The sequence below is a fragment of the Pocillopora damicornis genome, chromosome 12 (assembly GCF_964200805.1).
Source record: "Pocillopora damicornis chromosome 12, jaPocDami1.2, whole genome shotgun sequence".
Lineage (NCBI taxonomy): Eukaryota > Metazoa > Cnidaria > Anthozoa > Scleractinia > Pocilloporidae > Pocillopora > Pocillopora damicornis.
In genome coordinates this window covers 10,764,470-10,833,971 of record NC_142681.1, presented here as the reverse complement: position 1 = coordinate 10,833,971, position 69,502 = coordinate 10,764,470, and the positions used below count along the sequence as shown (strand labels likewise).

Genomic DNA, 69,502 nt, shown 5'->3' with positions numbered 1-69,502 from the left:
CAGAACAAAAAAGCCTACCAATGGGGCAACCAGATGTTCCTAATCAAGGAACTTTGGCATTGGAGCCAGAAATATTTGAAAAAGATCAGCAATCTGACTCAACTAAACAGAGCATTACAAACCTGATAAGTCAGAGCTCAGAGCATGACCAAGAAGCTATTGGCAAAATTCACGTGCTATCAGGCATAACAAACGACCTCAAACTTGATCACAAGAAAGACCATGCTGTTAAACAGCACTTAGCAAAGATTGTACATGGCCTTCTGAGAGAACGCACTCAGATGAGGTCCCAACCGAGACACAGAACTCATATAATAGACCTTATCATCTTACTTGGGATAAACTCAAACCTGACACAGGGTCAAACATCAAATACAATGCATGCAATCTGTGCTTCTAAAAGGAGTTATCCCCATGGTCTCTATTGTTGAGAAGCTTGTTGAGGAAAAGGACAAAGTTCCTAATGATGTCTTGAACGTTCCAGGCTTAGTCAGGCAGCCACAGATGCCACTGCTCTAATAGGAGCTGCAAACTTCAAATTGAACATGTGATGACAAGATAATATCAAACCGAACTGAACCAAAATTTTAAACACTTGTGGTCAAGCTCTGTGCCATTTATAGAGTCTGTTTTGTGACGACTTCGAATTGTCCAAGCAACTTAGAGACCCTGGTGGAGGTTACAAAAGTGAGCTAAGTCAAAGCAACTTAACATGGACACCCACAAAAACCAAGGATCCAGGAGTTTCAAGTACAACAAATCAAAAGGATTTGGATACAAGTAGAGAGTATGAGCAGCCAACAGTTCAACTGGAAAAGGCCCAGCCCCACATACAACAAGCAGAATCAAGAGGGGAGGAAGCAAAGCAAATAGGGCCAGAAAACCACTCTACTGAGGTTTGGAATGTTTCTTTAAGCTGGAAGATTACACCAATTTTTTTCCCAGCATGGAAAAAAATTAGCAACGACATCTTGGACTGGGTCATTGTCATATTAAATTTATCAACGATGTCCCACCAAATCAGTGTGGTGGCTCTACAAGCATAAAATTCAGTCCCAAAGAATCAATTACTATTAAAGCAGAAATTGAAAAACTCCTGGACAAAGAGGTTATTGTGGAGTTAGTTCACTCTAAGAGAGAATTTTCTCACCTATTTTTCTCACACCCAAAAAGAAAGGGATAGAGTACAGAATGATTCTTAACCTAACAGAATTGAACAAGTCTGTGGTCTATCAACACTCTAAAATGGACTCCCTAAAATGTGTTACAGGTTTAATGACCCAAGGGTGCTAGATGGCCTCAGTAGACATAAAAGATACCTACTACACTGTGCTGGTAGCTCTGGCACACCAAAACCATTTCAAATTTATATAGTGGGACAAACTCTACCAATATACTTGCTTACCTTTTGGTCTAGCCTCAGCAAAAAAATCTTTACTAAGCTCTTAAAACCAGTGTTTAAGATACTCAGAGAGAAAGGCCATATATCTTTGTCAAATATAGATGACTGTTATCTTCAAGGTGACACTTTTGATGAAAGTCTTGCTAATGTTTAAGACACGACCTTGCTTTTTGAGGAACTTGGGTTTCCCACACATTGTGGAAAATCAGTGCTTATACCAGCTCAGGCACCGACACTCTTGACTGTACAGTAGGCTACTGAAAGGAAATAAAAAATGCAAAATGCCTACCAAAACCTAGTCAAGAAGAACACTTGTAAATTCCGAAATCTGGCAGAGCTTATAGGCCTGATAGTATCCAGCCTCCCAGGGATGGAATATGGCCCTCTCCACTACCATAGTCTTAAGGCAAATGAAACTAATGCTTTGACCCTCTCCCCAAAGGCCAAGTCAGAGATTCATTGGTAGCTCTCAAATGTAGATTCTTCATTCAAATATATCCCACATAGGGAACCTGTTTGTCATATCAAAACAGATTCCTCTGCCAATGGATGAGGAGGTGTAAGGGAAAACCAGAAGACAGGGGGGAAATGGACCACCACAAAAACTACCTTGAATTATTAGCAGTAGTTTTGACTCTCAAGGCTTTATGTGAGGATTGGAAGCCTGACCCTGATGCTGCATTTGTTGATGCTTTCTCTGCTGATTGGTAAAAATTCTCCTTTTATACATTCCCTCTTTGCAACTGGGGTAAATAGAAATAAATGTTATAAAAAAACTTATTGTCGTAGAATATGTCTTGTCCTAAAGAGAGGCTAAAGTGAGGAAGCGAGGTTATTTCTATGTGTAAACCAGTCTTTTCAAAGTTACTGATGCACAGTGTGCTTCTGATCATACTCATTCACATTTTGCCTCTGTTACTGACCTTTTGTACTTTGTTCATTGCCACTTTTCTTTTCATCAACATGCACTAATACATTTTAAGAAATTTTAAATTGTACCTAAATTGTACCTGGCACTGTTTTATTTTACAGAAAACCTTGCATTGAAATATGAGGGTTTTACCTGTACCAAAATTTACAAAAACTGATATTGTTTAAAATTGTATTTGCCACTGTTTGAATGTTAGCAAAATTCTGTTCAGAGGTAGTCGCAGTTTGATTTAGTTTAACATCTAATTAGCTGAGAAACTCTCCTAAGCAAAACAATGATGTGGTTACAAATACTTTTGACAGTGGTTTGATCACCATTCTATTACCTAGTTATTACTACTGCTCTTTTAAATACATTTTTGCCAGTTATCCATTATGAAGCAGGACTCTTGTTATTGAGATTCCCTGTACAAGACTGCCTTTGCTAAAATTTGATGTCTCATTCACAACCCTTTTCATTATCTCTAGAACCAGAAGTAAAAGAGGGAAACCTTAAAAGAGTTACTACAGGCTATGTTCACAACCTGTCCTTAATAAAGAAAAAAAAAGAAAACCAAATAGTTGAATTGTCAAATCCAACCTTAAGACAGAACTTTAAAAGCTGCCTCTAATGCCCTATACCAGTCACAAAAAAAACCACCAGTCACAGTGCTTTCTGGAAGACTACTACACCTAATACCTGTGCATCTATTGACATCCTTTCATCATACCTTCCAAACAGACCCAAAGGGCAGTACAGCTGTAAACATGCAATTTCGTTTTGCACTAGACACAGGTATGCAGTGTAGACCTATTTTTCCTATTAGTGAACCAGGTATAATGTATCTGAGTGTGTTGACTTCCATATGTAAAAACTTGGTCATTTATAAAAACTGTTGTTTTATGTCACGAAGACGTCATAGTTTCTAGCAATGAAAACTTTCGCAAACATAATGCAACATAGACAAAGTTTTCAGGAATGTCACATATAATAACAACAGTATTCAACAGCCAATATTTTGAAAATAGAGCCTAATTATTTACAAAAGCAAACCTAAGAACTTCTTGTAATAAAACAGTATGGTTTTCTGTCCTTTTTTATTGTAGCAGGTTGCAACCATGGTCGAGTGAGTTTTGCTTCAGAGCAAGTTCTGTTACAACGACCTCTGTGTCAACCTACAAACAAATAAAATATCCTACCTGAGCACTAAATATGACACATGCTTATCAACACCCTTTATTTCGTCTCTCGCAAGGACTGATCTCGCAATCACGTACGCAGAGGAAAGAAATTCTCCAGCAAATTAAAAGGGTTGCTTTGAATCGATAATGCAACTTTCCACTAAAAATAAACCATACGAGCCATATCGGAAAAATCATCAAAATATCTTAGAAGTGAGGAGGCTTGGTCTGAATAGTACACTATACCAACGGCAGAATTTGAAACTTTAACGCCACCAAGGTAATGAAAATGGTTCGCAAACCTTAAGAGAGCAATGATCCTGAAATGCGTATGACTGCAAAGCACTCGATCCGATTTCTTCTTCCCATATCTTCCGGGACTTTAAACCTACAACTACGCCACACAAATCGAACAAAAGTCAGAAATAACAATTACCAAGATATTTTAAATAGCTACGAATTACATCTTGAGAGCTACTCAGGATTACGTTTGAAGTCCAACCCACAATTACACAACTACTCGTTGCTGTCACATGATCAAGCAAGACGAGCTATGACCTGAGTAATGGAAATTTCCCCAACAAAAATATTTTTATCTTAACTTTTTTAAGTTAAGAGCTATTAACAGGTTGTAATTACACAATGGATGCCCCTTCCCGGGACAAGTTCACCATATACTGACCTACGCGCTATTGCGTTACAGATTCGCCACGAAATGAACTGGCCCGGAGAAGGACACAATCACGTGGATCTGTCAGGTAACACAGCAGTCAAACGTAAGGCATGCGTAATGCCATCAGTTCTTACCGGCATTCGCGCTAATTTCCTGCGCAAATTTCAAAACTGGGAACTGGAAATTATCAGATATCGTAAACAGAGGTTTGTAGTTTGTCATCGAGGTAAGTAAAACTTTCAACAGAAAATATAGTCGTTTCTTCACGATGTGGCCATTTTGAATGTGAACCGCGACGTTTCGACTGCATATTGCTAATCTTCTTCAGGGGATGAGGTCGGTTGAGTACGCGTCACCCATACAGTGTTGTGCTCAGCTGTATTCTGTGATATCAAAAGTCCGTCGCGCTCGCTTGTTTCGCGAAAGGTTGCTCGCCAGGAATCAGTCCCCTAAGTGGGGCTACGTTTTAGCGAAGCAATTTTTATTTGCTCACATGTATGAGAAAATGTTTTCAAGTTTTTCGTTGACAAGTCCCTCTAACTTGCTGGTTGTGGGCGGCAAAAGTCTGCACATGCGTAAGAGACCAGCGACATAAGACACGCGCTAATTTGAGGTTACTTCCTACCTTCATGGGCAGAAAAAAAAATTTCATTTATTTTAATTTTACTCCATTTAATTCAGACATTGTACCTAAAACTTCCCAAAAAAACCCAATTTTAGCTTCCGAGTTAGTTAGGAAAACGTATTTTCAAATAAAAGGTGATAAATCAGGAAGGTGTCCAAATCTCGTACCTGGGTGAATCTCCCAGGAGGAATTTTCGTAGCAACCTTTCATCTTGAGGATTGTTTTTCATGTTATTTGTATATATTGTTAAAATTTCGCACTTGACAAAATTCAAATGTGGTTCCTTTTTACTAAGGGAAGAAGAAGAGAGACGTCGTTGGTTAAAAAAAAAAAAAGGAAAAAGAAGAAAGAACTGGCCCAAAGAAGAAAGACACAGAACCAGTCTATCAAGAGAAGAAACAACTCCTCGGTGAAAGCCACAGGTACTGGTGGAGCTCCACGCTGGCGTCCAGATTTCGAACAAAGAAGTCGCCGTCAGACCAAAATTTGTCATACATAATGTTAAAAACTAGGTTTCCATTTGTTTATCCAAGTACCAGAAATACTTCACATTCCTACCTATTTTAGGTAATAAACTTTAAGCGGACTAGGAAATGGGCATGTAACTATGCCATTTTGCCCAAGTAACATTAAAAGAATGCACATTATTAGAAGACAGATCACAGAAAACAGGGTGTATCTGCTAGTCAGCTTTTGAGTTACAGTAACCCAGTAACCAACATGTAGCCTTCATATCAAACAGTTACAGAGGTAAATGAGATGACTCTGTTGCTTTTAAAGCGACATGTTCTTAATACAAGTTTTAAGATAACTTTGATATCCTTAATATTTCGTGGAATTTGTCCCAGAAGAAAGCGCTCGGCAAAAATATCTTCTACAGCCAAGTTTTAGTTCCTTAAATTATTAATGTTTCTGTTGTCAAACACCTGGTGTTAACCTTAGTTATCTTCCCTAACCCTAAGCTGAAATGTTTCATAATTTTAATGGTGGATAACTTCCACTGACAAGATTTTTGTTTAAGCTATCGATCTATTCGTGCAAACAAGGTGAGAATTATGTCATCATCATCATCATTAATTTTAATATTAATTATGTAGATGTATGAAGTATGTAAACCTCAATTATGCTGCAGAGGAAGACAGCCTTTGCATTGATTATAACTAATTACGGTTTTTCTCCCGACTGGCTCTTTATAAGTGGTCTTTGAGGCAAATGTTTTGTTGGCGCTTTTCCGATAACTTGTGCACCACTATGGCCCCTCAATAGTCCATAAAGTCTCGTGGGAATGGATGTATTACTCAGAGTGAAAGAATGAGACGGTAACTGGCACAAGTAGATCTTGTTCCTTTTTTCGTAATTTATGATAATGAAATTTACCCACAAAATTTCCTTTCCAATTCTGCTACACGAGCCATTTGAGTGTTCAAGGCAACCATTCTTCTTTTACAAGCAGAGATACGGCGTGTTTTTCCTCTGAGACAACAAACCTTTTCGCCAGGCGGTTTGCCTGCTGAGGAGGTGATAAAAAAGAAGTGTTGTGACAATAACACGGGCTACGAAGTTTGTGGCCACGTTGAAAATGCTCTACCTTACAACCAAACTTCGCACCTGTTGCCAAAATATTTTTTTTGTTGGATAAGATATTTGGCAGAGGAGGTTTGACAGAAACTATCCTGAAAATGGTAACCTTATCTGTTTTGGTAACAGCTTTTCCTAAGAAAAAATACAAACAATACGAATTTAAAAAATGCTGCCATTTTGCGCTATAATGTTACAGTGGAAATTTCGTTATTCCCATTCCTTTTCGCACGCAGAATTTCATGCGCGTCATAAGCATGCACACTCATTTTGCTATTGCGTTGGTGGAGCTGTGTAGCATCCGCCCGTATGCCGTCAGGAAAAAGATCCTACATTCACCTTCACAAACGTCTAAGCAGAGACCACTTTTCTTGTAAAGAACAACCGCAAGAAACTTTGTACAGCCTCTAACAATTTTCGAAAAATGTTTTTCTCCTTTAAAACAATGGAAGTAGGAAAATGTCTTCAATGACAACAAAATGCCTCGGGTTTAAGTTTTTCGCGTATTTTGCTGAATTTTTTACCTTGTGCGCTTGAGCTTGCGTTGAAGGCCTCATAAGAGTCAAAACGCATTTGCCATATGTGTTGTGCTATCTTCAATAATGGGAAGCTGAAAGCGTTCCCTTTTTTATGGCTTTATTCAGGTGTCTTGGGTGCAAACAGATGCGCAAATTTCCATCAGGCTCTTCCACAATGGCCGTTTAATTTACCCAGTCTGTAAGTTCTTCCACTTTGCGAATCACACCTCTCTTCTCCATATCCTCTAACTCTTTTTTTCACTCTCTCTCGAAGTGCAGCTGGTATAGTTCTGGGGGAGGGGGGGGGGTTATAACGGGTGTAACTGTTGGGTCTACCTCAATGTGGTAAGGTTTTTTTTTCCAAACGTTCCAATCCAGTGAATACTTGCTTCTATTTCTTAATTACCTCTTCCTAAGATACTTTTGCAGTTTGGCTGCTGTCATCCGGTATGGTTTGCTCCTCTTCTTTCTTGGTCAAATCCCTACTTTAATTAGGCCCAAGTTTTGTGAATATCGAAGTTCCAGCAATCCCGGCTGATTAGTTTCTACTAAGTTAACTCTTGATCAGCATCTAACTTGGATTTCACATATAGCCTTCCGGTTCCTAGGACTTTGAGTTTATTTTCTGAGTAGCTAACCAGTATTTGGTTGCATGGATCTATGTGAGGGTTATCCCCTGCGATCTTTTTGAGTTCCTTTAGTGGTATGATGTTAACCTGTGAACCAGTATCCACTTTAAGTCGTGTAAGGTGTCCCTGTACTGGTAAGGTCACATAGCATACATCATTCTGAATTTGAACTTCTGTAGTGACTGCTCCTACAAACAGCGTAGACTCACAATCATACTCTTCTCCGGTTGACATTGGCCCATGTACTTTCTTTTGCGACCTGCACATGCTCAGGAAATGATGTTGTCTCTGACAATTGTGACATGTCTTGCCATACACCGGGCATTCTCTCACACCATATCTTGTTCCACAATTTGAATGAAAATTGAATGAAAATTTATTTGAATTAGAGGGGTGTTTGCCTTCATTGGCTGGGGGTGTCTCTCTAAATGGTGCCTTTTTAGCTCATTCACGCTGAAAGCAATGAATGAGGTATTGTGGTGAAGCAGATGTTGACGGAAGTTGTATTCCGTGGACGGAAGTTGCGTTGTAGACCGTGAACGGAAGTAGTCTCGCATGCTACCCCTCTCCACTAAGTGAAAGTCAAAATTAATTTCGATGAAGCTCAGAAAATCGTGTGGAAAGAAATAAAATGTTTGTACGGTTTGATAAAAATAGTAACTTCAAATCACATTCCCGAACTTCTATAGATGCAAGTTGAATCGAGAAGCCGAAGTATTCACACCTAGGGGACCGGCAGCGGTTTCATTTCAACACACGTTGTGACCACGCAGAAGAGCATCAGAGGCAGCCTTATTGGTAAGCCGCGCATTTGCGTTCGTCTTTAATTGGTTTAAAGTAATCATTGCTCTATCATTGTGCTTATCCAAGGGAGCTCTTCAACAAACAGTCCATACATCAATCATAGCGGCCTAGATAATCTGACTAAAAATTTTTTTCGAGCTCCAATATTTCGGTCCGGACTTGAGGCTCACTCGAACAAAATCAGCAATACAAATTCGGTCAGTGAAAAATGCAGACTGCAGACCGGGTACAAAATGTAGACTGCAGACTGCAGACTGGGTACAAAATGCAGATTGAGAATTTATACTGTTTTTTTCGCCTGATACGTGGTAACATGTCATCTTACAACTTACCGAGCGTCACGCAATCGCTTTTCCGCGATCATCTTTCTCGATTATTTTCACTATTGTGGAATATTCCTTGCCCGTTTCTTGATCACAATCGTTCTTAATATAATTTCAAGCCTTCCTGTAGTCTTCTCACTTTGCGCGCGAGGTGGTTGGTGTGGTACCTGTTCAGAATATACCAACTTAATAAAAGTAGATGTAGATGTAAATGAGATGTCCCTATTGAATAATTAATAATTTCTCGATATTTGAGAAAAAAATGTCAGCTTTGCATGTGGTCCATACGTTTCATCTTTATAACCGATATGTGTACATTCTGTTGAAAACTGTTCTTTCGACTTGATATAGTTTCAACGTTTAGGGGTGTACAAACACCGATTTTCACATATGTACCTTCTATTGTTATTAGCTTACATGAGGAACCGGCGAATTTTTAGGGAAAAGCGAAGCGTTACTTTCGTGACTGGCCATTTGTCTACTTTTCTGTTGGTTTTATCTCTCATCTGTCTGGTGACAACGCAGATATTGGTATGAGAAAATCAGACTACATGAAGGCTCTAAATTCTATGAAAAACGATTGTGGCCGCTTTGTTAATCAAAGTGCTCTGTGAGCAAACTCGTGAATTTACACATGATTTTTTGGATTATGTTTAATGTTATCTGGTTTAGGGAATTTTGTGGTTGATTGTCATATCTAGAGTACGAGCAGTAGTTCAGTGTTCGCTAATGTAGCAAAGAAACAAAGTAACGCTGGGATAAGAAGGCATTACAATTGAAATGATCATGCTATTGCATTTTACAAGGGTGGATGATGTCATGTGTTTTAAACGTATATCATTTCTGTTTCTGATTAAAAAAAAAAGGTTGGAAGGTTGTTAACTTGTAATTTTGTTAGTCGCCGGCATCTTTTGTTGCCTCACACAGGAAAACACACGGTACGAAACGTAACGATCGATTTTGTTCTCAATCTCACGCCGTAACAGAAAAAGCTTTTGAACATCTGTAAACTCCGAGTGCTTCGCAGTAAGTGATATTTTCAATGAATCTTCCGATTGTTTTCAAGTTCAAGGAATGTAAATTACAATTTTATGAAAAACGAAGGTTCTGTTATTTCAGTGTTAATCTTGCATGCCTGCCAGTCGCTGACGCCTCTTGTTGAAACTAAAACCAAAAAAAAAAGTCCATAAGTCTTGAGAGTTCACATAAGTTGAATTAAGTTGTACCTATATTCAACAAGTCCAAGAAATCAATACAAACTTAAGCCATAACATTAATGAGCTGGCTCCAAGTGCCCTTTGATTCTTCTTTGTTCCAATTCCATGTAGAGATGAGTCGTTTAAGAGGTCGTTTACTGTGACATTGCCTGGATTAACCTTCTACAGTGAGAAATAGATCGACTACACGCCTACAGAGTAGATCTACACGGATCATCACACATTGCTCTCGCCCATCTGAGGCAACAGAGCAGCTGCACTGGCCGACTCTTTCCAGCATACGCTCTTACCACAAGGCTAGACTCGTTTTTCTCCGTCTTCACTCAATAGTCCCTAGTTATTTTTATTATATTTTACTAGATTTTCGAACATTCACAATTATTCCACAAGGCAGATCCCTTTATCCCTACCAAACGTTAAACAGAATTTCGAGAAAAGGACCTTTCTTCTCACTAACGCGAAAATTTTTAACCTACTCCCCGTAAACATTGTGAAGAGTGAAAACATTCAGACGCTCTGCTGCCGAGCAAGACATTTCTTTTTATCATGACTTTGATGTTTTATTATATTTTAGACTTTAAAAGTGACTTTGCATTGTATTTTTTAGGCTCTTAATGTAGTTCTTAAATTCTATATTTTTATTTTTATTAGGCTCTTTGAATGTGATAGTTTATGGAAATTCGTAATTCAAATTAATTTTTTCAGATACAGGGCCCCTATGGAGACCAGCCTTGAAGCTAAACGGGCTACCCTGTGTAAATAGAGTTTTTCATTTTTCTTTACTTTACTTTTAGCTGCCTTTCTGTCGCCTCTGCTGATCGAACCTCATATATAGCTTTCTCCTTGGTGAGGTCTGCAATCCTGAATAGTCTCTACCTTGTTTTTGTTTCAGTGATGCCTAGCACAATTCGATCTTTAATATAAGAATTCTTCATTGTGCTGAATTCACGTTTCACTTAGCTTTCTAAGCACGATCACATATTGATCAATGGTTTCGCCATTTTATCGGGCTCTTGAAAAGAACTTGTATCTCTCGTAACTAATGTTTTTCCTCGGTTCATAGTGTTCCTCAAATTTCTGTTATACTTTGTCGATCTTTTTGACATCACCTTCCTCATCCTAGGTTAGAGTATTAAATAAACAACAGATGTTTTATTATCAAGATTTTTAGGCTCTTCATTGTTCATCATGCGTCCTTGGGAGACGACATCCTTGGTTTAGTCTTTGTTATTTCCAGCACGCTTAATGCAAAGGCAGTGGTTAAGACATACACAAATTACATGAGCGGCTGTCAATAACAACTGTAGTCAACAACTTCAATAAGAGAGCACATTAGAAGTATTTCGTTGTTTTACTTATTTATATATAATGTATATTTTATGTTTTTGTCAAAATGATCGATGCTATTTAAAGCTGACAAATTGTCGCCCACAAAGGGTATAAAAGATATGGTGTTATGTAGGAGGCCCGTGTTGTACGAAAGTACGATAATTTGAAGTTCCGGTGTTTGGGTGGTAAAAGCACTCACCTTTTCTCTTTCTTTTTCAGAAATGTTATTGGCATTGCTAGATATTGTCCTGAAATACAGTAAACAAACAATGACTTTGAGGTCAGTTCAGCATTTAAAATGCGTCTCTGGTGTTCGGTTCATTTTATGTTACTTCTTCTGTCAATTTCACTGCAAATCAGAGCAGAAATTTACAGGAAGAGGAGAGAAAAGTGGGTTAAATGCGCTGTAATGATTTCAGTAAAAACTAATCAATATAACATTAAAGAAAAATATGTTTTAGTCCAACTGTAATGCGGACCATTACAGGTGATGAGACATCATTGCCCTATGATGCAACTATGATTTAATTGGAAATGAAAAACAAAAATAATAGACAAAATAGCCTCTTTTGTTGTAGTTTTCTGACAGGTGACTGAGAATAGAGGAGAAAATTGAAACTTCTCTGCTAATTACAGAATGCAAAGAAAAACACAAGAAGTGATTAGCACGAGTTTGAGGTTAAAGAACTCACCAAGCATATTAATAAATAATGCATTTAGGTTTCCACGAGCCATGTATGTTTTGACACGTAATATTACAACTTTCTTTCGATAAACTTTTGTGGTAGCTTTTGACAACAATGGTTGCCTCCGAATAGAACAAAAAAAATGTTTTAAAAGATATCTTGATGTAACCACGAGTTCTCAAGCCTTTTCTTACAACTTGCTTATGTTTGTAAACCATTTACACCTACTGATGTTAAGCTGAAAGGCATGACAAGTTTTTGTTACCATATGTGGCTAATTCTGGAAAAACAAAGCGAATAAAAAAAGAGTGCCAAAAATGTGATGAAAAGATTTTAGAGAGACGGCAATTTTCCTTCACCTCTCGTTCAATTAAAAGCGCTTAACACTTAGATAATTTCTCACTTAAATATACAAAGCCCAATTCCCAAAGAACACACTTGCAGTTGGCGCTGTGGCGTCACTAAGAGCCCAATGGAGTTGCACTTCAGGCTTTCACTCAGCAAAACACCCGCTGGGTATTTAAGAGGCCACAACAACACCGAACGTCACAATCTAACAAGCACGTCGAAAGATCATGGAAGTGATGAAGAGTCTGTTCGTAGCTGTGTGTGTTTTCCTCTTCGCGGTACAATGTCAAGGGCAATTGTCATATTCATATCGTCCTATGGGACGCGATGAGATAGCAGACGACTCGGTAAGGAAGGAACTGAAGTGATAAATTGCTTATAACGATAGCTATGTTTGAATGAAATGTGTCAGAGCCTTAGGTTCGGTAGGACACAAAACTATTGAATTGATTTTGCTTTAATTTCTTATTTTATAGTTTCCCTCATCAGATTAAGGCTTTTTTCAACATTCAACTCTGAAAGTTATTATTATATGAACTGGATTTTAAAAGCCAGCGAGTATCTTTTTTTAGTAGGCGTGAGGAGTCTGGGTGCTCTATTTCACCTATACGTACCTAAAAACAAGCATGTGTTGATCAAATTGACGGATAAATAAATAGCAGTAGAAGTGGGCTGAAAAGAGGTTGAAATTAAGTTGACGACAAATACTAAATTGGTTTCCTGTTTGCAACTGTGAATTTAATACAAAAAGATTAAATCAAACTCGCTTTTTCTTTCATGCCTTTGGATTGCACTAAACGTGCACGGACGTTTTTACTCTTCCCACATCTGAGAGTCTACCTAATCATATTGCTATTACGTTTATTCTTCAGGAGTCCCTAGCAGCACCATACAGAGTAATCTTACACAACAGGAGATTTATGAAAGTACCACGCAACCGTAACATTCGACCTGCATACAACAGCATGATTGGAAAAGACTCTTTGGAATATGACACGACATCCCGTGCTTTTTCGAAAGAACACGAAGCAAAGTGAACGTTAATGAACCAATCCCAATTAGAGGAAGGGCTTTCAAACATACAGATCATGAGAACTTTGTTTTTTTTCTTTTGGTTCTTGAGTATCATTGTTAATTTGATACAAAGGAAAACACATTAAGCAGGGTCTTTCGTTTTTTTGTGGAATTACTCTAGAATGAAGAGTGGTTCCGAGAAGTTTTTTCGACTCGAAAGAAAAAAAAGGTCAATGGTACAAAGTGTATTCATATGTGCGACAAATGGGATCTATTAAAGAGAAAGTTGGCTAAAATGCTTTACTGCCCGGTGAATATGGTATTCTAACTTTCTGTTTTCCCACGCATTTTCCACCACATGTAAATTGTTCCCAGCAGAATGTAGGAAATGTGTCATATCTTTCTCTACACCAACGAGTTTCCCAAATTTCAGAGTTAGAGCATCTTCACTTTGCACTTTCAAAGAGATTAAAATGTCGCCCGTTTCCTCTTAAAAAAACTTCTCTCTTTTCCGCACCCGTAGGAAATAAATGTGGCACCTTACTTTCCCCTCAGGTGAGCAAGCGAAATTCACTAATCGCTAAGCGTCCTGTCTTCTTTTTTCAAGCTAATAATAATATCGCCTTAGCCTAATGGGCTCGGTTGGCGACAGTTTGGCGTGAATCGGGGTCAGCGGTATCACGTCAATATATTTCTTCCATGATGGAATGAATTGTTGGAAACGGACCAACAGCGAGCAAGTAATCACACAACCACAATGAATAAAAAACCTTAAATTTAATCTGCATAGCCAAAGCGTTAAGTGCGACAAGCATGCAACGCTGGAATAAGGCAACTTCAGGCATTAATACCCGGTAATGGATTCAGCGTTGCAATTTCTTTATTCACTCAAAAATCGCTCATTGTTGTGCTTCGTTTTTGAGCACCCAGTGAGCCTGAATGCTGCCTTGAGGTAGGGGATCAGGGTGGCTGACTGTCCCTTGGGTGGCTCACGGGACATGTGTCCTTTGTGCAGTTTTCTAGACGAGCAGCAGCAACTGCTGAGCGATGGTGTTAATAGGGTAAAGGGTAGACATACGCGAGTGGAAGAACGCGAAAAAACTACTGCGCCGGAAGCCATGATCGATCCTAGATTTTATAATAACTGTGAAATTCTCACGTGCTCACTGGTCGAGAACTTCTGTCAATAAGGTTATAAATGATAAAAATGACGTATCATCTAACGCAATGCTGATGAATTTATCTGTACTGTGTGAGTCGCTGATAGATTTGGGGCTCTTTTCCAAGATTACAACTTCTCTTTTTAACAAATCTTCCGAACAAATTTCCACTAAAGAAAGTATTAGAAAAACGTACAAAGGTAAAAAAATTAAAATAGATTTCGTTCGAATTGTGGTAACTGAGTATGTAATATCAGTAACTATGGGTGTTGTGGGAGTTTTGAGTAAAGGCACTGAGAGGAAAGAAAGTGAAATTCAAGGAAGAAAAAAATTGCAGGAAACTGCACAGAATAACTCTGTATTGAAAACGATATCTGCACATTCTCATGTTGATTTAGCAGCACAGAATGTGGAAGGGCAAAAAAAATATCCTCCGTGAATCACACCTTCTGAGGATCGTCTTCTTGGTCAACTGTGCTATTGCCTTAAGGTCAGCGCCAAGCCTCTTAAAAAACACAGTTTCCTCAGCTTGTCCCTATAAAAGCCTTTATCTTTTCGTCACACAAGTCTGTAATCTTCCCCACTAACATTTCAATTTTTCTTTGTTTTCAGTCGTTTCGTTTTGGTCAGTTCAGTGGTTTCGCTTGCATGTCTTTTTTTCTCGGGTGTTTTTCGCTCTTCGACCGACCGTTGGCGGCAGGGCCCTAGTCATGATATAGAGACAAACTACAGTAGTTGATACATAAACCAAGAGAACAATGGTTACCTGTACGGGAAGGCGGCTTTGGAAGCTGGTGTGACACGGGAGGTGAAGCTGTGATAAGCTTCGTCTGCTGCCGAAAATGATCGTAAATGCCTGTCACGATTAGACGTTACTCCACTGACGAACAATGTCGATGGATATCTGGAGTTCCAAGGAAGATGTTAATTCAAACTAGATTCCAAATAAGGATGCTTCATAAATTATAATCATTTCAGTTCTGATTGGCAAATCGCGAAAGCATAAGTAGACTGTTTTTTTAGATTACAGAGTTGACCACTGCGTCCTCGTTGGGATTATTTCACTATGAAGACAAAACATTATTACAGAACTTATGGTTTTATTTTTCAACGTAACAAATAAACTTTTTAGGCATTATTGTTTACACGAGTAAAGGATGTTGCGACAGTAGTGAGTTCTAAATCTAAGCATTCGTCTTACATCATTCCTGACATGTCTTGAGATATCTTCCATGTGGAAGCAATGTCCTCCGTTCAGTGAGATCTCGGTTATTCTTATCAACTTGGTTTGAAGGTACATTACTTCGCTGCGGCCTCATCTCTGGATATGCTTTTGAAATCATTTTTCTTGCTCTCCCCTTGAAATTAAAAAAAAAAAAGATTTTCTTTAATGCTTGGTAACTATCTTCACCAGTCAGTGCCGAGAGCAATAAAACTACCAAGCGTAACTTGGTCGATTGCGATTTCCTACACTCTGCGGCCGTTCATATACTGTTACTTTGAGTTCTTATCGGCTCTGGGTAATATATAGTATTCATATCAAGTGAACTTAAATAGAAATAACTACATAGCGACCAATCCCACCAAGGAAATTACCACAGGGAGCCACTAAAGACTTGACATGTCGCTGTGCAAATTTCTGTTATATTCTTTCCCATGATTTGCGAAGGTCATCAACCGATTGTGACCACAATGTATAATACACTTTTTATACAGTAAAAAAATTGCAAGAACTCTTCGAACGAATGCAATTTATAGTCTCTTTTGAGCGCTTAATTGTTCGAAATTGCCTAAGGAATTAGTTGATTTTCAGCTAATTTAATACATTAAGTTTTAAGTTTGAAAAAGTCTGCGTTGGAATTAATTAATCATAATAAAAATTATTGGACGACAAGAGGTTATAAACTATCAAAAGCCGTATCCTATATCTTCCGATAGGGAAAAGAAACTCTTGTAAAAACGTGAAATGAAACAAAATTGTTAACTGAAATAATCAATATGCCGATATGAAAAGTACAAACGCGGATCTCCTGAAAAATTCAGCGATTAGGGAAGGAGCATCAGAAAAGAGACGGGGAAGGGGAGGGGGGGGGAATTTGAGAGGTTTTAACGTAGTCATGTTACTTTCTTTTATTTCATTAATATTGATTTACCAACAATTTTCTTTTATGTTTTCGCGCCCCACATCTTTCATCACTTTTCTGATAGTCCATATTCTATATGGTCAAGACATGACCTATAATAGTGGCCTGGAAGTATCCAGAAGAATCGCAAAAATTATCTTCATCTAAAATTTACGTAGTCAGTGAATTCAGTTCTTCAAGAAATCACGCGCTGAGAAAATTATGATTTCGCGAAGAAGCCAAAAGTAACTAAACATCGCGGAGACGAAAATAATAGTCAAAACATCGGCGAAAATGTGTGGAATTCAGCAATACGTCCGACTGTATCTTATTTCTTAGGCAAGCTGTGTCAAACCCTTGGTGCAAAGTGTCACGGTGTATCTGATCTCCCTTCCTCTAACCAACTGGATGTTTTGTGAGAAACTGCAACTCTATGTAACTTAAGATGTACAACGCTGTAGCTCAAGAGCGAAAGTTATTCATTTGATTTAACTTCTATTTATCGCCAAGGCGTCGATGTCCCCAACCATTAGAGAAGAGACTACTTATAATCAACACATTGATAGAGTTTCATAATCATCATTATTATTTCCATGTGTGTGCAGCGTTCGAAGGCTTTCGGAGAGGTTTCCTTGAGTGGAGGATTGATTGTGATAAGGTATTATGTCCTCTGTTTTACTCGCGAAACAGATGAGAAAGCGGTGAAAGACTTTGGAATTAAGCTTTAATAGCTACGTTACAGTCGCATGCTGAATGAGTGATGTGAAAGATTAAATGCATGGTGAGTGAATACTTACTAAAGAGCGTCCATCTTTGCATCGACGTCTCATGTTATGTGTTAGCTGTCCCTGCGTCTCTTGTACATAAAGCAAGAGGCAGACCAACATAGTAATAAGAAATAACAATAACACGGTTTTCATCTCGGTTTTTTTTTTCGTGCGTCAGTGTACTATGTCCACAAGATAACAGTACTCTACTTTCTCGTGCCTTTAAGTGAACTAGCAAACCGATCGGTCAGTCTCGTTAAAAACCCAGAACATAATAGTTTCCAAAGAAACACGGAACACCTTTTTTATATCGCCTTCTTGTGTTATGTCGTTTTTTAAGTCATGCAAATTTGAAACATTTTTGATAAGGACACTGGACAAACCAAGTACTTAGTCAGCTCTTTTGCAAAACTGCTATTAGTTCACCCCCGCCGTTTCCAGTACGTGGGAGAAATTGGGCGAAAATATCTAGATCAGAATGATTTCCTGTTTCATTTTTATTTCCTTGACGTCAAAAATGTTCAGGTTTAGTAGATTCTAAAATAAATTTACGTATTTTGACCGACTTATCTATAATCTGTTTAAGAGGTTAAGTACAGGAAAATGTTTTCGCAAAGTGAGTAACGCAATGATAGAAGTAATGATATATCTTATCGTGATGGATTTTTCCCTTTCCAACACTTAAAGTCAACGAGCAATCAATTTGCTGTTAACGTCAACCACTTAATTTGTGAATTTTGATAAAACCAAGCGCAACTGATCATCTCTTCGTGTTAAAATAAAGTTTGTTTTTCCGTAAAAGGAAGAAAAGGAGTCTCAAGGTAATTTGGAAGATTGAGTTCAAACTCAGCGTTCTTACGATTATGTGAGGAAAACTCAAAGATGCATAGTGAATGTTTCGCACCTCCGTCAACAGTCATTCACCAACATGTCTTAATCAACTGCATTTAGACTCCACACAATGAGTAAAAGCGTTCAATTCCTGAATTGAAGAAATCGACACGTTAACTAGGTTCTGCCTCAAATGGACCGTCACAACTTGTTTATGAGAAATTTCAAATTTAGAAGTCAAAATCACTGTTTTACGACTATGTTTTAGCAGCTGTGTCCTATTTAAATGAGGCAAAGAGGTTTGGTACACTCGCACTACGTCAGTTTGACGATTTGTACGCTGTAGTCGCAAACAAACTAACGAGTTTATGTTTATTATGTACAATCATCACTCTCGTTTACTCCGTTTACATAGGACATTCTGACACTGAGCTTGTCAAAACTTGAAGTCGGACTTTCTTTCTCATTTGTGCCTGCCATTGATCTCTTACAGTTAAGGGCTTTTGTGACACCTGAGGGGAACTTTATCCTCTCAAAAAAAAAAAGAAAAAAGAAAAAAAAAAAAACCCCGAAAACCCTCCCTAAATTTACTGATTGTAGGAGTTGAGTACCTTACGCCTCATTTAAGTTCTTGGTGCCATTTTTTGTTTGTCTTTACCCAAATTGAATCCAGTCTTGTATGCTAAGTAGATAGAAAGCCTTGACTTTAAATCGCTATAATTTTATTTTCTTTACTGGGTTTAAGATGATAAATGGTTAGGCTCGGCGCATTCAAATTGCTTGATATCAATTGCAGTATCTTTTATTTTTTTAATTTGTTTTCATTCCTGCCAAATATGTATTTTAAAAAAGATGTGAATGCCTATCAAACGAGTACAATGAAGAATTCGCATTTCTTTAGTACGGATGAAACTTTTGTAGTGCTTCTGTTGCCTGCCAAATGAGAGTTTCACGAAGGGAATAGCTATTTGTGAATTTTTTCTACCATTTTCATCAAAGATATGGCCCACCTATCAAACGACGCAAATGATAAGAATTGGCCCTTTTGCTTTTCTTAAACTATGGATGCTATCTCTCAGTAAGGTTTTCGAAACTTGAAACCGAGTTGAAAGAAAACTGAACTACTCTGAATCGTTGTAAACTTAGAAGTTCTCGTCCAATTTTACCGTCCTTGTTTATTCAATACATTAATTTTATCAATTGAAAGATACTACCTCGCCAAAATGTCTCCTTTCCTATAAATCGTAGCCCTCCGGTTGATCAGAAAGTACTCGAAAAAGTGGGTTCATCCGGTCTTTAAAATGTTTTTTCCCCGATTTTTCCTGATTGAAACGTATTTTGTTCCGCTTCAATAACTAAATGATTTAAAATTTCAGCTGGTACATAATGAAGACAACGCTCCTGAAAACACGTATGACTTGCTGTTGTTTCGGCATTTAGAGTACATACTTCGATTTCGCCATATTGAACGTTTATTGCTTAAAATAGTTCAGCGCTGTACAGCAAATGACAACTACAAATTGCAAATGAAGGGGTTGGATTAGGTAAGGGTTGGGTTATTTTTATTTTTGTTTTTGTTTTTTCTTTCAGAGTAAAAGTTAGATTTAGTATCGGAGTAAGCTTGGTGCAATAAAAAGAATACTGAGCTAAAGTGACCTCATATAAAAATTTAAATCTGCATCACGGCTGCGCCAATTAATTTCTACGAGAGGTATTGGGGGGAAATTGTGATAAAGTCAGGTGTGGCAGCAGTATTTGCTGTTATTGTCCATCGTTGAAGGCTACGTGCACTACAGCTAACTACAGTGGAAAATAGAGTGACACGCAATGAAAAAATCAATGGTATCATACAAACTTGAGTGAGTTCCTTGTTTTTGAGTTTTGTTCAGTCCACTTTCAACGTCCAACTTATTGGATGATAAATTTGTGCGCTGAAAACGAACGTGATTTGAGAAAAGTGTTTTGATCAATTTATGTTGTTAGGTGCAATATCATCATTACAGTAATCATATGCAGATATTTAGCACCTCTCTTCATTGAAAAAGGCTATACTTAGGGGAATTTTGTTCGTTTCAAGCCTGTCAAACGTTCATCCTCGCACTATCGGGTTAGGAATGTTAAATACGTGTTGAAATTCCGGTCAAAGCCAATCTTTTCGTGCCACTCATGCTTTGCGCGGCATGAATAGCAAAGCGTGTCGCCAATGTACGTGATGATATTGACGTGAAGATATGCGACATGGTACTTGAAGCAAAGCGGTTGAAAACTAGTCTCTCGCCAGTTTGGAACATATTTACAAGTTTAAAAAACAAAGCGGTCCTCGCAATAACCTATCTTTAGGTTTAACCGAACTAACCGAGCGATGGGAAACTGCCATATGGCAAGCGAAAGGGAAGCTGTTGTTGTCTCAGGTAAAATTGTCTATCGATACACTGATCAAACAATATCCTTTAAAAACGCATATTACGAGAGCCATCACATCTACTTTGACTATTCGCCTTTTGCATCATTAATAAACTTGGCTTTACTGAATTTGTTCCATTCAAGAAACATAATAGTTTTATTAAAAGAGGTGAAATAAAATAATTTGGTCCGTACGTGACAACAAAAATTTTGTTTTGATTAGTTTTTTAAAATATTCTTATATTTCCTTCAAACAAATATCCTTTGTTTTCTTTCAGTGACAAAAGTACAGATCTAATTTCTTCGTCAGACTAAGGTGGCCAAAGTGTATGACTTTAAATAGTCGTCTTAAAGACAGGAACAACAATGTACATCAGTCTCTTTCATGCAAGAGACGTTTTATGACTCAGTAAGGACTGCAAGACACTGACCTTTGAACGCCTCCCTGTACAAACACTTGAATTATAAAATCAATAAGATTACATGTAATTTAAATGTGCATTTTCTCTCTAAGGTGGATGTTGCATTCCTCGAACTCAGCAGCACAAAGCAGTTGCGGGCAAACGGAGTTGTCTGTGGGCCTGGGCGGGGCTTAGTAAAGTTGATAGGTATCGTAAATTGTTTAGTTATGAATGATCACATTGTAAAGGAATGGGATCAACGAAACCACCCCATCCTGATCAAACGGTGACGTCACTCCACTCTTCAGATTCTTCTGCGTTTTAATTCTACAGTCGCATCGTCTTAACTTGTTTACCCGGGGTGCCATGAACACCCTCACGATTTACTAGCTAGGCCTAAGGTCTCCGTTTTAGAACCGGAATAAGTGCGAAGCCTAAGATTTGTGAGCGATTTTTTTGAATTAGCTTTGTGCTTGGTTTCGTTTTGAAAGAGAAAATGTCTTCGCAAATAGCTTGTCACTTAACCTCTTCGAAAAAAAATTAATCGACGGGTCGTTTATGTTTATACTTAGCATAGCTGAAAGGTTTCTTTTGCTAAAGAATTGTCATTTTACTTTCTCATCAGAAGAGAGCGGTGCACTCACCTCTCGAGCCTAGTACTACTGAGTCAGGCTTAAAGATAGAGGAACGCGACAAGAGTTTAAGAGGGGAGGCGAATACGACTGTTTCTTGCTGTATCTGCCAAATCCCCTCTATGACATCCAGTATATTTTGAGACTTAGGCAAGCCTTTTGTTAATGATCGATAGTCTTGAGCTAATGTCATCTTTCTTTACATTTCAAACTTTCATAATGACTCGGTGAGTTAAATGTTTCTACTCCTTAGCTGCAATTTGGAATAGGCGATGGCTAGCCTCCTCACTCAACTTAATTGTAAACAGTGCCACGCCATAAACTCACTAAGACACATATTGAACCTTAAAATGATTCTTAATTTGTCAGGTGTTGTAACCAGTGATTTAGCTTTTGTTTTATCCCGTCCAAACGTTTCCTTAAAAAGGGGACCTCGTTGACACGGCCAACGGCCACACTCGGAAATGCAAACCTGTACTATTCACAGCTTACTCATTAACATGTTAACTGAGACTAAATAAACATTCTCAATCTACCAAACAAAACAATACAGTATTGAAATCGTAACTGAAAAATGCCCTCTCTTTGTTCAAAGCACCTTGACTTGTGAAGTGAATTGATAATACCCCACACCTAGTCTGTCCAGAGACCTCCCCGTGTTATTATGCCGATCTATTTCTTGAACATGGTAGCTTTAAGAGTTAGAAATGTGTCACCTAGGTTTAATTATGGAAATAACGATGACAAAATTTTTAATAACAGCATATTTCTTACAGGTTAACCCTGGATGTACTTACGTTCAAAAAGGTGTACAGGAATGTCAAAACGGCACGAAGTGATCGAGCTTCTGTCTCAATCATTGCCGAAGTACAAATTATGCAGGATCTTCAACATTTCGCAAGAGCAAGTGATTATTTCCTCGGAAAAACCACAGATGAAATATCTGATGTTGTTCTTCATGTTTTCGAGGCACATCTTCGTGATATCTGTGAACAATTAATTCTGAAACGCATCGAAGAAGGTATGGGTAGTTTTTTAACCCCATAGTTTCTTGTATCATCTCCTGATTATGAATCTTTAGCCAACAGTAGACCTACTTCATGAGACGACTGGTGTAAGTGGGGGAGCTGAGGCCCAGCTAGAGGTCAATTTCGGACATGATACCGAGTCCAGTAATAAGGGAAGGCTTCCCTCTTTCTGCTACTAGAACCAAAACTACCAAAGGTGCACAATTAGGAAATAAGGTTTTTTCTTTTCAAAGAACCTGGTTTCTAAGCCATCCGATGCGTTGTTTAACGGAACGTTATGATATGATGCGAATCAAAACGTCAGATTTTCCAAGTTGATATTCAACTAAGCTTTGGACGATCTTTAAAAAATCTTTGACTTGTTAATTAATTGTTGATTTCTCTTCGTCCTGACTATTTCAGATGCAAATCATTTGTCAGTAAAAGTGCGGAAGGCAGCCATTCCGGACGTATGGGATCTGGGAGTGTTAATTCATGACTTTTTCATCACGGACGTCACAAGGGAGGATTTCTAAAAGTTACAATAGAACACAAAGAATAATCAACAATAAGATCAATGAAATGCAATGAGTTCAAAACGCGGTTGACTATTGAGAGCTCGGAAAGTGTCTTCTTTTCCTGTGAGTTCATACGAGCCCTCTCTAAGGAACCAGCAGCGTACTCTTAGAGTAGACTCTCTGTGTAGTTCCAAGGGTGGGAGGCATTATCACAGGAAGGGACATAAATAAACAAGAGTTCCGTTACAGAGGTAAATTTCTCAAATTTCAACATAGGCGTCCAATATAGGGCCGCTCGTCTCAGGCATGCGTTGTTTTAGATATTCCCACGGTAGCAGACTGTGATATCATATCACAAGGGAGAGGCCAAATATTTGACAGAATACAGTGGAAGTGTGATTAAGTTTGGCAGACGCATTAGTAGGCCAGTACGAATAAGGAGCGTGTCCACGAGAGCACCGGGCAGTCGTGCTACATGACATTACACCGATTTCAATGAAACTTTGCCAGTTTAAAAGGTCTACCCCAAAACTAAAAAAGACGAAGTGGTTTCTGTTTTGGTTTTTTCCGGGGGGAGATAGACCATCCACCCGGTTTTTCTTGGTTTTTACCAAGGAAATCGCCTCAAAATAGGTAAAATGTATGAAGCTCTCACTGCGATGGTATTTAACCAATTACTCTGAGGGTTTGCACACATATCATTGCACCCTTACTAAATGTCCGAAGCAAGTATCAGTCAATTTGATTGACGGCTTGTCAACTAAGAGAGGCAAATAAACAACAATGCTTTTAGACTTTCCGATTCATCCAAATATTTGACAACTTCGAGGTCAAATATCTCCCCTTGCCAGAAAGCTACAACACTAATCTTAATGCCCTTTATAATCCATCATTTCATCTCTGAAGACCATCAAAAAAATCTTTGGGCACTACCATATTTTTGTCTTGGATGCCTTTTAAAATCTGCGACTGTGACAAGTTTCTCTCAACTTCACCTGTCACGCAATTCTGGCTCTGGCCGGTCACTTGACCGAATAATCCTACATTTTTTAGCTCTTCATACAAAATAATTAATCAAGAAAGCTAAAATATGTGAAAAACTTACTTTTCAACCGGCTGAGATTTTTCGTAGGGATGGAAAATTTCACGTTTAGGCATGTCAAAATCGTAGCGTTTCTTTCTTCTATCGTTTATTACTTCGGAGATTTTCTAAAATCAGCAGATATGGCTTTTTTATGGCGCAAAGCATTCATCAGTCTATAATTTGATTGTTTATAATCGTTATTGCACATCTAAGGAGATTTTAAAGTCACGCTGCGTGTTGGTTGACATTATTACAAGTTCCAGTGTGCTACAACTTCGGCTTCTACAGACGAGAAATTCTGCGCTCTCGCTTGAGAGCGAATATTAATAACTCTTTCAAACAAAAAACTGTGCTACTATCCCGAAAATAAAATTAAAATAGTGTTGTTGTCGTCACTTACCGCCATCGAACATTTCCATGCATAACTCCGCAAAACTAACATCTGTTGCGTGACAGTCTTCGTCTAAATTTTGCAAGGTCCTTCCTTATCTTATGCCTTGTTCGGTCAGTTTCGACTTCTGAAGCTAGAACATCGGCATCGGCCTCTTCGTCCTCATTCACACTTACAGGGGTGACCTCGTCAATAACCAATTTTTGTTAAGGCAGATAACCGGCTGAAGTATCGAGCGATTTGCTGCTCTATCAACCAGTCAGTCGTAGTCAATATTTCTGGCCGGTGTCGTCTCTTAGTAAGAGGCGGTTGCCTTACTCAGCTTACTAGTTTCCTCCCCTGTCAAGCACACGTCTAGGAGATAATTCTTTGCTTTCTGAGAAAAGGCGGCTGCTTTTTGTGTTTTACAAAGAGCCCATCCAAAGTCCAACTGGCTAGGTAGAGATTGTTCGTCAAAATTTTGCCTGAGGTCAACCTTGAACGCAGCCACCCCGGTAGTTAGATAACGGCGTAATATGTGACTAACACAGTCTATAGACTGTAAGATTTTACGCCACTATGTGCGTCGGTGTATATATATAAGTAAGATTTTAAGCTGTTAACTAACGGCGTAAAATCTTACAGTATATGATTTACCGATTGGAAGAAGTTACGCCGTTAGTTACTGGCGTAAAATCTTACATATATATATCACCGACTGGAAGAAATTACGCCGTTACTTACTGGCGTAAAATCTTACAGTATATAATATACTGAATGGAAGAAATTACGCCATTAGTTACCAGCGTAAAATCTTACAGTATATAATATACCGAATTACGCCGTTAGTTACTGGCGTAAAATCTTCCATATAAAGACTACCGACTGGAAGAAATTACGCCTTTAGTTACTGGCTTAAAATCGTACATATAAACACAACCGACTGGCTATTGATTATTATACCTCGTATACCTGATTGCTCAAACACTTTGTTTACAATTATTGAAAGAACCGACTCATGGATTTCTCTGAAAACTTCTTTGCTTTGAAATAGTATAGATTAGTGAGCTGAAACGAAAAATTAATCAGGGAAGTTTACGAAAAATCCAGCGAACAAGCTTAAAAAAGGCATTTATTTAGACTTCATACTGCGATGAACTTCACAAATCTTACTTGTTTATCTCGTAAGTTAACAATGGCAGGTTAATTCCCGAAGTGCTTTCTGAGTTTCCCGATCCCTCTCCTACTGCTTTCACGCTCACAAAACAGGAAAAAATCAAAAGGAGGAAGATACAGCTGTTTTGAAACGCCATTTGACGAGGGTAAATCTGCTTTTTGTTCGACACTTTACATATCAAAACAAAGGAAATTTGTTCCTCTTTTTGACTCTAGCGGTACATTTTAAAATTGCGCTTGCGTAAAAGGGATATCACGCAAGACGCTTCGCTCGGTTGTGTTTTGAACAAAAATGCCTTGTTAATTTCACGGAACCGCTCGGAGAAAAGGTTAAAATGACGAGGGAAAAACTTTACCTTCAAGTTAGAAAATTAGCGAAATAGAAAGCCACAATATTATGGTTTAATATTTCAGAGGTACATTGAGTGCTTTTTCCGTAGAGAATCCGCACGATGGTAAAATGTTCGAAAATTACACTCGATTTGAGTGGAGCGTTGAAGTGGGCGTGGTCACTGTTCATGTTAAGACTATTTGTACCCCGTGAGTTTGATATGACACAACCGACTGGAAGAAATTACGCCGTTTGCTGCTGGCGTGAAAATTAATTAACGGGAATGTTTATTCCTTTTTTCTATCATTTTTTAGCGAGGCCACCTTAGTAAGTGGTGCGCCAAATTTTTAGCCAAGCTTGAAAAGTGACAAGGTATGGACGGCTTCTACGGGCATTTCGTTTGTTACAAATTTCTCACTGTACAGTCGTATATGTACTCCTACCATAAACTTTAAAAAAAATGTTTACAGTCTAGTTTGAATTCGAGTGTCTTGTTTGAGGATCTCAATGGGGTGATGGCTTTTACGGCTATCGGTTAAAATTTTGGCCAATTTCCGGCTAACGGTTAATGAACAGTACCCACGTCACTGTCCCTTCTGTATTCTTTTTATTCTTTATATGTAAGATTTTACGCCAGTAACTAACGGCGTAATTTCTTCCAGTCGGTGATATATATATATAAGATTTTACGCCAGTAACTAACGGCGTAATTTCTTCCGGTCGGTGACATATATAATGTAAATTTTACGCCAGATATATAATTTCATTATATATTAATTTATTATAATTAATCTACCGACTGGGTTGGTGGCGTAAAATCTTACAGTATATAGACTGTGTTAGTCGCATATTACGCCGTTATATATATTTCCCCAATTAACATCCTTTGCATTTAGCGCCATGGACGGCGCCATCTTGAAAAACTGACCGAAAAAAAACCCCTGGGGCGAGGTCTCTCCAACGTTTGGCTTAAATAAACAACTAAGTAGTCAATGGAACATCCGCTGAGTAAAGGGCTCTGAATAACATGCAAGTAATTTCATACTGAGAGGAAACTAAAGTAGTAGGGAGTTACTACATCACGGGCGACGAGCGGGGATAGAAAAAACGACCCAAATATGAGCAGTCAGCGGTGAAACAGCTTTTATACTTCATATAGAGACATATAATTTGTTGTTCCAGAGACAATCGTGTTGTAAAGCCGAAATGTTAACAGTTTACTTCACAGTTTAAGCAATTTTTCAAAAGTGTTGATTGAACTCATATCTTTTACTGCTTTAATAAACAATGGAGGCTTCGGAGAGGGAGTCAGCGGCATTTGGAAAGGCACCAAGAATAATTATATATATGGTTTGTAGCTAGCTGCGTGACGTGCGTGACGAAAAAAAAGTATCATGATTTCCGGTTGTCAAAAATGTCAATCAAATTTGGCAGGAACTTGGTTTTCGCACTGTAGTTTGCTTTTCCTAGAAGATTTTACCATGGATGAAGACCAAAAGCCAACAATGTTAAGAGATTTAGAGATCGACTTTTTGAAAGAACATCAGAACATCAGAACCAGATATTATTTCGATCCCATGAATGAGCGTGTACACACCATTTTGAGCACCTCAGTTCCTAAGAGCAAACTGATAGAACTGATCGATGACATCAGGTGAAATATTTTCAACTCAATGTTTTCCTTTTTATTTTGATGCATGCAGACAAAACATACTTATGTAACTTATATTTTGTTTGACTCTGCAGTGCCGTTGCTGATCTCAAAACGGGATGGAATTGCAAGTCATGGCTATGTGTTGAACCACTACATTACACACAGACCGATAGCTATAACTGTGGTGTGATTGTATGTCTTGTGAGTAGCATAATCACTTGCTAAAGCTCACTTTAATAGGACTGCTTTCTGGTTTCGAATGTATTAAATTTCTCTTTGTTTGTTTTAAGTTTGCTCGGTGCTTGTGTGAGGGGTTGGATATCAATGGAAGTTACGATGTGGACATGGAAAGGGAAGGAATAACGTCTGTCATATTTGGCTCGTGTTATGATGACCTTGATTGGTAAGTTTTGATGGTGTCAAATACCATTGTTTCTTAAACGCCGCAACACTCTCTTTGACGTCCCATATCTTTTGTTCAATTATAGGAGAAATACCGCGGTCTGTAAGATTTGCAAAGACGACGATGGAGAGGATTGGCTTGGTTGCGATAGCTGCGACCAGTTTTTCCATGCAAGTTGTCTGGATGTGCCTTTTACGGAGACGCTTACGCAACATTTCACCTGCCCTTAGAGTGGCTTCTTGTCAGCACCAGTAGAGTTTAAATTTAAAGCTGACTATAACAACGAACCAGATGATGAACTTAATGTCATGTACAGACCTTAATTTGCAAGATAAGAAATACAGTCCTTGGTAGTCAATTAAGATAGATTTTCACGAGCGTCAATGGTGCAGAATCGTAACTTGATGGAGCCAACAGTGGACAACATCCCAGAATTCAAACTTTGTGATTTTTTTCTCGGCTTAAACGCTAAGTCAGTTGTTCAATTGAATAGGAAGAAAAAAATTTCGAACAGAAAACAGCATTATTTGCACGTGTGGATCCTTTGAGAAAAGGTCTCCTAAACGAGTGGTCTTGATTGTAAATATTTAAGGAATGGTAAATACATTAGCCGTAACATGGCTGTTTCTCGAAGCGCAGTGTTTTCCTACTTGCCTTTTTTCCACGAGAATTTGGGGCGATTGAATAGATATCATATGCAGTAAAAGAACTTCAGCCGATAGAAATTTTAAATTTCTCATCTTAGGCTGTGGATACAAAATTCAAGTGAAAAGGAAGCCAACTGTGATTAATGCTATGAACAAGTCAAGATACGTTTTTTTCGTCACACAACAAGTTACATAACGTGAATATCATTCTTCTTGATGCCTTTCCAGGTGTCACCAATGCCTTTCCCGATGCCTCCGTTGGTTTATAGAGCATTAAAAGTATTGTTCCAGTTAAAGCTTGAGGAAAATTGCTTAACTTTTTAAGTAGCGAAGTGTAACTTGGTAACATTTCGGCTTTACAACACGATTGTTTTCTGCAACTACAAAACGTATATTTAATTCTTCTTGGTACCTTTCGGATGCCACCGATGCCTTCATTGTTTATTAAAGCAGTAAAAGATATATGTACAATCAACACTTTTGAATTGCTTAACATTTTATTTAGCGAAGTAAACTGTCTACACTTCGGCTTTACAACACGATTGTTTCCCGATACTACAAATGATCTGTCTATATATGAAGTATGAAAGTTGTTTCACCGCTGACCACTCGTATTTGGGTCGTTTTTTCTATACCCGCTCGTCGCCCGTGATGTAGTAACTCCCAAAGTAGTAGGAGACACGCCGTTTGTCAAATTGATATGGGAGAACCAAAAAGGTTTGTATAACCTTTTGATTTACTGGTTGCTTTAATGGTCACATTTTGACGAAGAAATGATGAAATAGAAAAACTCTCGCAATTGGAGTCTTCAGTTGTTATAGTCGTTGATGGTTTTTACAAGCTATGAAATTTATTTACTCAGAGAGAAAAAAGAATGGGCTGATACTCCTTCCTACGACAGGTTGAATGTCGAACTCGTCTTTGTCTAGTGGAGCGTTGGGTAAACTTAAAATATCGAGTACACCGTATCTTTGAGACTATCTTCTAACAATGAAAATGGCTCTGGTCTGTCAAGCCTCAAAGTTTCTCACATTAACTCCAAGGCCTTACCAAGATGTTATGCTAAAATGTATGACAACCGGTAAATAGCTACCGCTTTTCATACGAACAAATTGGTGAGTTCAAGGCCGGGTAGTTCAAAGATGGGAAAGGATATGGAGCAACTTCAGAATACCCAGCAACTTATTTACATGTCATTGAATAAGAATAGCGTCTATTGTGTTATGCCTCGATCTTCAAAGCCTCCCGACACATGTAAATGAGTTGCGGGGTATTCTGAAGTTTAATTTGCCAGCCGAGAGGTTCGTATTGGGAAAAACTGTGCCCGAGGTCTTGAGTACCGCCTACTTTGCTCACTGTTTTACACGGAGAAAATTGTTTGAGAGAATTCAGATGTTAAATGAAAGAAAACTCCATCCTTTAATTCTATTGTGAAAAAATACCTTAAAATTTTAACTTTTTGAGTTACTTTTTTTGAAGGATTAAAATTAATTACAAACTGTTTTTAGGCTGTGTGTCCACCCATGTGATGACACATTTGCTACCACACATTCATTTTAAAACCGATTTTTGCTGGCAACCAAGCTGATTTGAGAGAAAGAAAGAGATAATTAATAAATTATTAATGGCCTTGATTTGCTTAAAAATACTGCACTTAGAAATACTGACCAACAGGCAAAATGAAATGTATTCATGAAAACTGACAATGAAGCTAGAGATGTACACAGTACGTGTGAAAGTGTTACTGTGCCCACAGGTAGAGATAGGAAAATCCAGACTGCACTAAGAACGTTACGACAAAAGACATCAGTGCGAAGTTTTTAAAAGACCTTAGGGCAATTTTTTCTAGCAAACCAACAGAGTTAGAATCATTTTATTGTTTAATAGGTTCCTTTTTATAGTTTCCTGACTCTGTCATTTCATCCTGGAGATCTACTTTATTTTAGAGGTTATCATAGGATTTTTAATTTTTTTAACTGTTCTTTTATTTCTGTTATGGTATATTTATGTTTAATTATTGATATCTATATTTGTATTAGTATTATTATTTGTCATAACCATTACAATTTCCTCAAATGTGATTGGTAATTTGCTGCTCTATTTTTCACTTATCATTCTGTGGTGTAATTGGACAATGTAATTGGACAATGTAATTGGACAATGTAATTGGACAGTTGGCTATAATTGGACACCTGTATTGGATAGTTGAAGTAGTCAATCATACTAAGTCCACCCAGCCAAATCCACCAATCACAGAATTAAACACAATAACCAAAGCAACGGGCACTTATCCTTAAAAAAAATTGAGGAAGTTCCAAAATTTAGAAATATTTTCACTTTAGACAATGTCTCTACTGGAGATATTTGACTCAAATATATTTTTTTGTTTTTGGTAATTAAAACAGTTATGATTAATTGGTAACAGAACTTCTTGTCATCCAATTCTGTCTGTCTGTTATCATGATTGACTCCTGATTGACAAATTGGACTCCTGCTTTGTGGTCGTCCAATTTTGTTAATCACTTGTTTGATTACAGAGCGAATTGGACTTCACTCCATCCTGTTACTATTATGTAATATTTGATACATGACTATTGGTTGTATCAGTGTAATTCTTGTCTACAATTTGATGATTGAATGACAAATTGTCTGAGAAAGGCTTTTGAACAAAGAATCGAAGAAACTGATATTAAAATTTAACCCTGGGTTAATGCTAATTGGCCTTTAAACAACTAGTCTCCTCAGGTGTTTAGCAAAAACCATTTACCTCTGAAGAGATACTTGGTCTACTGAAAAAAGGATTGCCATTCTTTGGTTTGTTGCAAGCAAAAAAATGAAATGAAAATACAACAATAATGATAATTGTAGCAACAAATGATATATTTTAATTTCATCCCTAAGTTGATAAGTTGTGTTGGATATGTTGACTTCCATATTAGGGTATAATTGGTAATGGTTTCTTGATGCAGAAATTACAACTCATATTTCACACACCCTATACATGCATAGGTATGGGCTTATCATTCCATCCAAGAAAACTACATGCAAACCTATGATGAAGAAACCAGCTGTGTTTGGTGATGATTCGAGTGATGATGAGGTAATTTTATCCTAATAACCTTACAGATCTTGTTTATGATCTTCATATACACTGAAACTAGGAAGAAATTGGCAGAAATAGAATTCTTAAAGAATTCTCTCTCTACTAGTTAATTTATGTTTTCAACACAGCATCATACTATGTAGATGAGAAGGAATGCTCATCCTCACATTTTACTCAGAGTAAGCTATAAAATTTGTTTCAGGAAAGAGCTCACAAAGAAGTGAATTTATCCCTAATTCAAGAATCACAAAAGAAGAAGCAAATGAAACAGGTGACTAATTAAAGAATAATCATTGCATAATTTATGATTGTCCTTTCTCTATGGCCAAAATAGCTCTAGGTGTAAATGTGTTACTGATGGATTGTTCCTTCACCATCTTGTTGTCAGTGGAGACCATGCAATAAAAGTTTAGATATTTTTATCTTTTATTTCTGAGTATCCTCATTGACATGATGTCCTTACCCTTATTAGTCACTGACAACATGAACAAGAGTTTCTTTCTATTTCTGAGGCAAATGTCAGGGAGTGAATTTGGTTAACAGGGAAATGTTTCCCCCTAATGTAAACCTGACAGTTCTAGTTTTAGATTAACAGTGTCATGTAACTGTTTAGACTCAGATTGAAATACAGAAAGCTTTGAAAGAAGATCCTACTGTGTATGAGTATGATGCTGTCTATGAAGAAATGGAAGAAAAAAAGAAAGCTGCAAGTTTTAAAGTTCCAAAGAAAGATAAAAAGGTACAAAATGTGCATATGTACAATAGCTGAAAAGATCCTAAAATATTATCTGTAATTTGATCCTGTTAACCAGTTGTAACTATGTAAACATACATGGTGTTAGGGTATAAACCATAGACTGAGGTACTAGAACTCATCTACATCCAACAATTATGATAAAAAGTACACCAGATTCCCAATGAATAGATCCTTTTTTGAGTGCTAGGCATGGTAATTTGTATTAATTTTATGGATTGCATCACCTCTCCTCTGCTGAAAAATGTTGGGGGGGTGGTGGGGGAGGTTTCTAGCTATGAACATCATCCCATACAGGAGAGGGGATGGACACTCTTAATGAATTCATTTTACCAAACCCTAAATATTCTGTTTAAATACTTAGCCCAAGTACATTGAGAGCTTGTTGAAGGCTGCAGCTGCTCGGAAGAGGGAATTTGAAAGGACAGTCGAGCGACAAGTACAAAAGGAAAGAGAACAAGAGAAAGGAGAGTTTGATGATAAAGAAGCTTTTGTTACTGAGGCGTATCTTTTGAAATCTTCACTCAACCTAAGAACTTCTTTGTTGTAATTGATTTAAAATTAGTTGTTGTTGTCCAAGAGCTCTTTTTGGGGTAATATCTCAGCTCAGCTCAGCTCAGGCTTTAAATGGCACTAGGAAATGTTGGTTACTCAAGAAAGTAATACCTTAGCTAAGGGATTTGGAATAAGATGACTAGTATTCCATCCAGGAAAAGAAAAAAACTTTCAGTATCCACATACTTGTTGCACCACCTTAACATAAATATGAACAGATTCCGTAAGAAAATGCAAGAACAACTTGAGGAGGAAGAGAGAATCAAATGGCAAGATGCTATTGATGGTGATTTGAATACTTCTTTTTGCATAATTTTCTTGCAGTGGTTAAAGTATATACCTTTAAACCCAAAATTGAATCATCTTGCAATGGAGGTGTAGCAAACCATCACAGACTGCTGAGTCATTCTCTTCTGTGCATGGAGAGAAGTGCTGATTGATATGTATAGAGAATGATACATGGTTTATTGTAGATATGGAATTTCTCTTCAAGTGTTTAACTCAATAGCTCATGAGTGAGTGCAGCAAACAAGTGAAATGTAGAGTTGAACAAGAAAGAGAAATTTCATATCTACAAACAACCATGTATTGTTTTGTTTATCATAAAAACACAATAGCCCTTTACCGACAAGAAAAGTCCACTTAACTGATGAATGAAAACAAAGGAATAGACAATTCCCAAATAAAAATTGTAAAGTGCATTGGCACAAAGGCTCAAGATGAAAAAATGCATTGAAACACACTACAAAAAGAAACAATCAGCAAAATTTTCAATATACAAAATTCTTAGTTATTGTCTTGGTCCTTACTGACAGGAGAAATCTTTCAGGTACATGGCCAAAATCGGCCTGCAGCAAATCTTCTAGTTGTCGATGTTTGTTTTTATATGCAAGAAATGCCATTACCAAAGCCTCTGTGGCTTTGGTTTTTCTTTCCATATTTTGGTTTTCTTCTTCTCTTCCATCTGTAAGCAATATGGATTTCTCAGTGTTTTAGCAGCCATAATCCAAAAAAATTAGGCAAATGACCTTGGATTTAGAATGGTGAGGGCGTCACTGTTAATTCATGAACCTGACTGAGTGTCGCAAAAGGCAAGTGACATGTCAGCAGCTGATTAGTGATATCAAACACACATGAAAAAATACAATATTTTTTCATGTGTGTTGTAACAGCTTGTCTAAGGGCTGGAAATCCTTGTATAACACTGTAGTTTATATGATAAAGACTATTTTGGTAATCATACCCTTAAAAAAGGTTTGTTTGGCTAACTCACAAACTGACTGGCTTGCTGGCCAGCAGACTGACTAATCAACTGAAAAACCAATTAGACCACTTACCAAGACTAAAAGCAGTACCTCCCCAACAATGATAGTCAAAGTTGACTGAAAGCAGAAAAACATTGAACTCCAAATTTTAAAGTGCTTGTTAAGTTGGCTGAGATCAAATGTTGGCACATGAAGGTGACCCGTCTCTCATCTTCTCAACAAGGCTAAAATCAGAACACAAGAAATCATGGAGCCCTATGCCTTGCTTTAAGGGAATAGTTTGGGGGTTCTTCTAGTGTTTGTGTGGCCATCATTTATTCTCTCATGGAACATTTTGCATCATGAACTAAACTAGCAAAGAGGGATTGCTGGTTGTCAACTAACTGGCCATCTGACTGGATTACTGTTGAGGTATTTGGCTTATTGGTGGAATGAATTGAAAGGCTCGGAGCAAGAATGATCCCTTGATTTTTCGGCCATTTTTGAAAAATCAAGGGATCGTTCTTGCTCTGAGCCTTTCAATTAGAGTGAGTTTTGAAAGAGAGAGTGACTTACTGACTTGCTACCTGGTTGACTATCTGGAAAACTAATGACTAATTAATCAAAGATATTCATAATTGAATGATTGATGAACTGAGTTACAATACTTGTACAAGCTGGCTGCCAATCTCTTTTACAGTTGTTCTTTGTGACAATATTCCATTGAAAGGAGACCACATATGACTGGGTGAATGATTTATTGGCTGCTTAATTGAGTTATTTTTTCCTTTCAGCTGCCAATGATGTCACAAAGCAGAAGGACCTAAGTTTGTTTTATCGCAATCTTCTGAATCAAAACATGTCACTGGGAGGATCATTTACTGCCAAAGATACAACAAAGATTGACTTGCCAAACATGGAAAATGACATCAGAGAATCTCAAGGAAAGGATGAAAGGGCACCTCAAGAAATGTCAGACAGTAGAAAGAAAGAAAAACACCGAGATAGAAATGAGAGTAAATATTTAAGAGATCAAGGATTAGAAGAAAACCCAAGACATACAAGAGTTCCTTCCCAACATGTGAGAATCCATGATCACAAAAATCACAAACAAAATGACAATGAGAATGACAAAGTTCAACATTCAGCTGATTTGTTAAACCAGAAACAAAGAAGGTGCAGTGATAGGGAGCATGAGAAATTGGGGATTCACAGACATTCCAGTGGCTTCAAACCACATCAATCAGGCCATGATGATAAGAAGAATAAAGCTGACAAACACATCTATTATAGAGAGTATTCTCAGGATGACATAAGGGCACTAGACAAGAATAAAAAGAAAAGTGAGAAAGTTGCCAAAGAAATCAAAGAAACATTGAGAGAGGAGTCTCTTAGCAAATTTGCCAAGCGCAGCACAGGTGAAACTGTTTCATCTGCTAAAGAGCGATATCTGGCGAGGAAAAAAGCACGCAATTCTGCTAAGAATGCAACTGCCTATGATGACAGTGATGAATAGTTTGTTATAACTCAGAAGTAAAACTGATCTTTGCAAGGTTTGACTGGTACAATTTTTGAAATGGTTAAAAAAACTTGAAAATCTAGCAATCTTTCTCTTGGAATTAAGTCTTTGGTTGTATATTGAACATCTAAATGTAATAAAATGATAGCTAAAAATTTATGGTTTTGAAATTGTTACACTTGTTTTGCTGGAAAGCAGTGCAAGAGGATTTTCACAAAGCCAGTTACCCTGCTTTCAGAGTTTGTTGGTCTTCTAACAAAGAATCCCAGTGAATATTCGAGTCCTCATCAGAAGTACTGATAAATCTTCATCAAAAATATGTAGTTTCTCTTTTAAGTCCTAGGTGTTCAGTTAGTAAAACAGAGCAAAATAGTAAACAACACAATAATAGTGGTGGAGTGAAAAGCAAGCCAGGGAGGTTTTGGCTAATCCAACCCAACCCAAAAACTTGCTTTTTGCTCCTCCTCTATGATCATGTAGGTTATTATTCTGCTGCATTATACTAACTGGATCAGGCTAAGTCCCTTGAGTTTCTGTATAATAAATATTCTCAATGGAAAATGGAAAACTTTGACCCATCTAATGCACTGTATATTCAATATCAACAACGCAATTACATCTTGTTACAGTGAAATGCTTGGAGAAAAATTTAAACTAGCACAACACAAATATTTGTATCAATTTATTTGCCATGTAACTTTTTTATTATACATTAGACATACTTTGAAAAATCTTATCAGCTATGCGAGTCAATCTCATTTGTATGCATCATCCTATGGGGGGCCTTTCACTGTCTGGTATATTACAGCTTTACATCAACACATGATATCTTGCTAGACCAATGTTACCAATTCCACATGAGAGGAAAATTGAACTTTGTAGTTGGCCTGAAGATTAGGCATAATTTTGGCAGGCAAGTACTCAGTAGTATCTAAGTGAAAAATTATAGCTGCCATCTTTGATTTTTACAGCAGAGGAAGGCCGGGGAGAGAAGGAAATTTGCTTTATGGAGGGAGGGGGTGAGCAACGGTCAAAAAGAGAGAGAGAGGGGAGGGGATAGGATAACTAATATTTTGCCTTTCTCTGCTTCCTTCCCTTAAGGTGGACTCTAATGCCATATCAAACATGGGTAGTTGTATAAACCAGCTTCTAAATGTTAACTTGTCCTGAAAAGACACCTCCAGTGCATGCTATTTGGTAGTCCCTAATTTATTTGTTTGCATCTCTTCCCAAAACTGAATTGCAGTTGTTACTTCTTCCAAGGGAGATTATCGAGGTCTACATTGCCACCACACAACACTACAGCAACATTCCTCAGGTTAGGAAGTGCTCTGAATCTCTCTGACAAAATGGCTGCCACACCTACAGCTGCTGATGGCTCTATAAGAAGCTTCATTCTTTCCCACAGTACCCTCATTGCAGTTATGATTTCTTCTTCTGTGACCGTTATGACGTCAGTTACTTTGTCTTTAATGATTGGCCATGTTACATGGCCTACACTTGTCCTCAATCCATCTGCTATAGTACTAGGAGGGCCTGTAAAGACACAGAGGGCTTAAGCTCATTGTTTTCATTGGTAAATCTGTAATGTATTGTCATTACTTGGCTGACCAAAAATACATTACTCGTCTGGAGAGAGCTATTTCTCTGGAGAGAGCTATTTCACCTAAAAACCTAAACCCAATTAATCTTTATATTTGATTTCTGGACAAGATAATAACAATGATGGCAAAGAATCCTCAAAACACCAAGAATTGCTAGATGCCATCAGCAAGGCATAAGAGGTATTCTTTTTTGTTGTAGAGACTTAACATTTAACATGTTTTCATTTCCCACAGATTAGCACTCTTAGATGACTGTTAGTATTTTTCTCCTCATGCATCTGTTAAATCAAAGAATACCTATGGCCAACTTGTGCATTAAGTGCTTAAACTAGAGATAAAACAGGGTTGTGAACTTGTAATTACTTGTATTGCAGCAATGCAAGGTTGCTCTTATCTCAAAAGCAAAGCTTCCAGAAAATCACATACAAGTATGGTAACTATCCAACTCTGCAGAATAATAAATGCAGATGGCATCTAAAAAAACTGTCAACAGTCAACTTAATTTTCCCACAGTCAAGTTTGTCCATATATATTTTATCACTGAATTAATTACATGTACACGTCAATGACTCTTGAAATCCTTAGCTATTCTAATGCTTTAAAATGCTCCTTTGGCCCATGCATGATATTGCTATTTTCTTCCAGCTTTTGCCACCTTCCTGCAACTTTCCAAGTAATTATGCTGATTTGATCTCTGTGCTCTGACTTTTGGTAGCCATTGTTCAATCACATTATAGGATTTCTCTCATAGCTGCGTTCAACAAAAGCTATGAAAGAGATTATTGGGAGACTACCCTCTTATTACATTTGGATCTACACTTTACAAGCATGGATTGGGGTGTGAAATTGACCAATAAGATGTGAATATCAATAGGCGAAATTCCTGTATTCCAAAATGTTTACATCTGTATACTAAAAGCAAGCAGTCCCTTACATGCCAAAATATTACTAAATGGGGCAGATGCAAGCTCAATTTTTTTAGAGGATCTTTCATTCAAAAGCATGAAAAGTTTAATATCTGACAGAACATTGGGAAGCTAATATCTCTAGACAACACAACTTGTCACTCTTGGGGGATGTAGGATTCCACTTATCACAGCACCAGCCAACAAATCCAAATCATAAATATCACAGGCATTGATTCAGTCTGGGATCTGTTTTGACTACAACTCAAAACACCATACCTTGAAGTGGAATCCTTTCATTTGCAGCAAATGACTTAGCACAGTCATCAGCATTTGCAGGTTCAGCTGCATAAATTTTTATATCAGGCTTCAATGCTTTGACAGCTATAGCAATCCCACTCAGCATACCACCACCACCAACTGGGACAATTATTGCATCCAAGTTTGGCACCTATGGACCACATAAACCATAAGTTAAAGAGATCGCTCTTGAGTACAGTGAAGCTTAAAGATAAGGGGTCCAAACTATGTGCATTCACACAAATAGAAGAAGTCTAAGACCAGACATTGACTTTAAGAGGTTGGAGACCTTGATTGCAGGATCTGTTCACTCTGTTCCCTTGACAATAAATTGTTTTTTGTTTTCTTTAAAACAAATTTAGCAATCATTCCAGTGCTTTAGTGCATTACCCCAATGGCATGACAAGATAATTTTTTGAGAGAACTGTTCATAGTTGCACCCTCCTCTGCTCACCTGTGAAAATTTCAAGTTGCATTGAAATCAAGGTAGATTTATGAGTTGCCTAGAAATCAGGGTTGTTTCCAAAATGTGTCAGAAATGTTCTTTGAAATCCAGGCTGATATGAAGGTTGATTTCAAAATGCATCAGGACCCTTCTTTTATATCTACTGCAACTGATCACTGTTCATGAACCATTTCATTCTTAACATTAAAGGAAAGAATAACCAGATTCCAAATAAACCCGTTTCCATTGACATTTTCATAACTGTTTTACATGTCATTTAAATGTGTTTTTAGACTAGTCTGTTTACAGACTCAGACAGGTAAGACAAACGTATGGCACTAGTGTGTGATGTCTCCTTATCTTTGAGCTGTACTGTAGATTTACATAGAAAAGTTGTGTTGTATACTGACTGTCTTGTGTGAAGTGTACCATGGCTGTGGGATTGATATTAGAGAGAGGCAGTGAAAGGGAGATTATCTAAATCACACAATTTCCAAAACATTCCCTGTTGTATCCAACACTAATATGTAGACATATTATGTCTATACTAGCTGCTACCAGTATCTGTCTAGTCAAGTGAAGCACTGACAAGGAATGATTGCTAAATTTGATTTAAAGAAAACAAAAAAAACTAATTTTCAAGAGAACAGAGTGAACAGATCCTGCAATCAAATTCTCCAGCCTCTTAAAATGGTTCACATGAATGTACTTCATTGTAGCCCTCTTGACAGACGGCTTGCAAATTAAATCCCACTGCTCTGGAAAGTTTACCAGCAAATGAATACATTGTAGAAAACTGCATAAAAGAAAGGGACCAAATAGGAATAATCTTGAACAACACCATGAGTGAGCAAAACAAAACAAATAATGCCAAAAAAAAATGGCTGGTAAAGTTGACCTTAAATATCACAGCTAGAAAATAATTAATCCCTGGTCAATTTCAATTAACACCAATCAAACACACAAACAAATAAACTGACGAGCAGGTACATGCTGGGCTTAGCTTAATCATTAATAACATCAAGTAAATATAGGGTTAATTAGTGAGAAAAAAATGAAGGGCAGTAATTAGAAAATAATTATAACTACCAATTGCTTATAACTACAAAAGAACTTTAATTACAATTTCACAAATCTGTTCAATACTACAAAGACCTGTTCCAATATTTCCAGACCAAGAGTACCCTGACCAGCAATAATGTGAGGATGATCAAAAGGAGGTATAAGATAGGAATTACTAGTCTCTTGAAGGATTCTTTGAGAAGTTGCTTCCCTGTCCTGAAAAAAGGCATACAAAGTTAATTGTTGCATTTGGTCCTCATTAGTTTGGTTTACCAGTTGGGAGAAAAATTGTTATGACATACCACAAATGTGAGCTGATAAGTGGGTTAAAACTTTTTATTCAGGATTTAAAACTCCTGGAAAATGATTGGTACAATTACACATTAATTACAACATACTAAGGTCATTCTGTGGATATTTTCTTTCGAATAAATTTTTTACATTTTCAACTATGCATTTTGATTATTTCTGAGAATGACAATCAAATAGCCTAGGATTGCAAATGTTCTGTTTCGGAAAATTTGTATTGACTCTATTTTCCCAGAGTCTTTCTTTCTCCCTGGAAGTGGAGATGTAAAGAGAGGAACTGAGATAGTAGGGTGTCATTCATAATTGAATGTAATCTTTTTCTAATTCCTAGTTACATATCTTTTCTTTACCAATGATGTACCTCAGCTGATGTACCACAGTCAACAATAGTTGCACCATATTCTCTTACTGCAGCCTTCTTAACTGAGGGAGCATTTATTGGCATAGCAATAAAAGCCTGCAGTCCCATGATTTTTGATGAAAGAGCAATTGCTTGAGCATGGTTTCCACTACTGTGAGTCACCAGCACAGGTCTTTGATCATCAGGCAGAGAATTCAACAACTGAATAACAGCATTCATTGCCCCTCTAATCTGAAAAAGATACTCTTTGTTAGACAATTTCTTAAGATATTAGAACTATCTCCTCCAGGTCCCACAGTCATTTGCTATTTTCTCCTATTTGTATATTACACCAACCTTTAGTTGTAAGTATCAAATTGTTTGGTTTTATTGCATGACATTGTCATAGTGAAATTCTTGACACTGTTAATCTTATGATGAAGACTTCAAATGGGAGAATTTGGTCACTGTGTTGTGAAAAGTATCAGGCAACACACATTTCTCCCAAATGTACCTTATTCTTTGAAAAAGTTTGCAAATTTGTTTTAATTCACAAACTGAATCCTTATTTCCTAACACTTGAAGAGATCAAAGATAACCTACATGTACTTATGAGATGCACATAATGGCTCTATTATATGTTGTGATACTTGAAATTACTTAGTATTGAAATCTCACAAATTATTCAAAATGAGTGGGGCTGAGTCTTAAAGACATAAAAATAGATGATTTTTAGGGTCTGGGGCTTTTTGAGGTAACAAGGGGTATGAATTTTTAGGGGTGTCTGAGTTTTCATTATATCTCGGGTATGATTCTTTTGGGGGGTCTGAGTTTTCAAGATATCCCTGATATAAGTTTAAGGGGGTCTGAATTTTCAAGATATCCTGGGTATAATATTTAGGGGGTCAAGTTTTTTGGGGGTCAAAGGTCTGAGGTTTTTTCAAAAATATTCTTTTACAGCATATTTGAGCAAACTTGAGATTTGAGCCCTGTGCAAACTGTTGCATAGTTCTAAGCTTGTATCCTGATAGTCTCTGGACTGACCAATAGCCAAAATTGGAAGACCTAACCTCTTCATAAAGGGGAATTATGTAAATCCATAGATTAGAGTCATTTCCTTCATCTCTCCTTCCTAAGCAGCTTCAAAATATAATTATTAGGATACTTTCAAAATAAGTGGAAAAGATGCTACTCGTTAGATTACATTTCAATGTCCTACTTAAAAGTCTTTTACATAGGAAGACATTTACCTTGAAAGCTCCTATTTTTTGGAAGATTTCACACTTAAAATGAACTGCTCTGCCAGCCATTCTGTCAAGAGTTGAGGATGTCATCACTGGCGTTTTGTGTACATATGGCTCAATTCTTTTTGCAGCATCTTGAATGTCCTGTATCTTCACTTCAAAATTTGACAGCATTCTGTGTAATTAACATGTACTTTGATCAGTTTTCCAGCTTCTGTCCCAGAAAATGGAGCTGCAATTAAGCAATGACCTTTGTTACTGTGATGTACACCTAAAATAAAATTTTTTCAGAGTTGAATAGGGTAAGTTTTTTTTCCTGAGAATACCTCATGGAAAAAAAAACATTGCCCAGAGATTTCTGAAGAACTTCAGAGTTTTTGTGGAAAGCATTCACACAGGGATTTTCACATCAATTGTCTTGGTGCTCTCAATTTATTTTCAGAGATGTGTGATTAAACAGCAAACAATTTTTTTAATGCATAGTTAACAGGTGGGCAGTCACAGGCTAGCATGAGATAATGGGGTTTGGTATACTACTGAATGCAAATTGTCATAGCAACTCAGTCTAAACTTTTACTGCAAGGAGAGATGGAATTATCTGAATACATATTGAAAAATGAAGACCAGTCATGTGTGCCTGTGGACAGCCTGAAGAAACTAAGGCAATACTGCTTGTTTCACCTCTCCACTGCCTTTATTTTCATTGAGTACCCAAAAAACCCCCTGGTTCTGAAAGCTACATGTATGGTCAGATTAAAAAATACTGGTAGTTTTTATGTTTGTTGCCAAGCATCTCTTCTGTAAGTCATGTAGATCACACATCAGAGATAACATCAAAATGTCGTAAGAGCTACAGTACTGCTTGCATATATGTTAACTGAAAAACATGGATCCAGAATGCAAACCCACGCATGAATGCTAATTTCATAGTGTTTGTCATTGCTGAACATGCTGTTCTCAAAAACTGGTTCATTCATCTCACCCTTAATACAAAAACTAATAAGTGCTACTCTCTTATTTTAATGGTGTTGTGTTACAGTATGATTACTTGTCACTACTGTGTCTTGCTCTAACTCATATGCAATTTTTTTTATGAGAAACCAGATTTGCTTTTTATTTCGATATTTTTTGAATCATCGATCAATGTTCACCAAAATGCTCGAAAAAATGGAACAGAAAAATGAACTGCAGGATACATGTAGTTCAAGTTTATTTAAGACTCACCAGCGCGTGCAACTAGGCAAAACATCAAGATGGCAATAATCGAACTTGTGTAGTTCAACACAGTAATCAGTGAAGAAATGTAAAATGGTTTCCGTGTTTACATAGCCTGATGTAAACACGCGGGAGGTTGGGAGAACATGAGACAAGAATAGAAAACCACGACGCGAAGTGGAGTGGTTTCCAGCTTATAGAGTGTTCTCCCAACCTCCCAAGTGTTTACATCAGGCAATGTAAACACAGAAACCATTTTACATTTCTTTTTTAAAATAACTAATGAAAGAGGAACGAAAACCGTGTTTACATACACTCATGTAAAATGGTTTTATAGCCAATCAGAGCGCGCGTACTATTTGAATAATTTTATAAAGAATTTTGTAAAATTGGTGGCTCCTAAAGGAGCCGTTTGTTTATTATGGAAGCTTTTAGTATCCCGACGCTCTTCCTTCACGTTGGACTACGGCCGGAATAACTTTCCGGAGGTGGCTAATATATATTTGCACGATTTACATCACGAGCGATGCGAAATGAAACTGTCTACATTCCGGTGTGTAAACACTGAAGCGGGCGCCGATTGCAATGAATAAAACAGAACACCAATCATATTCTTAAAAAGTGTATTTTCCTTCTGATCCTTACCGAAGATGATCGAGGTGGGTTTGAAGTTTCGAAGAAATCATAACCTGCGATGCAAACACCAAATTGTTTACATTCCGCGACGTAATCATCTTAGGGAGCGCTGATTGCAATGAGAAGTATATTAGTGAGTATTTGTCTCGTTACTTGCTCAATGAAACTCGTGTTTCGAAGCCTTAAGTAAGTGACATTTTCCTTCCCCCAGCTGATTCATCAACAACTCAAATCAAGCAAATCTACTGCTACCGCTCGTTATGCGAAAAATTCGTGAAGCGACGCGACTTGCGCGAGTGTAACATGATAGCTTCTTTCATTATGTAAATTTTCCGTTGTCTTCTCGCCGCTTTTTCAAGCCTTGAAGTCCTTTGTTTAATACAACAATGAAATACAAAAGAAACTTATAGCACTGAATAACAAAGACACGTGAATCGCGCATTTTTTTCGACCGTGCGCGCAAAAAAATCGTACATACGCGTCTGACTACCTTGCGTCCGAGCGCATGAAATTCGTCTGCGCAGTTGACGTGTACGCGGGCGGTACTGTAGTAAGTGGCTCACGAAGCACAGCTGAGTGTGTCACTGATCAGTGATGTTTTACAAAATTGTGATGTCGTCTATGGTCTATTACTGCACAGAACCACTGCAACATAGAATCCACATGTACCAGTATTAAAGGAGCAAAATTTAGCGTTGTAAGTGGTGATATCATCTTTGTATATTTCAACAGGGGATGTGTAAGAACCAATTAAAATACGTGTATGACTCAGCTTATTTTATAATACAGTAAGGCTCACATCACACAAGCTGACACGGACTAACAAAAGCTCACTCTAAAATAATTATTCAGCTTTCTACTGTTACCTGCTAAAACTTCGACATATAAGGGGATGTCCTTCAAATGATGAATGTCCTTCAAATAGCATTAGTAATAATGCTATCGCTGGGTTGATAAGCCGCTGGCCAATTGTATTTAATGCTCGCGCTATCACATGTTTAAACAACATGGCGACTTTTAGAAAGCATTGTTAAGAAAGGACTGTCAAAAAATCCGTCCAAAACAAATTCGGTGAAAAGAACTTAGCTTAGATTTAAGACTAGTATGAAACGATCGCAACCAGATACGTCAGGGGAGCCCCCAACGAAGAAGCCGGTTCAAACAAAGTTGATTCCTTCGGTAAACATCGGATCTGTTTCCACCGAGGTGGGTTGATTCATGTTGGCTTTTTACTTTTCCTTCACAGTACGTTTTGTACGGTCATGTTGTGTGACTTTTGATAAATAAATTAACCCTAGGTATTGATGTAAGATGGCAATTTCGTGACAGTTATATATATGTTATATATGTGGTCAAAACACTGTGACACTTAAAAGCCAACAACTGTTACTTAACATGATTGTAACTAAGGACGTTGCCTACATTTAGTAATGCGGATCTAATTGTACCCGGCCGATGGCTAAGTACGTAGAGATGGTCTCGTCAAGGGTTATCAAAATCCAAACAGAAAATAGTCATAAGGTATTACTACAGGATGAAAGACCACTTTAGAAGATATTCCACTGAGGTCGTTTGATGAATTACTTTCGTTCCAAGTGAAGGTCAAATTGTTCTGAAATATCGTCACATCATTCCACTACTAAGCTTATTATTCGAATTCTAAAATAGCAAACCTTGCTGGAATTGAGGATGGATTTTTCTTTTTCAATTTATCAGAGGTGTGACTTGAAGTGTCATAAATGCCTTCTTGTGCATTGCGTTTGTATAATAATTGACAAATTCATCAACATGTAGTTGTGACATGTTTCGGGGCCATGAAAAATGCTGTGCTTGCCCAATGCTGTGTGTAGGAAGTGAAATAAACAATAGCAGACGTGCATTCTCAAGCATTAATTGTTGTAGCTGGATATATTTTTTGTGAACTGTAAATGAAAGAAAGATAACACACATGAAGTACAGGTAAGCATGTCATAGATAAGTTCAACATGTGTGGTGAATGTCAGTTCATCATCCAAGTTGAAGCAGTTTGTTTGGCTTGGGAACTCGCCAATCAAGTCTACTGCAGAGCTGACGAGTTGCTGAGCTATTTGAATGCAGTGGCTTGATAAATTAGGGTCACTTTGTTCCATGATCATTTCATTCCAAGTCAGCCAGACCACTGACAAAGGGCTAACTCTCAAAACATCAGCTTTCTTACTCTTTATAGTGGCCAATTTACATTTTCAACTCTGTTGTTAACACTAAATTACCTGCTATACTCTCCCACTGATGCAGCACCACAGTTTTAGAAACTTACCCCCCTTTATTCAGTTTCTTTCAAGTTTTGGTCAGACTGTTCCATTCCTCAAGGTAGCTTGCAAGTCAAGTCCACTGCAGAGCTGATGAGTTAATGAGCTATTAAAATGTACACTTCTCTCATTCTTGAAGGAGTATGTTCCACTTCAAAGCTGTCAAGCTCCACAGTCATAAAAATGCATATATGTAATTTTTTTAGAAACCACTCCTGGCCAACCAGTTATTTAATATTCTTCCTTAAATTTTTTTACAGGATGAAATGAACTTGAAAGTTTTGCAATTCCAAAACAAGAAATTATGTGAAAGACTTGAAGAACTTAAGACTAGTGAAGAGAAGTTAACAGAACAAATACATGCCATGAAAGAGAAGAGAGATTCTGACTTTGCCATTATTTCTGTCTTCAACAGGCACTGGATGCAGGTAATGATTATGAATTTTGAAAACAAAAGAAAACACAATCTCTGAATGTAAAAGTGTGGCCAAATTTTTTTTTTGACAGTTTCCATACTGCTGTTACAATATGAAGTAAGTTAGTTATTGTTCACTGTGATAACAATGTAGGTACTGTGCATGTAAGTAAAGAGACATTCTTTCTTCCCAATAATGAATGAGTAAGGATTTCTGGTTATTTTAGAAAAATCTTGCACTTTTTAGAAAATCAAAACATTTCTTCATTATAAGATGGGAGCCAAAAAATGATGAGATTTGTTAATAGATAACGAAACTGTTTGTTTGTTAATTTTCTTAATTTTTGGGGACAAAAAACACTTGATCTAGAATGTAAATACTGTTGATAAGTTTACAATCTCTTGGAAAAGATATTTGGAAACTTATTGAATCAAAACTTGGTTTGAGTTGAATCCTGGCTTTTGAGAAACTGTCTGATGTAAATTTGCATGATTTTGGGGATGAAAACACAATTGATCTAAATTTTTTAAAATTTTCCTCACTGTTGTTAGGTACTGGCTGGCAAAGTCATGCAAGTAAAAACTGATTACATTTCAGCAGTTTATTATGTTCTTTACATTTAATAAAACAGCTTGATGAAGACATTAAAACAATACTACAAAGATTTGAAGGTATTGTGGAGGAAGATTCAGAACAGACATCCAACGAGGCCACTCTTTCCTACTTGGACTACCTAGCCAACTTAGATTCTGAACAAGTTGCGGAAGAATTGATAAAGAGATCTGATGCCACCAAAGAACACACAAGAAAGCTGTTACATTATGTAGAGATGTCTGGGCCATTTACATCAAGGTCTGTGGAAGAGAAACTAGACAAAAAATTTCAGATTGCAGCTGAAAAAGAGGAAAATAAAGGTAAAGTTACCAACTGAAAGACATGTCCTGTGAGCATCAGTGATTGGAAAATTATTGGTTACATTTCAATATGAATGGGGCATCAGGTGACACCTGTTGATGGATCAAATTCATTAAATGGTTCTAATTTACAATAATGTTATTCATTTCTAAGATGAGAATCAACAAGAACAAGAGGAAACTACAGTTTCAGAGTCACATTCTGCTGAATCAGTAAAATCTGACCTAGAGTCAGACAATAAGCAGTTAAGGGAGTTGGTCACCGCCCTTCATCAAAAGCAGCAAACTACATCACTAGAGGTGAACACAGTTGCATGTCCAGATCTTGTTATTAAATAATGATCATAAATATTAGTTTGGCAATTATTTCAACCATTTACAATCAAAACAAATACTCTGTGCTTTTAGAATATCAAAGCAATTTTTTTTCAGGTGTGACTGAAGAGTTTGTGCCCAACAATTAAAATTATTCATTTTTATTTATTGTTTTTTGTTCTGAATCATGTCATGTGTCCTGATGATGTCATCAAGTTCAGCACTATCAATCTACAAGAAATATTCAAATATGGTCAAGTAAGATGGAAACAATGTAGAGTTACATAGAAAAAATTTTCTTATCATTAACCTGTAAAAAAGTGATGCCAGGGGCCCTTTATGAAAATAATGACAAAATTGGTAGTAACTTTGAAAAGAATGCACATACCTCACCTGGTAATGGGAAGTTCTCTTAAAAATCAGGTTTTTTTTTCAGTTTTCAGAAATTCGAGACAAATATGCATTGGGTCAAAAAGAGATTGCTCAACTGAACACTGAGGTGCAAGATGCTTCATATGATCTGCAAAAAGCTAATCACCGTGTTGCTAACTTAGTTAAAAGATTGAATGAGTTGGAAGATATCAATAAGAGACTGCGTGAAGGAACAACAACACCAGGTGAACCAGGTGAAAGTGGTCCAGCTCAGGTATTAAACACTTAAGCAAAGTGTTTCTGTAATTAAAATAAAACAAATATTTTGCAAAGTAAAGTTAAATGTGGAAAACATTTACCTCTTTCAGTCAAGTAAAAAACTTAGCATTCAAATCAATTTTCTCTGCACATTCTTCAGTGAAAACATCTCTAAATTACACTGTACATTACGTCCACTACAGCTGTAGGCATCATCTGCTGTGTAATTAGATCTTAATACAAACTTTCCTAGCAGTTGCCTCAGTTATGGTCATTAGCAATTTCATAAACTAACTGCAGGTGTATATGTTGCCACAAACTAATCCAATTTTATGGGGTTACTTACAGACAGCTTCAAAATTAGTTCACATGTCATATTTGAAGAGTTCCATTTGTGTGTGGAATATCACTCCTGTTTTTACCACACTCTAAGTCACTGACAAGACTCCCCCTTTCCCATTTAATGTTACCTGTACACTGTAGCTTACTGTATATGGCTTAAAGTTTATGGAAATGCAATACAACATTGTTTTTGAGGAAGGGGGCACATAGGTTAACTTAACAAGAGCAAAAGAGATAAAACTGAAGCAATAGGGGTTGAAAAGGTCAAGTGCCTAAATTCTAGTTGGCTTTAAATGATTTGTTTCTACAACTTCTTCTTAGTGTCTACCAACTTCTTAGAGTCAAAATTGAATTATTAATAGTATTTTTTCATCTATTTGAAATCAGAGTGATGAAGTATCCTTGGAGCTGGAGGACTTGAGGGATTTGGCAAAAACAAGACTTGAAGAGTTAGAGAAAGTGAATGAAAATTTTATCACAAGCCAACAAGAGCTAGAAAAACTGAAATTAGAGGTACTAAGTGACTTGCTCCATCTGTGGCTCAAAATAAATTTGGGGCTAGGCCATTCTTTCCATTGCTGTATCAATTTCAGTGGTAGTCATGTTCTAAGTTTACTTTCCATAACTTGATTTTTCAGATGAACAATATGTCGGAAAGTTCTGTTCTTCAATCAGCGCCTTATAAATGTTTACAATCACAATTTTCAGTTCTTTATGGAGAGGTTACACAGGTAAATGTTGGAAGGGTTAATCATGTTTCATATTTTTTAAGCCACCTACAGTCATCACATTTACAGTGATCTACAGAAATACAATTGCATTTTTCTTAATCTTTACAACTTCCAAGCAAGTTTCCCAATTATATATGTCAAAAACCTTCTGAAGAACTAGTTGGTTGGAAAATCATTTGGGCATCCTCTGTAAGAGAAACAGTTGTTTGCAAGAAAAATTGAATATTTAGTGGACTAAATTATGGTCAAGATTATGTTTAGTATTTAAAATATTGGCTTGCAGTTGACATTTTGTTCCATTGATCACTTTAAGAAAGGGCTGTATGCAAATGACACATCACAGCATCTTGGGATCATAATTCACAATTATTATTTTCTTATTTTCATATATATTTTTTAAAATTTAATTTGGTTGATGACATCCTACTTTCCAGCTATGGGATTTATTCATTTTTACAACAATGGAATTAAGGATATACAGTGTGTAGGTCCTGACTGAGATGTTTCTAGTGTCACCTGTGAAAAAAAGTGTTTGCTTGGTGCATATCAGATTCAATAAAATTGCAAGTGATCCGTCAGATAAATTGCTGGAATATGCAACCTCAACTCAGATGAAGTTTCATTCATATGTAATACTAATCCCATAAGAGTAACTGTTTCTACCAAGACTAGTTAAGCCTAACTGTTATAGCAAAAGAATGAAGGGGGTAAGTTTCTAAATAAACCATGGTTGTACATCTGTGGGAGAGTATAACTAGGTAATTTAGGGTAATTTAGCCCTTTGTCAGAATGATTGAATCGCTCTGACAAAAGGCAAATGCTCAAAACGTCAGCTTTTAAATTCTTTACGGTGGCCAGTTTACGTTATCAGCTCAGATGGTAATACTAAATTACCCTGTTATAGCAAAAGGATAACAAGACTGGTTTATTTTTTAGAATTTGATTTAATTAAAACAATATCGAACGAAACAAAAGCACCACTTCATTCCCATTACAAAACGGCTGCTTTAGATAAAATACACAGGACTTAGGTTTTGAGAGCTAGGGGAGGACTTGTGATTTGATTTCTCTAACAGAAGTGGAGCACCACTTATTCTGTTGATCTCAGTTCTTGAGACGTCTGCGTAGTCATAGCTGGTACAGATTTAAAAATCTTTCTTGACTTAGAAATAATTTGTTTGGGAATGTTCTCCGTTCTAAAATCTTGGAGACTCTTTGATAGACAAATGTTATTTTTCTCTTATAACCCCACTCATTTCATTCCATTTAAATCATGTATCAGCGGCAATTCTTGAGATTAAATTTCAAATATTTTGACTCATCAAAGGTCCTGTATCTACTGTTATCACTGTTATCACTGGATATATGGCACAAAATGATTATGTATCTGATTATTTTCTGCAGAAGCTAATGTTCATTAACATTCATGTTAGTTTGAAAACGGTCCTAACGTTTCATTTTTTCTGATTATTATTTCCTCAGCTTCGTCAACAACTTGATGACACGCGTCGTGTTCTCAGCACAACTAAAACTCAGCATGTACTTCAACTAGAACAAGTTGAGGTATGGTGTGAAAATCTGATCTCAGTCAAATGTTTTTAATGTAATTAGATATTAAACCGCCAGGGCAGCAGCTTAATCACAGATTAGAATTCTCCAGGCCTAATAAAATGCTGCAATGCTTTGTTTCCTTTTCAGTCGAACAATGTCACAATACAAAAGAAATATAAGGCTGAAGTTAGCGAACTTCATGATGCTCTTCTGCAAGTGAAAAGAGACTATGACCTGCTACGAATGGAGTTTGAACAGAACCTGAAAGCAAATGAACAGACAGGTACATAATGATGGACTTAGTTGAAAATCAGAGGAATCAGTCAAAATCATGATCTATTACTCCTGTCATGGATACAGAAATGCGCACCTCGACATGGAAATTGGTATAAACGCTTCAAATTACCACCAGATGCATGCAAGATTTTTTCAGGTCCCAAAACTCAGGTGTACTTTAAACAAGTAATACAGGAACATAATTCTACTTGTGAAGTTAAAAAAAATATATAGAGAACATATTAAAGTAAAAAATATTTGGTTTAAATTTACATTCCTTTGCTGTGCATGTATTTCATTCCTCCTTCTCCTTCCCATCGAAGAAACGTTTTTTAAAGGTTACAGACGGAAGAAATAATAGATAGATTTCGTACAGTATATCACAGTTTGTTTTGATATTTTCTTTCGTGACAGCCCTCCGCCTGATCCTGTCATTTCTCTCTCAAGACGAACTGGTTACTCTAATGTTCTGGTCAATGACATCGTGAAGAAAATTTTTGCACTCTTATTGAACAAATCCTTTCTTTTTTCTACAACATTGGCATCCCTCACAAATTGAACGGTGATTAGTCCCCTTACTTGTGTAATCTCCCACGCTGTAGTTTAAATCAAAGACATAAGCCACATGAGAGGCAAGGCTTGTAGTCTTTCTCTTTGAAAGTAAGTCAGAGAGAATATAAAGCAGACCTGATAATCCTCAAACTTCCTTTGTAGGACCTATGACGAAAGAGATGAGTCACATGATAAACAGTTTACAGGTAATAATTTCATAAATAATGTTATACTTGAGTAGATAAGTGAGGCTGAAATCGTGTTTGCCTGTTCTTAATTCAAAACAAACTCTGAGCCTGACAACCGTGTTTTTAATATCTTTTTTAGAGTCATAATCAGCAACTCAAGGTTGAAGTTTCGAGATACAAACGGAAATTCAGCGAAGCCCAAGTTCAAGTTGTCAAGGTAAAAAGGTTCAGTAGAGCTCCTCAAAACATCGTCAAAAGACCGTCATAGTTGCCACAAGCACAAATGAACCTTGACGTTTGACTATTTTTTATGATTCTTATTTTGATCATAATTATTATTATTATTATTATTATTATCATTATTATCACTGTTATTACGAATAAATTTGCTTAGTTGTCCGAAGAGTTGAAAAAGGTTAGAGAACCAGACAAGAAGCCAGAACCAACTGAAGAAAAATGCCAACAAGAAAGTCAGACAAGCAAAGACGAACCAGAGGCAAAGACGTCAAAGCCAGAGGAAGAAGGGGAGATAGAAGACGGTGAGGAGACTGCAGCCACCAATAAATCCACTGACTTGGAACTTAAGGAATTACGGGAGAACTTAAAGTGAGTAGTTTCCGTTTGTGTCGGATGTAGAGGATTGTTGATGCTTTTATGTACAAAAGATGGGGCTGAAGTCCATGGCTCGAGTTCAGCGTGGATCATGTAAATCTGCTCGAGTCTTACTGGTTAAACTAAGGGGAAATGAATTTTAAAACAAAATTCTTCCAGTTTCCTGTCGTAGCTCAACTCGTCTTGTCTCCTTTTCTTTCCTTTGTGCGATTTTTTAGCGATGTTTTGAAGCTTATATTTATTAAGGATTAAAGATTTTTTTTCGTTGATGTTCCTGGACGATTTCCTGAACGTGCACAAGTAAGCCGTTGGCTGAAATCCAAACGTATCCAGTGTTGCCCAATCTTGCACCGAAAGAAGTTCTGCTTTTAGACACGTATTAATGCCCAATCATAAATCTCAAGGGTCAGTAGCCAACTGTAAAACAGGATCAACACTCGATGTATTTTCTTCTCTTTTAATGGCCCACAACTTTCCATGTGATCTACAAACAACTGCTGGCAGATAAAAGTCTGTTTATGCGGAATATCGTCCAATTACATACTGCGAACAATTTTTAATTAAGTTTTTAGCAGTTTTTAAATTCAATTACGTGCATCAGTGATAATTGAGCCCGTGTATTTTTGATTATTGTTTCAGGAAATCCCAAGAAACTCAGAAAGAGATGAAACTTGTGTTGGATGTTTACAAAGGAGCTGCTAAAGATCTGAGGGATAAAGTGGAGGTACGCGTTCAATATTTGCAGCTTTACATGTCGTTATGAGAAGGATTTTGAAAGTTAATTTAGATGTTCGAGTTCAAGCTTGCACTAGGGTCATCCTTCAGCGATCCTGAACAAGATACGCATGATACCCAGCGAATGGCCTAGTGAATGGCTTGGCTCATCTGAAAGTTCTCTTTGGGTGGAGTGCGAAATCCGTGGGTCTTGGATCGCTTCCTGGTTTGGGACTCGGAGTTTCTCTAGTCTCACGTCTTGACCAACGAATAGGATCTTTAACAATTGAGACACCCCGCTCTTGCTGGAGCTACGATTATACGGCTGGATTATTTGAACCTTGTCAACTCCATGCAATCAAAGTCTCTGTATGGGCCTTAGGGATATTACGTTTGAGTTGAAAATTGCAGTGTCACACTAATTCCTCCTGCACACTGACAACGAGTGAGTAGGCTGGCTGAGGCCTTTTCTACGTTCGCCGTGATAACGGAATTCGATTTGCGTCCATGTTCTAATCCTTTCAAAAGTTACTTTATTGTTACTGGGGTTTCTCACCAACCGATTCTTTTTGAGCTTGAATGTCAGAATTCTCAGGCTTCAATTTTTTTCAAATTCTTCCTCGATCTCATCTTTCATTTAGTTAGGTATAAGAAATTGATCTTTTTTGGTCCAGTTGCAAGTGGTATTGATCCAAAACCATTGCCACATAGGCTTTGGAGAAATTTTAATTTTCCTCGATCTCGACATTTCCACAGGAACAGTTTTTTCGTCTTTCTATACATGTCATACTTTTAGTTAAAGAAATTGGAAGGAAAAACAAACGTTACCCGTGATAGACCACCTTCAAATGCATATGTATTACAGGACTCCTTGGCGTTTTATTTGATCGAAACTAGTTTAGATTTATTCGTGGCTGGCGTCGACTAGGTATGAACACTAAACCATCTATTATTTATACTTCGCTATGGTGGTTAGGGTCAGCTTGCGACAATTCTGGACACTGTTTATGTGTTTGATTGTTCAGCTGTTAACCGAGGAAAAGCGCCTAAAAGAGCAGATAGAGGAGCAGAAAAACCGCACAGAAAATCTTGAGAAAGAATTAGAGAAGCACAAAGGAGCTTTGGCTGACGAAGAGGCTATACATAGGCTAAAAATGGCCGAAGAAACCATTGAACAATTACAGAAGAACTTAGCAGCAACAAAACAGGTAAAAAACTCATTTCAACTTTGCAACCGTCCCCAATATCTGCCGCAGGGTTAACACTACTTACGTGAGGTAGATTTGGATTTCGAAATCAATTGTCGGGTGCTTAAGTATTCTGGGAAACAAGGTCTTTTTATCTATTAAAAGTGTTATTGTGTCGGAGATTTCTTTAGCTGGAGGTAAAGTGATCTTGGTATTGTTGGATTGGACTTAGAAAAACTTTGGGAAATGAAATGAGCAAGGCTTTCCTAGAATCGCTCTGAGACTTTTTGTTGGGGCCTATGACTTTATTGCTTTAGGAGGAGGATGCTGTGCTGGCAGAAATGGAGTTCACTGGTCAGGCTTTTGAGGAAATGCAGGAACAGAATGTTCGACTTCTGCAGCAGTTAAGAGAAAAGGATGACGCTAACTTGAAACTGATGTCTGAGGTGAGAAAATTCCATTTCAAATATGTAATCAATGATAATTTGGGCGGAGACTGCACACTCCCCCCCCCCTCTCCTTTTCTTGTGAGATCATCGGTTATCTCGGTGAAATCTGTACTTCCACTTCTGTCTCCACAATGGGTTGTGTGATTGGTACGTGCTTTTAGGGGAAAATAAACTTATTTGAAAAGCCTCATCGTTGACTGTTTCTATGGAAGGTGAATTTGCCCAATTAAGTTTCTTCACTGAGTTGCATAATTTTAAGTTTCTAAGAGGTGGACTCACCCAATGCCTTTTAGCCATGCAGTTTGATGGAAACTGCTTAAGGAAATGACCGCTTTGGCAGTAACTACAAGAATGCAATCGATTCCTGTCGAGAGTCGCCAAACAAGTACCTTTAATATCTTTATCAACTTAATTCCACACAGTAAGCAAAAAAAACAGTCAAATAGTGGCGTTAATCGCATGTTTGAATTTTGCTTAGCGAATCAAAGGTAATCAGATTCAGAAACAGATCCGTGAGGAGATGGACGTTTTGGCAGATCACGTGACCTCACTCAATACACATCGCGAGACGCAGACTCAGTTAGTGAAGAAACTGGAGGAGAGAGAAAAAGCTTTACAGAACGCAGTGGTACAATGCTTGCTATTTGAATTTCATGACCTTTCATTCCAACTGTCAATGACCTAAGTTTTCACCATCAATTAGCAAGTGACATTAATTTATTGTTTGAATTGTTTTGTTCTCCTGTGTTTTTCACTGTCTTTAGACTTCGTTGGAGAAGGAACTAAATCTTAGGCAACAAGCAATGGAGTTACATAAACGAAAGGTTAGATGGCTGCCAATGAATAAGACACAGAGGCTGTTGACGTTTGGCAGCGTTTATTTCTCGCTTTCTGTGAACTCTATCTTGGTGTTCACTTTGGTTTTTTGATCGGTTTTTTTACTGTCTCGCAATCACAGTGGCTTTTGCCAGTCATGTGTACATTTGAACCTAAACCTAACAGTTACTGGGCTTACGCACTCGTTCTTCTTTTGTGGGGACATGTTGCTCCTTTTTCCCTGCCAATTACAGCACTCGTCGTCCCGTTCTTTATATACTTGGTCAGATACTACCTCGTGGTATTCCCCCCACTTGCCTTACATTTCCTGTGTTTGGCTTGTTGTGTCGAGAAGAACAGGATACTTAGCACGCCTCGTCTCTCTCTAGCGGGTCGCTTTAAATAATCTGAGACTATCCAGTTTGTCATACTAGCGGTATTGCTAGTACGCGAAAGAAAAATTTGCAGAAAGATGTATGATGTACGATAAGGCTTTGTTCTCCGAGATGAAGCAACCATTCACATTACAAACCACGATTATTTTGTTACAGGCAATAGAGAGTGCACAGGCAGCCCAGGATATGAAAATCCGGTTTGACTCGTTTCAGCAACAATTTCAAGAGGTATGCTTACTGTTGCTCTAGCCATGGTAATCTCGTGACGCCAAGCTAAGGTTCCTGTATCCAGCCGATCTTTCTGAAACTTCTTTCCATTTTGTTTTGTTTTGTTTTGTATTTATTGTTATTACAACAAAATAACACAAATAAAGATATCGGAGGCTATAGAAGCCATAGGGATAACCTGCAAAAGAGTTAATAACACACTGATCATCGATAAGCATCTCGTAATATGCACTGAATATAAACGTTTAAAAGGTATATATTAATAAGATACCCAAACCCGAAGCAAACTACCCTTTTTATTTGTTGTTTCCTTACATGATTTTAAACTTGGAAATGACTGAAAGCCATTTCCGAGTTATTATTATGACCCAAAATTCATTCTTTCCCTCCATCACTCCATCGCTTCATCGGCCCATCACTCTTTTCATTCCTGCTAACTTTTTGGTAAGTCCGCTGACTAGCACAAGGCTTTTGCATGTACAGTTCCTGCATGAGGCTCAACTAATAGTTGAGAATTATTAAAAATTTATGCAGTTTGCAATGAAACAACACTTAGATCAGAAGAGCTTGCATATGTTTGCGCATATGAGGGGTTCGGATGAATAAAGTGTTCGATTAGCCGTCTTCCATTTCAGTATTTATAGGCATTGTACAAACTTTGTTGAATCCGAATTTGAACATTTGACCGCCGAGAAACCTAGGATCGTTGAATTACACTCAAAAGCATAAAAAAGAGAGAGGAACGCTGCACTTCGGGAATTGGCCTCTTGAATGCTGATGACTGCACAATAAATGGTTTCGTTCCGGACGAAATAGGAAAAATCTCTCTTTTTTAAGAAGGTCGATAAAATGAAAAGGAAAAAAGAAAAAAAGAAGACAAAATAAGTTAAGAGATAGATTCCTTGACCTCTCACTTGAAAGGAGAAGCAATATTTATTGCGCTAAGTATGCAGGGCGTATATGGTGATCATTACGTGCTTTCCGGGAGTAGTAGGCCAGATAGGTAACAGCGAGCAAAAGTTTTAAAATACGACGTCAGGTCAGGGGCCTCAACATCTCATCCCTTCATAATTCAGTGCCGAGTTCAGTGGCTCACAGCCACTTTTATTACGCAGTAGAACCTCCTTTAAGGGTCGCCTCTCAACCACGTCTACCTCTTTACTTCTCCTACTGTTTTTACCCTGGTTCAGGTTCAATTCTTATTTTAATCTCTGTACAAACGAAATAACTAGTCGGTAGTGACCAGTTAATCAGTGTTGAGCAGTGCTTAACAACTCGCACGAACACGAAATCCTCGTCAGCTTCATGTCACGTTATAGAGGACATCAATTCTTTTCAATACCGAAAGAAAAAGGTTCTAAGCAATGATAGTCTAGCTCTATCTAAACTTTTTTGTTATTTGCTCAACTTTTAATTCTAAAAATAAACTGTTGTTTCTTTTTAACTAGTATTGAAATTTATTGGGTACTAAAGGTTTGATTTAGAAATAAGACTACTCACCTGTTCGGAAAAAAAAGAGGTGCCAAGAGCATCATTGTGCTGTCTATCTGCCTCTGACGGCCATTACCCTCAAGACAACTGTTACAGACAAGTCCGCCGTACATAAATAGTAGTTTCTTTATTTTTGTGCACCCTCAGGCTCAAGATTGCTTGTCAGAGCAGACCCGAGCATCTGAAGAAGAAGCATTCAAGTCACGTAGAATTCAGGTAAAAGATTGGTCTTTTATGTTTTCTGGTTTGTATCATGCTACTTATCAGATGAACTGTGCTCCATCACAGTCTAAATTTCCTGTTGCAGGAGGAGTGCGTAAATCTAAAGCGTAGACTTGAGAAGGAGAAGAAGAATGTTTTATATGGCGCAGCGGACGAAATTCTTTTAGAGGAAATCAAACAGTATAAGGTATAAAGTACTTTTTACTTTCTATGTTACTAGGTAAGTTCTAACCACATTTTTACGTCAACGTCTTTTGTGATCTAGTGCTTAACAGGCGTACGGAAACATGGAATCCATGCGTTTTTTTTAAATTGGAAAATATCTAAAAGCCATTTCGCAGTTGTTGTTTTGACCCAAAATGTACCCTTTCCATCCATAACTCCTTCCTTTCATTTGAGTCGTTAGCTAGCAGATAAGGCTCCCGCATGTTCAGTTACAGTGTGGGGCTCGACTGATAGATTATTTAACTAACAGCTGAGATCTGAGATCAGCATATTTTACTGATGGACCAAAAGTGGGCTGAAATAAAGACTGCGTACATAGAGCTGTACGAGACGCTCGGATAAACACACTGTTCGAAGGTGAAAAGTTTTCGTACCTTTCGTTATTCACAGGCCTCCTGTAAAAACCTTGTTGATCCCGAATTTAACCATTCGATTGCCGAAAAACACAACATCGATAATCTGTACTCTTGAGTGATTAAAACCTCCTCTCTTTCTCGAGGTGGCTGGACACAGTCTTCCAATATGGTAAAATGGCCTCTTATAAGTCAGCAAGATTAATTTCATTTTCCAGTCATCATTCGTAATGCGTTTCGGAATCGAAGTGCCATTAACTCCAAAGTTAAATTCGTCGCTAGTAAGTGTTAAGTGTCAATTGTTTTCCGAATCCAGAATTCTGTAGCATATTTATTATCATCATTTGAAATCCAAATACCAAATCCCAATCGGGATGGAACGAAAATACCATGAAAATCACCGCTAAACTGGACTGAAACTTTGCTACGTGTGCGACTGCACACATCCTCTTCTGGATACACAGGTTTGCGTAGGTTAAAATTTATATCATGATGGCTTAATGGGGATTCGATGGGACGAGCCCGCGCACTGTCTTAATGAAAGGTGTTTCCAGGACCCGCTTGTTGGAAGGGTAGAAATCGCAATGCGGTGGATAGGTGGTTTTCAAACATACCACGCATCCTGCTGTGATGCGTTTGCTTCTCTTCAGGCCAGGTGTGCGAATTTGTCTAGTACATTGCAGCCTGATGAACACCGAACAATACTGCAACAGGAATACTGGAAAATACTGGTATACTGGAAATCTACTACAATACTAGAAATCTGCTATTTCCACTGTAAATTCTAAACAATTGCCTTTTGCAGATGTCGCCGTCAGCTAGAGGCAACAGATTTGTTATTCGTTAGTTGATCTGCGATAAATTAGTGCACTGATAGCTGTTTTATCATTCGATTTCGAAGTGTTTTTCCCATAACTATGGTGGGGATTTACTAGAGGAAGTAACCTGGGATTTTCCACGGACGAGCGTGGGCACTACCACTCATGAGGTGGATTTATAAGCAGTCATTTGTATTTGCGTGTTGAGGTGTTTGCCAATAAAGAGGAGGGGAAATACATCGAATGAAATTATTCGATTTTTGTCCCACTGTTTTCCTGTTTATTTTGTTGCCTTTCTTTTTCTTCAGGCCAAGCTGACGTGTCCTTGTTGTAATACACGTAAGAAGGACTCCATCTTGACCAAATGCTTTCACGTGTTCTGTTTTGAATGTCTGAAGACCAGGTATGACACGAGACAGAGGAAATGCCCAAAGTGTAACGCTACGTTCGGAAATAATGACTTTCATAGGATTTATCTTTAGTAAAACACAACAAAAAGGGTTGAAGCACTCCGGGCAAACAATATGCTGATTAAAGAGACTGCAGGTGTCGCAGAAAGAGTTTAAGTCAAATGGAAGCAATAGAAATAGTTTGTGTCTTTGTCTAGTAGTATCTGCGAACCTAAGAGCGCTGTAAAATTTACTATTGTTAGCCCAAAACCAAAGGTAACACAACGGTTAGTAGTTTTGGATTGCTGCCAGATTGGTCAAGTAGGTAACGTAAAGTAACTAGGTAACTCAGGAATAAATGATGCCAAACCGATCTAGAAATAACTAAATAAATATTGTCACGTTGTTTTTATCTTTTACTTTTTCTGTGTGTTGGTTCGGGTGTGTTTGGGAGGAAGAATGAACTGCATGCAGCTTTTCTTATTCTTCTCTTTTTTTTCTGTACTAAAGATTCTTGGTCGAAAGCGTCCTCTCAAAGGAAGCACGCCGTCAAGTATCGACTTTTTGCGTTCGGTTGATAATAACTGATAATTGAACTGAGTGGAATGCAATTTTTATTGGTAATCACATGATTCGAGTGCCATTTGGGGTAAATCAGCACGAGTAAATTCTTTCAAAGGCCAACTAAACTGCACGAGCCCGTAGGGCGAATGCAATTTACAGTCTTTGAAAAATTTACCAGTGCTGAGTTATCCCAAATTGCACGAGAAAAATCATGTGATTAATAGTTAATAATATACAAGCAAAAATATGACCGTTTTCCTTTTCGTTGTCTTTAGTTTTCGTTGTGGCTCAACAATTCGGCCGCTTGCCCTTGCCTTGTTGCCGGAGTAGTAGTGCATTTTCCTCAAGAATTTGCTTCAAACTCTCTTGAGAAAAATTAAGGGTTTGTATTCTTTCCCAGTTAGGTTTGGATCGACATCAGTAACGATCACCATCACTTCCCCGTCTTTCGTACGAACTGTTGTGTAAAACTCCTCGAGAATTTTATTTAGGGCTTCAGGTTCATACTTTCACATCTGTTTTTGGATGCCAGCCTTTAAACCAGTTGTTTTTCCTCTGTTGGGTGTTTTTGATTCTAGCATTGACCCTCAAAACTCTGAATTAAGACGTTGTTATTTTTTTTCTAATTTTGTTTTGTTATGCTTTCGCGACTTACCTGACAGTCAATTTAGTTTCAACTTTCTGCCCTCAGTTTCGACTTTCTGATGTGTCCTCAGTTAATGAGGTCGATGAGCATCCTGAAATATTTGCATGTGTATTATTAGGTCTGAAGTCATACGCTTGATTTTATAATCGAAAAAGCGCGCAGCGCGAGATTGGTTTGAAATCATAAGGATGATTTCAGACCGAAATTGCACGACCCGAAGTTCAATTACCACGTTATTACATCCCTTTTTAAACTGCATAATGAATTATTTTGGAAAGAATAAACGTTTGGGGGGACAAAAGTTGCAAAACTAGCCACGCTTTGGCTTCTTCGTCTATCATTTTGCTGCGATTTGATTGGTTACTTAACACAGGGGGCGGACTAATAGACCATCCATTTACTTGGGCTAAGTGCTTGGTGCTTGACCCCTCTACTACGACATTCTGAATTTTTGGGAGGATTCTCCAAGTTAGCTTCATTTGGATGAATCAGCGCGTTGAATTTTGCTATGGATCGTTTCGGATATGATATCGACTGCGCGCTATGAGGCTTACTCCACTGCCAAAGTAATCTAATCCAAAGAAAGTCTAACTGCCCGAGCGGACGCCATTATGTTTTCTGGAGATTCTTTTATACCAATCAGTCTGAAGTGTTTCCGTAGCGTTTAGCCAAAATAGCGATGTTTCGTGAATTAATGCAACGCTGCTACATACAGTCCACTTCGTAACTCCTTCCCCCACCGTGCGATTTCGGCTTCACTACTTCACCAAGCTTTGATGATAAGTTCTTTCAGTGGTATCCTCAATCCTCTTGAAAGCTGTCATCACAGGCTCCGCTGGTTGAAACAAATCTTTGACGAGAGGTTACGTTGGTTTGTTGTTTGCCCACATAGTGGACATTGTTCCCGAAGAAATATGGTTCAAAGTACTCTGCGTGTTAAGTTCAAGATTCTTCCGATTTTTAGAATTATTTGTTATTCCCGCATATCGCGTTTCGAGTTTAGTGTTAACATCCTCATCGCCGAAATGTATTAACATGAGTGAGTTAACCTCATACAATAATGATATACGTCCTGGAAAGACCCGTATATAACTCACATTATGATCTGGGGGACGGCAACACACGCGGAGTCTAGTGAGAATGTTTTAAATTAGAGAATTATCGGAATACGGGTCAGTGATCCAAAAGCGGGTTCACCCATTTGAAACTCAATATGAATGAAACATTATTTTCACAGGTTTCTTTTCTGAAAACCCAAATATTTACCCCTTAAGTACAGCGTTTAATTTTTTTCAAAAAGGTAATGTATCTCTTGATGACGTTTCAGTTTCTCTTTTCAAAAAATAACTTTGAACTATACAGTTAAGATTTGAATGTTCGTTGTCCAACTTTCATGCCATTATCTGTCGTTAACTGCTAACGTCCAGCATCTCGCACGCATTAATAACCTGCTCTTGAAATTAAAACTCGCTGATGAGATTCTAAATTTGTCGTTTTAAGTCATTTGTATAATTTTCATTAAAGGCAAGATTGAACTTCCTCAATAAATGGCATCTACAAGGGCTAAATGTGGGCTAGATCTTTCTACAACTGCCCCCCACTTGTCTGCAACACTACTTTTGCAATTTTTAAGTTAGGTGCGACAAGGGAAAAATGAAAGTCATGAAATAGACCATTTGCTATGGAATAGTCCAATCTGGCGCCTGAGACTGATGCCACAATAGCTGCTAAGGTGTTCTGTAAGTTTTCATCTTCGGACGAAATACCGCCAAGCATTTGTTGCTTTTTCAGGCAACTTACTCTAATCAGTTCAGTTTCTTAGAGTTCACCTGCAGATTGAATGGTAGATTTTTCTCAAGTGGTAGCCAACCGTGATTTCTTCGATGATTAATGGAATACGAAGACTCCTTTAAAATTTATGATAATTGGTATCCGGGATCAAGAGTGTTGCGGGACCTACATGTATTTACTAGCTATTTGTTACTTAATTTCAAGTGACATAATGGAATTGAAACAAAATAATTTGGCGGTGAGTGGAATATATAGATAATGGCCTCAGCTTTTCGAAAAGGGAGAATGAAAATGTAAACCTTTCTCCTTATCAGCATAGTGAAATGTGATCTGTTTCTGATAACATGAAAACCTTCCCAAATTTTTTAATATTTCTCCATTACTATCGCACAAAACTTTTGTAGATAAATATATCCTAGTTTGCCAGATAGCTAGCTGATTTCTCAAACACTGTACCCTTCCAAGGAATTTACCATGAAATATTTTGTGGAGAAGCAGTCAATGATGCGTGCCTGGGTTAAAACAAAACTTAAAACATAAAACTCACGATTTCCTTCCTATCAAGGCACCTGCTCATTTCCAAGCATGAGCGTTTGCACGATTTTGCTCATAAAATGTGATATTAGCGAGGTTAAAATTGCAAATTATGATAAAAATAGACAAGCAACTTACAAACACTCACGACTTCTCAGTATTTTAAGGGTTAGAATAACAATCAAAATTATAATGACAGCTTGGGCATACAGATTGCCGAAAACACCGCAAATTGGAAAATACAAATGATGCCGAAATAGCATAAGTGGTTTTAATTGGTATTTGTCTCTTGCATCTCGTAAGTAGGTACCATCGTTGTCCGAATAACTTCGCCTGCAATCGTCATCTCTATGATCGAATGAATTATATGAGGCAATCTTAGTACTCAACGAGTCTTCTTGAATCTATAAAAGGGCGGAACTTCATTTAGTCAAAAATAATAATTCCCTATGTTAATAATAAACGAACTTTTTCACTTTGATAGCGTGAAGTCTTTAAATAAGAAATGAATTCTCAGAGCCGATGTCATTCACCTCTGACCAGAGGCTTTGAAAGTTGTTGGCTCTTTGATTAGATTTAATACAATCAAACTCTTTCTACTAAATTTTTCATTGGTATTACATTTGCCTGCCCTATGTGCCGTGTTCATATTCGATTTGTTCAAGCACTACTGTTTTCTCTCTCAAGAAAGACTTCAAGCGGAACAAAAGACTTTCTTGATTGATGTAATTCTATCTAGCGGGTTATGAGTTCATTTTACGGTGTGGTGAGGAAAATTATTATGAAAGCTTACACAGATAAGCAAAAACCAGAGATCGGAGGAATATTTCGAAACCGTGAGACGCTAACGGCAAACATCAATGTTTGTCTTCCTGGGGTAGTTTAAAAATTGGTCATTTAAAGGAAGGGGTGTGAAATGGAAACTAACTGATTCACTTAAAAGTGAATGGGGCTATCTCGAACCTTCCAAAAATCTGCAAATTGACCAGTTGACCTAAATAGACAGAGCTCGTTGATAACCAATCAAACAGCGCCATTATGGGCGATGAGGCAATCGGGAGATTAAGGTTTATATTCAGACCAACAAGATTGATTTGACTTGTTAACATTTGTCATTTTTCAAACCACTACCCAGTAATTAATTGTGAACTGAAGCAACTGATTCAAACAGGCAGAAATTGATTTTAACTCGGGTGTAATTAATACATATCTCAGTTATTTGATAGTTCTTTCGTTTGATTATTATTTTTTGTTTTTTTTTTTTTATGCCAAAGCTTCATGACATGTTTATTTTTGTCAGTGTAGCGGATGCGAAGTTTCCAGTTTGTCACTCTCCCTTGCAGTGAAGTCATTTCGCTGCTCCATTCTAGAATCTTTCATTGAATTTCTTATCCTTGAGTAACCCTAAAAAAGAACGAAAACATAATTTAGTATTTACGAAATTGCGCCGTGTTTGGACTACAATCATCCACCAATTGCTTAATAAAAATTTATTTCAATTTTTTCAAGGTCAAACGGCACAACCAGTGTAGGTGTAAGGGAACACGAAAGAAATCAGTAGTTTTCCCATTTGATCACCTTATTGAGGTTTAGTATTCCTGCCTCTTTTATTCACCCAAATTTGCTTTGAGAAACTGCTTAATCTTGAGGACGTCTAAAATTTCGTACAAAATTTTAACACTTACATAAATTAAAGTGCGACCTCTGCGAATATGAGGAAATCTAAATCCCAGTTGTCCTTCTGTTTTGCGTTTGGAAACCAAGACCATCAGAAGAGTCATTAGAAAGATGTACGAGGCAAACCGTCTCATCCTGAATACAAAAGACAAGAGGAAAATCACAAGTGAACTTGTCAAGCCTAAGGTTTAAATCGAATAACCCGTAGTAAATCGAACTCTTACTTTTTATTCCTTGCACCTCCTACAGAATCTTGCTCCACGTGATACGTGTGACGTGGTATATACAGTCTGACAAATACTCAGGAAGCGGTTCAGTCAATATGCTTCCGTTCTCCTTTGGAAGTTTCTCAATAGCTGTGGGCGAGATTGAGTGACAGTAAATAATGTTTCAATAACAAATGAACGCTGAAAATATTGACGTGTAGTGTCTGATATCTTATCACTAGGCCAACCTTTGCCATGACATTAACGAATGAGGGTATTGCTTACAAGTGTAAGTGTGTGTAAGTGTACACAGGAAAAAATTCCGATGAAGAGAAGCCTTCCACGGAAGGGAATGTTCTGGGAAGAAGACAAGTGAGATTTAGGTCAGTGTTGCTTTGGTGGCACTAATGCCGTTATGAAAATAACTTCGTTTCGCCAACACTTCTTCATCGCGATTTTCGCCGCAGAGTGGTATTCATGCCGTAGGCACCAAGTAATCGATAACATGCCACTCTTAGCCACTTAATTGAGTATTTTACGACTTGCTTTGCTCATCAATCCATCTAAAATGATTTATGCTCATTGAAGCTCGGTGTGAGTCGTTTTCGTTGTAAGACAGGACATGGTCTAACGTCAGCAGACTTCGTGTCATTTGTCTTTATTTAAAGTTATATACCTTAGAGGACTTACACCAAGTTACAGAAAATTTTCCTCTCAACGAATACACATGATGCTAAATTTTAATATTAGATGACAAAGCTATTTCACACCCTTTCGAAAATTTTTCACATTAAAAAAAGATTTGACTAAATCTTAGTGAAGGGTGCAAGGTCAATCGTAAAATGTTCACTTCCCTACCTTATTGATTGATGCTGCGCCTTGTCATCAAAACAACACTCAAAATCGGCCTAAATGGTCAGGAACTGAGTTCTATTCTTGCAACTCAATGTTTATAATCAAGTGAACTTGAAATCATATTTCGCTTCAATCTACAATTCAGAGATGACACTAGAAGCATAGGTAACGATTTAAATAAAGCTGATTATCAATGTACAAAAAGATGACAAAAATTCTATTCATTTAATGAAAAATTAAAAAAGTCGCTCAAAGAAAATAAGCGCGAAGTCCAACGCATTCACAAGCTAATTTGCAAATATTTTTGTGACAGAAAAATTATGTGATCACATTGTTAAAGGTGACATAAGTCTCTATGATAAAAACCTACGACCAATTAAAATGTTTTACTTCTGTTGCAGACGGGATTTTTTGAAGTTTATAATGCTTTAAATCCATTGACATATGGATTTTGAAATACCCCCCAGAATAGGCAAAGTTAAATTGATTTCCCTTCCCCTATCAAATAACAGACTGAAAAACATTCTGTCCTATTTTTGTTAGCCGGAAATAAATTATGACGTATGTCCGATGACTGCCCATTCATATGCGACAGTTTGTCGAAACAGAAATTAAAGCTGAAAAGAACGATCATTTACTAGACACTTCTTTGAAATTTCCAAGAACAAATCACTCAGCCTTTGCTAAATAAAGACGAATTCCATTTTGTATGGGACAACGTTCCAGATTGTCTCCATAAATAGCCGCCCACTTACTCTTGTAACAAAACATCCTACTTACACTTTCGATATCAAAAATACCGACCTGTCACAGAAACCACGAAAATATGAATCCTACTTTTATAACCAAAATTCATAGTTTGAAAAGAAGGTGATGGGCTGAATTATTTGTCTTAAAATCGCCGTGAAAGAAAGCTTAGGTTTCATGTGCCAGCCCTCACGCGTCAAAATCGGTAGTGCAACAAGACAAAAAGATGAAGGAAGATGTGTATGTCACTTCATAGAGGTTTTGACGAAGAATACATTTTGTGAGTCCCTATGAGGAATCGAACCTCAAACTTTCGGATCCACGCTTTGTAGTACGCTTCAAAGACAGAAAGGTTCAGGCAAAATTCCTTTTCCTTCGGTATTTTCTTAACTGTTTGAGGTTTTCAATTGAAGTTTTTGTTGTTTCTAAGACAGCCAAGCTGTGCATTTTTCTTCTACATGCTTGAGTTATTGCCTTTATACTACTCCCTCCGTTCTAGAACAGTTCCACGTACCCAGCTCCAGAACGTCAAAACTTCTTTGGTGTGAGAAACACCCGAGTACGCCTTGTTCTGTCACCTCTTCCAAAGCGTTTTTCATCAGGACAGAGCACAATTATGGCATTTTTATTGAAATCACGTAACGTTGGTACGTAGTTACCAGTACCTTGTAGGACAATTTAGTGAATTTTTGTTCATTAAAATAACATTCAGAATTCTAAGCGAAATGGATTCTTTAGATTCCTTGTCAAATTTTTTCTCGTTCCCTAAGAATATGACGTCACATCCTTTTTGAAGACAGGGAATGTCCCCTTGCGAAATGCAGATAACTTTTTCAGTCGAGCTATCCTGGGTTTGGCATACCTCTAACCGGCGACTTCAACCGTCTCAAATCAGTCGGCTACGAACGCAATTCAAGCTTACGCAGCTTGTGCGTGTCCCAACTAGGGGTGACCAGACACTGGATTTAATTATTACCCACATGCCTCATTTTTACAACAAAGATCTTGTACAAACGTTTTCTCCATTTGGTCTTTCTGCCCATTTCGTGGTTCTACTGGAGCCCAATTTGAGGAGCATGCGCAATACTAGCAATCATCGTTCTCTCACTCGAAGGGATACTCATCCAAGCCGTAAACGCGAGCTTGGCAGGTATCTGGGCTCCATAGATTGGTCCGTTCTAGATTCTGCGCCCGACTGCGAAAGCAAGTTGCAGCTTTTTCAAGACCTTGTGAAGATTGGCCTAGACACCATCATGCCTCTCAAGACAATTAAACTTCACGTAAATGACGCTCCCTGGGTGTCTGCTGAGTTTAAAGCTCCTATTAAGTCGCGTCAAAAGGCATATGCACATGGTGATACTAAGCGTTTCAGACACCTTCGTAACATCACTAATCGTGAGCGGAAGCTGTGTCGCGGAAAGTTCTATGCAACCAAAGTCGCCAACCTTAAGACCACCAAACCCAGCCAGTGGTGGAATGAGGTCAAGATGATAGCGGGTATGGCTCTGGCAACTGGTGGCGAAGTCATATGCTCGTATCTTCACCCCGACGGGATCGCGCTACCCTCCAACCTAGACACTGCAAATATGATCAATACGGCTCTTCTTGAGCCAATGCAGGATTATAGCCCGCTTGCGTGTTTTCCTCCATTTTCGAACAACTCTGAAGTCTTAACGATCAGCCCATCAGAGGTTTTTAAGGTTCTTTTAGAGCTGAATCCCAGAAAGGCCAGTGGCCCTGATGGCATCACCAACTGGCTCCTTCGGGAATATGCTGGCTTTCTAACTTCCCCGGTTTGCGATATTCTGAACTCATCATTCGCCGAGCAGAAGCTTCCTCGGTCGTGGAAGGATACTGACGTTTCACCGCTGATGAAAGTAAAACCTGTGACCATCATCGCCAACCATATCAGATCCATCTCCCTAGCTCCGGCTCTGTCCAAGTTAGCAGGGGAGTTTGTTGTTAGTTAATGTATTGGCCCTGCAGTCTTGGAACTGATTAATCTTAACCAATTCGGCGCAATCCCAAAATCTTCAACTCTTCATGCTCTCATTTCAATGGTGCCCGCCTGGGCGCAAGCCACGGACGGGACCGGTTCTGCGGTGCGTGTGGTGCTCCTGGATTACAGAGAGGCTTTTGACCTTGTGGATCACAATACTCTGGCAGCCAAGATTCTTGGGTCGCGCAATCCTGATCGGGGTTGCTCGTTGGATCTGTGATTTCCTTATGGACAGGCGGCAGCGTGTAAAGCTTTCAAGTGACTGTTTCTCAGAATGGGGACCCGTTCCGTTTGGAGTGCCTCAAGGCACCAAACTTGGACCCTGGCTCTTCATCCTGATGATCTATGATCTCCACACACCTGGCTTCGAGGCGTGGAAAAGTGCAATGCTAGTCGCTGTTA

General features: G+C 37.8%; 5 protein-coding genes and 4 long non-coding RNA genes across 22 annotated transcripts; 5 read left to right on the top strand and 4 right to left on the bottom strand.

Annotated features, from left to right (window-relative positions):
- Positions 1-2,388: 2,388 nt before the first annotated feature.
- On the bottom strand, positions 2,389-4,271 carry LOC113667959 (uncharacterized). The gene is made up of 3 exons (XR_003445942.2): positions 4,176-4,271; positions 3,796-3,887; positions 2,389-3,487 (listed from the first exon to the last, which is right to left on the bottom strand). It is a non-coding gene; the product is annotated as an uncharacterized LOC113667959 (long non-coding RNA).
- Positions 4,272-12,309: 8,038 nt separating this feature from the next.
- LOC113668029 (uncharacterized) lies at positions 12,310-13,552 on the top strand. The gene is made up of 2 exons (XR_003445950.2): positions 12,310-12,570; positions 13,096-13,552. It is a non-coding gene; the product is annotated as an uncharacterized LOC113668029 (long non-coding RNA).
- Positions 13,553-15,477: 1,925 nt separating this feature from the next.
- Positions 15,478-17,581, bottom strand: LOC113668023 (uncharacterized). Its single transcript, XR_003445948.2, has 2 exons — positions 17,318-17,581; positions 15,478-15,755 (listed from the first exon to the last, which is right to left on the bottom strand). It is a non-coding gene; the product is annotated as an uncharacterized LOC113668023 (long non-coding RNA).
- A 2,285-nt stretch (positions 17,582-19,866) lies between these two features.
- Positions 19,867-23,325, top strand: LOC113668015 (flotillin-2). 4 transcript variants are annotated; one of them, XM_089190320.1, is made up of 6 exons: positions 19,867-19,977; positions 20,800-20,930; positions 21,036-21,129; positions 21,548-21,781; positions 22,331-22,575; positions 22,985-23,325. In XM_089190320.1, the coding sequence occupies exons 4-6, from the start codon at positions 21,720-21,722 to the stop codon at positions 23,095-23,097; spliced, it is 420 nt and encodes a 139-aa protein (XP_089046446.1). In that variant the 5' UTR covers positions 19,867-19,977; positions 20,800-20,930; positions 21,036-21,129; positions 21,548-21,719; the 3' UTR covers positions 23,098-23,325. The 4 variants fall into 4 exon arrangements, with proteins under 4 accessions (XP_089046446.1, XP_027039702.1, XP_089046445.1 ...); XM_089190318.1 differs by lacking the exon at positions 19,867-19,977 and adding an exon at positions 20,354-20,529; XM_089190319.1 differs by lacking the exons at positions 19,867-19,977; positions 20,800-20,930 and adding an exon at positions 20,350-20,529.
- A 3,882-nt stretch (positions 23,326-27,207) lies between these two features.
- On the top strand, positions 27,208-28,730 carry LOC149036438 (uncharacterized). Its single transcript, XM_089189890.1, has 4 exons — positions 27,208-27,694; positions 27,787-27,895; positions 27,985-28,097; positions 28,183-28,730. The coding sequence occupies exons 1-4, from the start codon at positions 27,435-27,437 to the stop codon at positions 28,325-28,327; spliced, it is 627 nt and encodes a 208-aa protein (XP_089046016.1). The 5' UTR covers positions 27,208-27,434; the 3' UTR covers positions 28,328-28,730.
- Positions 28,731-29,333: 603 nt separating this feature from the next.
- LOC113667975 (uncharacterized) lies at positions 29,334-36,074 on the top strand. Its single transcript, XM_027183856.2, has 7 exons — positions 29,334-29,461; positions 31,754-31,844; positions 32,050-32,118; positions 32,461-32,586; positions 32,966-33,105; positions 33,375-33,442; positions 35,195-36,074. The coding sequence occupies exons 1-7, from the start codon at positions 29,445-29,447 to the stop codon at positions 35,914-35,916; spliced, it is 1,233 nt and encodes a 410-aa protein (XP_027039657.2). The 5' UTR covers positions 29,334-29,444; the 3' UTR covers positions 35,917-36,074.
- A 514-nt stretch (positions 36,075-36,588) lies between these two features.
- On the bottom strand, positions 36,589-44,954 carry LOC113667992 (serine racemase). Of its 10 annotated transcripts, none has more exons than XM_089189884.1 (8): positions 44,846-44,903; positions 44,470-44,624; positions 43,989-44,088; positions 42,135-42,360; positions 40,906-41,136; positions 40,329-40,451; positions 38,708-38,879; positions 36,589-37,455 (listed from the first exon to the last, which is right to left on the bottom strand). In XM_089189884.1, exons 4-8 carry the CDS (start codon positions 42,300-42,302, stop codon positions 37,169-37,171), a joined length of 981 nt encoding a protein of 326 aa, XP_089046010.1. In that variant the 5' UTR covers positions 42,303-42,360; positions 43,989-44,088; positions 44,470-44,624; positions 44,846-44,903; the 3' UTR covers positions 36,589-37,168. The 10 variants fall into 10 exon arrangements, with proteins under 10 accessions (XP_089046010.1, XP_089046007.1, XP_089046013.1 ...); XM_089189881.1 differs by having other exon boundaries at positions 42,135-42,303; positions 43,989-44,032; positions 44,846-44,893; XM_089189887.1 differs by lacking the exon at positions 43,989-44,088 and having other exon boundaries at positions 44,846-44,923.
- Positions 44,782-60,493, top strand: LOC113686039 (E3 ubiquitin-protein ligase BRE1B). 2 transcript variants are annotated; one of them, XM_089189878.1, is made up of 22 exons: positions 44,782-45,185; positions 46,528-46,695; positions 47,315-47,597; positions 47,752-47,897; positions 48,349-48,558; positions 49,272-49,397; positions 49,523-49,615; positions 51,098-51,178; positions 51,314-51,449; positions 52,157-52,200; positions 52,322-52,399; positions 52,577-52,788; positions 53,434-53,518; positions 54,534-54,716; positions 55,013-55,141; positions 55,623-55,772; positions 55,909-55,968; positions 56,512-56,583; positions 58,222-58,290; positions 58,382-58,483; positions 59,525-59,605; positions 60,001-60,493. In XM_089189878.1, exons 1-22 carry the CDS (start codon positions 45,084-45,086, stop codon positions 60,172-60,174), a joined length of 2,784 nt encoding a protein of 927 aa, XP_089046004.1. In that variant the 5' UTR covers positions 44,782-45,083; the 3' UTR covers positions 60,175-60,493. The 2 variants fall into 2 exon arrangements, with proteins under 2 accessions (XP_089046004.1, XP_027059433.2); XM_027203632.2 differs by lacking the exon at positions 59,525-59,605.
- Positions 60,494-64,794: 4,301 nt separating this feature from the next.
- Positions 64,795-65,654, bottom strand: LOC149036437 (uncharacterized). The gene is made up of 3 exons (XR_016181820.1): positions 65,518-65,654; positions 65,302-65,428; positions 64,795-65,020 (listed from the first exon to the last, which is right to left on the bottom strand). It is a non-coding gene; the product is annotated as an uncharacterized LOC149036437 (long non-coding RNA).
- Between the last annotated feature and the right edge of the window lie 3,848 nt (positions 65,655-69,502).

Excerpts from the sequence above, each read along its gene's own strand:
- LOC113667975 (XM_027183856.2), top strand. Across the intron at positions 31,845-32,049 it reads ATGATTCGAGTGATGATGAG|GAAAGAGCTCACAAAGAAGT; the intron begins GTAATTTTATCC and ends AATTTGTTTCAG. Across the intron at positions 33,106-33,374 it reads GAAGCTTTTGTTACTGAGGC|ATTCCGTAAGAAAATGCAAG; the intron begins GTATCTTTTGAA and ends AAATATGAACAG.
- LOC113686039 (XM_089189878.1), top strand. The coding sequence starts at position 45,084 with ATGAAACGATCGCAACCAGATACGTCAGGGGAGCCCCCAACGAAGAAG. Across the intron at positions 55,773-55,908 it reads AAGCTTTACAGAACGCAGTG|ACTTCGTTGGAGAAGGAACT; the intron begins GTACAATGCTTG and ends CACTGTCTTTAG. Across the intron at positions 55,969-56,511 it reads TGGAGTTACATAAACGAAAG|GCAATAGAGAGTGCACAGGC; the intron begins GTTAGATGGCTG and ends ATTTTGTTACAG.
- LOC149036438 (XM_089189890.1), top strand. The coding sequence starts at position 27,435 with ATGATTTCCGGTTGTCAAAAATGTCAATCAAATTTGGCAGGAACTTGG. Across the intron at positions 27,896-27,984 it reads GTGGTGTGATTGTATGTCTT|TTTGCTCGGTGCTTGTGTGA; the intron begins GTGAGTAGCATA and ends GTTTGTTTTAAG. Across the intron at positions 28,098-28,182 it reads TGTTATGATGACCTTGATTG|GAGAAATACCGCGGTCTGTA; the intron begins GTAAGTTTTGAT and ends GTTCAATTATAG.
- LOC113668015 (XM_027183901.2), top strand. The coding sequence starts at position 20,481 with ATGGGAAACTGCCATATGGCAAGCGAAAGGGAAGCTGTTGTTGTCTCA. Across the intron at positions 20,530-21,035 it reads GGAAGCTGTTGTTGTCTCAG|GTGGATGTTGCATTCCTCGA; the intron begins GTAAAATTGTCT and ends TTTCTCTCTAAG. Across the intron at positions 21,130-22,330 it reads GGGCTTAGTAAAGTTGATAG|GTTAACCCTGGATGTACTTA; the intron begins GTATCGTAAATT and ends TATTTCTTACAG.
- LOC113667992 (XM_089189879.1), bottom strand. The coding sequence starts at position 44,077 with ATGATTACGTCGCGGAATGTAAACAATTTGGTGTTTGCATCGCAGGTT. Across the intron at positions 40,452-40,905 it reads ACTGTGGTACATCAGCTGAG|GACAGGGAAGCAACTTCTCA; the intron begins GTACATCATTGG and ends GCCTTTTTTCAG. Across the intron at positions 38,880-40,328 it reads GTCTGGAAATATTGGAACAG|GTGCCAAACTTGGATGCAAT; the intron begins GTCTTTGTAGTA and ends TGTGGTCCATAG.